Consider the following 72,089-nt stretch of genomic DNA (forward strand, 5'->3'; position numbering starts at 1 on the left):
GTGTCATATTTGTTAAATTTCTTTTTATAGCTGCTCATTCTAAAACATCCTGACATAGCTTCAAATAATAGGGCGCTGCCTCTTAGTTATCATAAAACGCTCCCTTCCTGATCTGCAGTTTCCAGTATCGATAAAGTTCTACACTATGCTCCTTCGCCATTGGAGTTTATTCAATTTTTACCTTCCGCATTTTTAACCTGTAGTTTAATGCTCTGGCTTTCTCCGTCCTCGTGTCTGGCATACTTGCTGGTTAGCTTCCTAGTTCTTTCCATCATTTTGAGTCAACACTCTTTATGTATAGGTGCAAATACCTTACCTGCCCACCTGTTGCCGTCCAATTTCCTCAGGCGTTCTTCGTATAGTATTTTACTCTGAACTTCCTGTGCTTCAAACGATTCCCAGCCCATATCCCCTTGTACTGCCTCGTTCGTGGTTTTCCCGTGGGCAACTAATGCTAATCTCCCAACAGCACCGACTCCATTATTCCGTTCTTTCCAACTTTTGATGAACTCGCGGATAACTTAAATATCGAACAGCTATGGAATACATTCAAACAGAAATTGTTCGAATTACGTGAAGCTTTTATTCCATCAAGCGTTATATCAAGTAAGAGAGCTCGAGATAAACCCTGGTTTAACACCGAGTTACGTGCCCTTGTTCGCAGACAGCGACGAATGTATCGACGATACAAGTTGTCTAAATCGCCAGAGTGTTTGGCCTTGCTGAAAACAATAAAAAATGAATTCAGACAGAAGTCTCACATCGCTAAAGACTTGTATTTTTCGAATTTAGGAGAAAAACTTGTCAGAGATACCAAAGAATTTTGGAGATATGTGAAGCGTAATGGTAAGGATGACAGCTCAGTACCTGCTCTGAAAAATTATGAGAAAATCATCCATAATGATGAGGCTAAAGCTGAAATGTTTAGCCGTTATTTTTCATCTGTGTTTTTGCCACCTAGTTCACGTTCTGTCTGTTTTGCATTACCTCTTGAAATAGATTGCATGCCGGAAGTTACTTTTTGTGTTGACGGTGTGCGTAATTTATCGAAGGATTTGAATCAGGCTAAGGCTTGTGGCCCTGATGACATTCCTGCCGCAATTTTAAGGAATTGTGCGGATACATTATGTCTGTATTTCACCCGGCTGTTCCAGAAATCTCTTAATGAAACCGACTTGCCTGCTGATTGGAAGGTAGCGCGTGTCGTGCCCATACATAAGAGTGGTATGCGAAACTCTGTTCAGAACTACAGACCCGTTTCCTTAACCAGCATAACCTGTAAAATTATGGCGCATGTAATATATAGTTGCGTTATGGCCCATCTCACCAAACACAATCTCCTATGCACTAGTCAACATGGTTTCAGGCGTCGATTTTCCTGCAGTACGCAGCTGGTAGAGTTCGTTCATAATTTGGCATCGGCAATCGATAAGCAACAAATTGTGGACTGCGTTTTCTTGGATTTCCGCAAAGCATTTGATGTTGTCGCGCACAGTCTTCTTCTCTCCAAATTGAAAGCGTATAACCTGGATTGTAAAGTGATTGCGTGGATTGCAGAATATCTGTCGTTACGAAGGCAGGCTGTTGGCCTGAGCGGTATTTCTTCACAGTATGCACCAGTTACGTCGGGAGTTCCCCAAGGCTCAGTATTGGGACCACTTTTGTTTTTGCTGTATATTAATGATATTTCAGTTGGCATACAATCTTCATTCAGAATGTTTGCCGATGATAGTGTCGTTTACAGAGTAGTAAATTCCACTTCTGATTCACAAATCCTGCAAACTGATTTAGATACTGTGGCAGACTGGTGTGTACGTTGGGACATGTCCTTGAATATAAACAAAACTGTTCGCGTCACCTTCACAAGAAAACGTGCTAATCATCCGTATAGGTATAGAATTATTGATTTTACTCTCAACATAAGCAAGTCATTTAAATATCTAGGCGTCTTTTTTACATCGGACTTACGATGGATTAAGCACATTAATTATATTGCGAATAAGGCAGCGTCACGTTTGGGTTTTCTACGGAGGAATTTTAGCCATTTACCAAGTAACTTAAAAACACAGCTGTATTTCAGTTATGTACACTCCATACTTGAATATGGATGTGTTTGCTGGGACCCACAGACATCTGAGTGTGTAGGAAAATTAGAGAAAATACAGAATAGGGCAGTTACATTTGTTCTTGGTAATTATAATTGGCAAGTTAGTATGACGGAAAGCAAACGAAAACTTAACTGGCAAGAGTTGAAGGATCGTAGAAGGTACATCAGATTGAAATTTTTCCATGAGATTTATTATTCATAAACTGGCATAAACCGCGAACAATATATCCAGGCACCTCATTATATATCAAAGCGACTGGACCACTGCTTCAAGGTCAAAGAATTTTCTTGCAAGGGTGACGTCTTGCGTTATTCTTTTTTTGTTAGAACTGTTCGGGACTGGAACAGTTTGCCATCGAGCATTGTATGTATTACATCTAACGAAGCATTTTTCCATGCACTGCAATAATTGCTTTATACCTATAAATGAAGTCTGTACCCCCCTGCTGTAATGCCCTGCGGGGCGATGCAGGTAACTAATAAATAAATAAATAAACAAATACCTCTGAGGACTTCATACCTGTTGTACCCCCACAACGACCTAAGTTTCGTTATCCCGGCATCTCTTCACCCATTTGCTATGAGAGACTCTTCGTGCTTTTCCGTGTACATATGCCCTTTGTTTACCCATACCCCGAGGTATTTGTATTCGGCCACTCGGGGTATTTCATGGCCTTTTATTGTAAGCTCCTGATTAGTTGTATCGTTTAAAATCATCACACCGGACTTATCTGCACTAAAACTGAACCCTAGACTGTCTCCTTCGTCTCCACAGCAATTAACTAGAGTTTTCAAACCTTCCTGGCTATCTGCTAACAGTACAATGTCGTCCGCATACATTAAACCCGGTAGCCGGTGCTCAACAACATTTCCACCTAATCTGTACGAGCGATTATAACCTACATTGCTTCTTTGAAGGCTTCTGTCTATACTTATCATATGAAGCATGAACAGCAGCGGTGATAGAGGACAACCTTGCCTTAATCCTTTGTGTACCTCGACAGTTGTCGCACTCTTGATTCCTTCCCATTATATTTCAACTTTATTTCCTCGGCCTATTTGCTGTAGAAAATCAATTACCTCATGACCGATACCCTCGTCTTTTATTATGTTCCACAGGAGTTCCCTGTTCACGTTGTCGTATACACCGCTTATGTCAAGGAAGGCTAAATACAGAGGTCTGTTTTCTGCCTTAACTATTTCTATGCACTGGGTAAGCACGAAAAAGCTATCATCTAAGCGCCTAAGACTTCTGAATCCGATCTGAAGTTCTCCGAGTATTCTATTGCTTTCTACCCATGACTGTATTTTAAATTTCACCGCTCTATCGCCAGTATGTACACAACTGATGTTATCCGGATCGGTCGGAAGGATTGTATGCTCTTCTTATCGCCTTTTCTTTTATAAATCAAATTCATTATACTCTCTTTCCAGCTGTGCGCAACTTGCATATTTGTTATTACTGCCTCCAATGCTTTTCTCAGCGTTTCCTTTCCTCTTGGACCAATTCCATTAATTAACTTGCTTGGAATTTTGTCTATTCCTGCGGGCGTGCATTTTGGAATGTTTGCTTCCGCCTCTTTCCAGTTAAGATTGGTCAGTTCTAAGCTGTTATCTATTGCGCTATCCTGTGCTGCTCCCTCATTTGGGGCGATTACCCTATCGTCTTTCATAAATGACGCAATGTAGTTCACTGCGTCATCTCCCTTGCCATCGTGAATCTGTTCCTGCTTTCTGTGATTCGCTTTACCAGATTATATGGCTCCAGAATTATCTTAGCCTGCTTATCACCCTTTACACGCTCTATTATAGTTCATTTTCACCAAGTCATATTTGAGTCACCACCGATAAGCACTAGGGTATTCTCTTCCTCCCTCCTAACATCCGGATAATGCTGCCTCTTATCACTTCATCCTTGGTACTAGGCGCGAACACACACAGAACACTGACTTATCACTTGCTGTCACTTCACTGCTTGGTGGTTTGCTTGTTCCCCTCCTCTCCATCTGCTCCAGACTTCGTGGTTTTCACGTGTGCGTAGCTGTCCCTGTCTGAGCCTGCCTGACCTACTTTCCTCTTGCTGTCCATGCCAGTGCAGGCCCGATCTACGTGGCTGGCGCTGAATTGTCTGCCAATGTGACTTCGCTTTGCGGTGTCAACCATTTTTGCATCCAGGAATTCATTAAGCAGCTCTTGGAGTTCGGGCTTCTTTGCCTTCTCTACCTGTAGCTCTTTTTCTAGAGCATCCAAACGTAACGCTAGATTGGTGGTCGTTTCGCCAGCCCTATCGTGCACTTAGTACGCAGCATTTGCAAATAAAATCAGCCCCTTCAGCCTCCTCTACAGATTCTAACTGCGTATCCTTTAAATTCCTCGACTCTTCACACTCCTTGCATTTAACCTTCAGTTGCTTGACCATCTTAGCAGCACTCTATTATTGCTACCACAATATGCTAGCAAAAAAGTGCCACTTGCAACCACGAGCTCAAATAAAATTCTGCCTACCGCAAAAGCCTATTGGGGATCGGGGTCGCTTCCCGACACAACCTCAGTCAAGATGACGCCCGCTCCATCCAAGACGGGAGTGCCGCTGAGTGAAGGATTCGTTAGTGGAGGAAGAAGACTTGGTTTATTTTACATATTTACAAGCTTTTGAGTTCTGAAGTGAGCTCCTTCAACTGCATGTGCAGTCTAGTTTTATACACTGCGTCTTCCCTAGATTCCCCAGGTAGGGGACGCCCTCGCCGAGGTGGGTGTGGACAAAACTTGCGCTATCACACACAAACAGACACCTCCGCACACATGGACACGCCCCTGGCATAAGTTGAGCCCGAGGGAGAGGGGTGTGCGGCCAGGACCCCGTCAGGCTGGCAGGCGACGTCAGGCGGTCGGTCCGTTCCCCGCCCGTCGGTGAACTTCGAAGAAACCGAGGCGCAGCCCCGTTGGGAGATAATCCCCAGTGGTTCTGCCATTAGCGATGGCCGGCGAAGCCGTTCCCACGCTGTTGCTGTGCCCGTGAGGCCAGGGGTAGTCGGGTCGGTGGAGACGTCGGGGAAAATCGGAAGACAGCCGGAACCACTTCGAGGCCCGTGACAGCAACTCCTTAAAGGAATTTTTGCAGAACCCTGCTCCCCGCTTGTCCCACGAAGCAACGACCGGGCGAGCGCGGTAAATGCATACCGCAGACACATGGCGAGAGATTCTGTCTTGGTGGCAATCCTCGAGACATGCTGGCGCCAATCCTAATACCAGCTGGCGGCTATTCCTAATAACTCCTCCGCGGCCAGGAAAATCTTGTTCGGCCAGTGGTAGCAATCCCTTGCCGATGAGAGACTATCACCTAAAAAAGAAATACTAACTACCTGTATAAACCAGTTAACTCACAAATGAGGCCTGTAAATCTATAGCTGCCGGTCGGAAAAGGCCCGGCCGTTGGGGCAGTGACCTGCTCTTTCGCGATCCCTTCACCTAACTGGCCTAGATCTAAAACTAGCCTAAATCTAAACTCTGAAAATATGAAAGGAAAGAGCTTATCTATTTGTCGCAGTCACAGCGCTCTCGCAGTCGTCCGAACGTCCGGTCGCGGTCGCCACGCGTAATCCGAAGAGCACGGAAACAAGCGTCCGCACCGTACGGCTGTCAACTGTCACTAACTAGAGAGCACTAACGTTAGAGGCCCTCTACACCAAGGATGATTTTCATACTTCTATAAAATTCAGCAAAAAGCTTTTCCGATACCTTGGGCTTGGTGCATGATGGCCTTAGTTGCCTATGTGCCATAAAGCTCAACACAACACAACCATGGCGGCTGTGAACAATGCAATGGAAAATCTTACCAACGTCATCTCCATCGCACAAGAGGAGACGCGCAAGAATAAAGAGCGGCTAGTACAATTCACGGGCATGAAATCCAGAGGAAATCCCTATAACAGGCCATCCAAGTATGCCGAGCAACCCTAGACGCTCGGTAAAGTTGGAAACTCCGAAATAGAGCAGTGAAACTGCCGTGGAATCCGCCGAATGCAGGGTCTTCTTAAACAGATAACAAATTGCACCTCTCCGCCGGACATAATCGCCCTACAGGAAACCGCCCGCTCACTCATCACTCTCGCCGGATATTCGGTCTACGCGGGGCAGGTGCAAAGCAAGGTCGCCACGCTAGTTGCCAAAGCGTTCACCACTGACCGAAACGATATTGATGGTACGGACACTTACCACTTTCTTATTGAAATCATTACCCAAAAGTGAAGCCAAGAAAGCATCTTTCTACTTAACGTATATAGCCCGCCAAACCAGAAGAAAGCCAATTTCAACTACCTTATAGGCAAGGCGGAAGAAGCAGCAGGCAAGAACGTCCTCGTCATCCTGGGGGACTTTAATGCTTGGCGTAAAATCTGGGGCTACGATCGGGATCAAGCCAGATGAGCTGATTGCAGAAGGCTCACCCTCATCACAGACAGCACCAAACCCACGCGAGTACGGAACAGCATCAACCCAGATTCGTGTCCACACTTAGCATTCGTCTGAAGGGTAAGGCAGGCAAGTTGGGAAAACGACGGGGAAACTCTAGGCAGTGACCACTGTATTTTGCGCATCCATATAGAAACCCTCGCCATTAGGAAAAAAACATAGCCAGGCTAGGCTGAGAAACTGAGAAGCCTGCAGGAAATCCAGGGCACAGCCAGCAGACGCTGAGATCACGGACATTGAAAGCTGGGTCGCAAGGATGAAGACAGACTGGCAGAAACTAACCCGAGATGTCGCCCTCACTACCAACACGCCCGACGGGGATAAACATCTCTTACACCTTTGGGACACCAGATAGGGGCTGCTAAGAAGATGGAAAAGGCAAAAACATAACATGCAGCTCAAGTTTAAAGGGACACTGAGGAGAAATTGAAGTTGATTGTAACGTTAGAATACCAGCTCCTAATCACAAAAACGCTCCTCTTACTGAAAACGAAGCTCTTGTAAGGTAGAAAATAGCCAAATCCAAAATACAGGTATCGCCACCACACGCCAATCTCGCAATTACAAGCATGATGACGTCATAGGACAAGCGACGCCACCTTGGAGGAACTTTCCTTACTCCATGGACGCCACGAAACTCTGAGGCTGGCAAAGAAAGGTTGCGCGGTTCAATATTGAAGTACGCTTTGTTTTGATACCGATAGTGCACTTTAATCACACAAGCAATACAGACAAAAGACAACCTGAATGTTGGAAGCAAAGTAAACGAAGCTTGGCGGCGCCACAGGCGGCCAAGAGAGTTTCGCTTTGTTATGGCGCTTCGCGTCTATGAGCTTTGCGTGCCCCATAGTTTTCTTCTTGACGCGCCTCGATTAACAAGCACCGAACAGCAGAGGAACTACAAATGCCGCTTCAAGTGCTAGTTAACCTTTGAAGGAGCCTGTTAAGGCTAGTCAGATGATCGCCACGGTCGACGAAAAACTATGTTGGCACGATGGTCGATGATCGTACAAGGCATACTAGCAGTATAAGCAGCACTTGTGTCTTCGTACGCTCGCCCGGCGAAACGTTCCCGGCTGTGCCAGCCATCTTCAAACTACTTAACAGAAATCGTTTATTAGGGACGGGAGAAAAGATGCAAGACCGTTAAGAAAAAAAGATGTGGAACCTGCAGAGACCGTGACTCCACTCTCCTACAACTCGTTTGTTTGCGGCTCCATTCCTAGCTTCGGCAGTTGGGCGGAGCTGTTCTCTTCGACCTCTCGGCAAATTAATCCATTCACAGTACACATCTGAAGGTACATGCAAGTGAGCGAGAGGGCCCGACCCAGTGGACCCCGTACTTCCGCAAACGCGCGGAACCTGTTGAAGCGTCGTGCATGGGTTCTACTTTCAAGCCAACTTCAAACGCGAGCGCCTTTGAGCACCCATACATTTTTTTTGTGGCAAAAAAGTATATAAATAACCTGGCCCCTGCAACCGTGAGAAACCTCCTCGACGCCGCCTGCTACACCATGCGACAGCGTCGTTCAAGGCATCAAAATCCATTTGCCCCAAAGCCTCGGCCAGCCTACGATGGGAACGACGCTCCGACCTTGTCCTCGCCGCTCGCGACTCCCCGCACTGGGGTTAAGATATTTAATTAGCAACGGCTGCTCACTGAGGAAGGGGGAAACGACCCACCGGCGACTAACCTAACTGTGCTCCCTCAAAAGCATCGCACGCTCTGTGAGGCTGAAGTGGCTGAAATGCAGGCCGGACTTTTTGCGAGAACTTCGTTGTCGGGTTCGGGAACAGGATCCACCGTAACGATGGCAAGACGCCGGTGCAAACGTAAACGAAGCGACGGTAGAGACCCTCGACGATACATGCAACTTCAGTCACAGGACTGTGCTGGAGGAGCTCAGCAACCTGTGTTGCGGGTAGAGAATATAGTACTATGTGAAAGCCTCCCTCAGCAACAGAACCGCTACCATTGAAATAGGAGGCATCAGGACTGACACCTTCATCACCCTCAAGAAAGGAACACCGCAAGGCTCTGTGATATCACCAATGCTTCTTAACATTGTTGTGATTGGCTTAGCAAAGAAGCTCGAAGAAATTTAAGGAATGAGGCTTGCCATCTACGCGGACGAAATCACGTTCTCTGGGTGAGAGGGTATGCTTAGCAGAAAAGCAAGGCCTTCAGCGACCAGCAGACACGCTCAAAGCATGAGTCGGACACTGCGGACTTGCATGCTCCCCTGAAAAATTCGAAATGCTAATTGTCTAGAGAAAAGAGTATAATCTGCAAAACTCCATTGACACCTACATGGGGAAACGAAGATTCCAGAAGTATCGAAATATAGAAGGACCGACTCAGTTTCGGCGATGTTAAAGTCTTGCAGTCTTGAATTATTAGTCGCTTGGTGCAATAAGCACAGAGTTAAAACGGTTTTTGAAATAATTCACGGCGAACTAAATTTTAATGAAGATTTGTGCTTAAAACCTCAAAGCAGACTGAGCTCCCGCTTAAATCATAGTGAAGCGGTTCTACCGTACTTGTTCCGAACCAATGCCTTTCGTTGTTCGTTCTTCCCAGAGGCAATAGAGCTGTGGAACAAGCTGCCTGCAGAAATTGTTCGCAGTTCTGATACCGCATTCTTTGGAAATGCAGTCGAGGTCCATTACTAATATCTGTATCATGTGTATATTGCAAAGTGTTTTTATTTATTTTTTTGCTTTTTTTCTGTTCGTGTGCGTGCAGCAGATGGCTGAACATTTGAATACGTGTCTTATAGTCTGTATATCGTATCCTGTGTTGTACCCGAAGGACACTGTAGTGCATGTGCGTATTTCTTTTTGTATCTGGCTCTTTTTTGTTGCATGAACGTTTTGTGTTACATCCCTGTATTGGTCCTCAACTGAGGGTTTACAGTATTTCTATATAAATAAATAAAAAATAAAAGGTCGTTGGCATGTGGATACAGAGTAACCGTCGTATAGACCACACAATAGGACTGCTAGCAAATACCAGGGCACAGATCACAACGATAATTGAGAGAATTCCTTTTTGGGCTAGTTGGTAACTGGTCATTGTAATTTAATGGCGCCAAAACCACACCACACACACGAGAGAAGAGAATGGGACAGAGCGCCACTCACAACCGATTGTGAGTGGCGCTCTGTCGCATTCTCTTCTCTCGTGTGTGTGTGTGGTTTTGGTGCCTTTCAAATACAATGAACAAGGACGATTGCACGAATTTCATACTGAAGAAGAGGTATGAAGGAGAAAGCAAATGTAAACTATAGTACAGGCCCTCGTGGTCGGTAGGATATTCTACCAAAATCCGCTCGGGCAAAAAAAGGAACAATTAGTGGCAATTCTTAGGAAAGCATAAATATGCGCTCTCGGAATTCCTGTCAGAACTTCGACGGAGAAATTCCTTGAACTGAGCATAAAACCACAATACAAGAACATATCGAGGCCTATCTTCTCGCGCAGAAAACCGACTCATGCTGTCCCGAACTGGAATAAACCCGCTGCGTTTACTGTGCATAAGGGATGCTTTGAAAGAAATCAACAGCACAGCGAACGTACCCAATGAAATCAGAAGAATCATTGAGGTCAGCCCGATTCCGAGAAATATGCATCCAGATATACACAAGGCGAGAAGAAAGGCAAGATTGGAAGCCCACGCAAGAAGCTTCGCCGTGAAAAAGACGTGTTATACGTTGATGCAACCACATACACAGAGCGATGCGGCTCGGTAGCCAGCGTGGGTGATCACCAGCTTAGAGAAATCAACTGCCATACGATCAAAATCAACAACATCCTCGAGTCTGAGGAAGCAGCTATCGCACTCCTCATCACCCACCAGGGCGAGGAGCCCCATGCACACATTATTGCAGACTCACAAGAGGCGTGCAGAAGCCGCAGTGCAAGACTCATACGGACTGCAGCCATCCGCATAATCAAGTCGAAAACAATCACCTTTACGAGACGCTTCATCACGTGGACACCAGGCCATGAGGCTGTCAAAGGGAACCAACATGCGGACGCCAATGCTGGAGCATACGCCCACCGGGAGGCGCACACGGAACGGGAACTGGACGCAGTCATCAGATGGTATGGAGCCATCTTGGAACACTTCCGAGCCCTCAGGAGCACCTACCCCCCTCCCCACAAAAACCTTAGTAGAGTGACATGGTTTACGCAAAAAGCGTACAGGCGCTAAAAGACGAAGACAAGCACACTCAAGACAGGACAGTAGAGAGCAGTCGGTTGGCCAGCTGGAGACAACTGCAGACTAATACATACCCCAATCTCAGTTTACTTAGCAAAATCTATCCCTCAACATATGATGGGAAATGTCCGCTCTGCGGGGAACACTGAACGCTCTATCACGTTACATGGGTCTGTAAGAAAACACACACACTAAACACAAATCAACCCAGGCGGGTGTTTTCGGCTTATCGTCTAGCGTCCTCCCTAATCGAGGTTCGAAATACACCGTTAGATTTCAAATAGATGTCCACACCAAAAAATACGGAGTGTTTGCGATTGTCAGTGGGCGCAGATTTGGTTTATATTTTAACACCAAAAAATACGAGCACTTGCGGTTGACAAGAGGAGCATATTTGGTGTAGTTTTTCATAATAAGAAATACGGAGCACTTGCTGTTAGCAATGGGAGGTTTCAAACGGGGCGATACGCTGAGCGGTGGCTGCGGCGTCGTGTATATGCAGGCGCCAAGATTTCAGAACGCCGGCATCCATGAGGACGAGGCGATACCAGCTGTCCGTTTTTTTTATACGGCACTGTCGCCCTTTCTTACAACACTACTAGAATTGCTAAAAATATAGGCGGAACTGTGCTAGTTCGTGATACCAAAACAATTAGGTTCGAATGCGCTTTGTAATCAAAAACAAAGCCCAATCGAGCCTCAAACGTGAGATATACGAACTAACACCGTTACGTGTATACCGTTACGCAGTAGTACTGTAAGCGACAGGGCAAAAACGCTGGATAAAAAAGTGCTTCGGACCGCTGTCATCACCTCCTTCTCCTGGATGCCTGCGTGGCAAGATCATGGCGCCCTGCATACACCGAGATCGCAGCGACATCGCAGCCACATCGCAGCGTATCGCCGTACTCTGCGGAAACAAAATGAAATCAGCGGCGGCGGCGGCAAGCAAACATATTTGATCGGACTCCGCTGTGTATACGACACTTCTGTAAAAAATACACTAACCGTGGCTCTGGCGCTAGCCGAACGAATCTTGACAGGGTGGTCCGCAATGGGCAAGAAAATTGGAGTTGGGGGATGGCGGTCAAAGAAAGCGAAAGCGAGGCAAGAAGAAAGCGAGGCAAGAATTAAAAAAATTACTCTGAAAACACATGCAAACATGCACACTTGCGTTTCAATCTAACGAACAAATAATGAATAATTCTCAAACACAAGGAACGAGTGAGCCTAGTATTATCTTGAATGGCAGCACTACAAGCAAAGAAAAAGACATGGCCAAAAGACAAAGCAGTAACGGTGCAGGCATTCTGTTTGATCGGGAGAAAGGCATTCATCACCTTCACTTTAGGACGAAGTTAAGTAAAATTCCAGAAAAGTTCCCGTGGCAACTGATCTGACTAAACGACCGGTAATTTGGTGAGTCAGTAAATAATTGATTTTATGAAAACCTGTGCCTAAGCAAAATTTTGTTTGAAAACTGAAATCTTCGCGAACTCTCTAATCAGTACGAAGTGTTTTTCTTACTGCAAGATACCTATAAATGTTAGTAACTGCATCACGTAGCAGAACGGGAAGGCTGCAAACAGCAGAGACCCCACAAAAGTGATTAGGTTTTTACTACAAGGTGCAAGCCAATGAAGGAAAATTGCACCTTAATAGGCGAGGAGGCGTGGAGTAAGTACGTGGCCCTGTGAAATTAAACATGAAATGTCATGACATTACTAACACTTGTAGAAGAGCAAAAGTACTGTCAGATTTGTCTCAGGCATATTAAGACTACACTATCCTAGGGGTGCATTCATGGGGGGGTGGTCTCCCCTACCCATGCGAGAAAGTTTACATAGAAAAACTGTGTTCAACCGAACTTGTTAATGAATTAAGTAAAAAAATGCAAGGTTCAAACACGTTGATAAACGACTTATTTTAAAGATAACGGCGACCAGGCTAATGTACTTGGAGCTACCAACCCTTTGCCTAGCTTCCACTTCACTGCCCACCACTATGTGCAGAAGCAGACTTTAGCCACAAGCTTTGTATAATTTTTCTCCATCCATGACTTGTTATTATGGATGGATCATTTTACGTGATTATTCTCGGGAACCGAAGTGTTCACAATAAACAGGATGGACTGTACACATAATTTAGCCATCACAGCCACGGTCACATTTAGTGGGCCGCCACAACCATCCAAAATATAAAGAAAATAAATGGCATCTATCAACGATTTGAAAATCATACTAGCTGTCAGGATGAAACATGTTGCAACAATACGTTTTTCAGCGAAAATGTCCGTAAAATGGTAAACGGGCCGTTATACAGTGAAAATAAAATGGGCTTATAGGAACAAAAAAACTGAGACACAGTGAGGCCAATTTGTCAAGGTAGAGTGAAGGCAAATTAGAGAACCAAGAAAATATAAAATGAAAATTGAACGCTCCCTCAAATACCCTTTCTTGTTGCTCATATGAAGGTTCACAGCAATATTTTCAAGCAAGCTGACAATTTTTTTTTTCAGTATAAGCACTGAATTTAGATGCAAACAGGCAGCTCAAATCTAGTGAGCTGCCGAGCATGGATGTGCACATCAGCCTCAATGAAAGAAACTACGAAAGGCTACAATCTTCACGAAGTATAAGGCTTAAAATTTAGTACTTGATTACTCACAGACAGAAAAGGCATTCACCTTGCGAATTTGGACATAAATGAATAAACATTTTATAGAGCGCTGGCGCACACTCATATAATACGACCCATATACTAGCAATTTGGCCTTATTATACCTGCGTTAATACTTTGCTCTATTCCGCAGCACAATGCTCTAGGGCTCTAGACAAGCCAGCTCACGTCTTCATCGTATGACGCTACTTAAGACGAAAAATCACTTACTTTTGACCCAGATGGATGTGAAAGGGCAGTGCTTCAAGGATAACCTTCCGAGCTGTCGTGTCCAGGTAGACAATTCTCTCCAGAATCTCTGAGGCTAGAAAAGGAAGGCTGCGCGGTTCAATATTGAAGTAAGTTTTGTTTTAAAACCGATAGTGCACTTTTATCACACAATGAAGGCATACAAAATACAACCTGAATGTTGGAAGCAAAGAAAACCGATGCTTGGCGGCACCACAGGCGGCCAGGAGAGTTTAGATTGGTTATGGCGCTTGGCGTCAATGAGCTTTGCGTGCCCCGTGGTTTTGTTTTTGACGCGCCTTGATTTACAAGCGCCGAACCGCAGAGAAACTCCAAGTGCCACTTCAAGTGCTAGTTAACCTTTGCAGGAGCCTGTTAAGGCTGGTCAGATGATCGCCACGGTTGATGAAAAACTATGATGACACGCACGCTGGTCGGTGATTGTACAAGGCAGTTCGCAGTATAAAGAGCACTTGTGTCTTCGCACGCTCGCCCGGCAAAACATTCCCGGCTGTGCCAGTCAACTTGAAACTACTTAACAGAAATCGTTTATTAGGGACGGCAGAGAAGGTACAAGTCATTTAAGAAAAATTGCTGATGTCCTAGCTCTGTTAGGTCAGGATATACGTAGCGAAAGCGTGGAGACTTCTGCATCGGAAGAGTGCATTCACTAGATGCGCCTTTGTTGACAGTTATGCCTTGAGCCGTCGTCCCTGAGTGGTAGCGTCTCCGCCTCAAACGCCGAAGGCTTTGGTTCGATTCCGAGCCTCGCCACAGGATTTTTTTTTTTATTCAGTGAGTGGGCGGGGGTTTCAGTGGCTCCCATAGATGCCGCCACAGAATACGTTGGTTATCGGTTAAGCGCAGGCTCTGTTAAGGCGCGTTTCCACTCCTGCTTAACACGCGCGCGCGCGCTGCACGGCGACGTCACGTCTACTAAAGCGAGACCCTCTATACTCCAACTGCGCTTGACCGCCAACGCGTTCGGCGGCTTCGGCGCACTCTGACCGCACTGGCGGAGACTTGAAGCATGTCTCTATTTCGCGCCGAGTGCGCCAGCCGCCGCCGGCCCGGCCCGATTCGGCTCCGCGGCGAGGTGCGCGTTGTGACGGTATTGAATAGCTTCGGCAGTTGGGCGGAGCGGTTCTTTTCGAGCTCTCGGCAAATTTAATTCATTCACAGTACACTTCTGAAGGTTCATGCAAGTGGGCGAGAGAGCCCGATCCAGTGGATTCATTGTATCCAGCGGAAGCCGTTGAAGCGTCTTGCGTCGGCTTTAGTTTCAAGCCGCCAACTTTAAACGCGAGCGCCCTTGAGCACCCCTCTGTTTTTTGTGACAAAAAATAAATAAATAACCTGGTCCTTGCAACCGTGGTAGACCTCGACTTCACCTGCTTCACCATGGCACCGCGCTGTTCAAGGAATCACAATGCGTTGGCCCCAAAGCCCCAGCCAGCCTCCGATGGGCGTAACGCGCCGACGTTGTCCTGGTGGTGGTTGTTGCTACGAAGGGTGGGGAAGGGGGTACTGGTCCCGACGTATGTTGGCCGTTAAGGCATCACTATTGGGGACCAGGGGAAGGGGATTTGGATGATGGGAAGGGGGCACCGTCTCCGTCCGTAGGATCACTATCGACACAGCACGTAACCCATGGGCGCGGCGGTAGATGGTCCTCGGCTGTCCACAGCAGCAGCGGCAGCCACAACAGGGAAGGGGAGGAAACGGCGCGCTCGCGTTAGGGGCTTGCGGGAAGCAAGCGGCAATGGCCCTGGACCAGCCGAAAAGATGGCCAGAGGCGGGCGAGGACTCCACGTAGCCGGGGCTGCCTGTAGGAAGCCACCACGTGGTGGCCGGTAGGAACCGCGAATAAACTGCTGCGTAGCAGCGTGGCGGATTACGCTGAATACCGCCGTTTCCGGCGGCACGTAGGAGCTGTTTCAACAGCCGGAGTGTCAGTCGCCTGGCGCAAAAGGACCGGCGGTCGTGTCCAGGATCACGGGATGTGGGCCTGACCGTACCGCCGGGGGCTGCATCAGGACGGCAGCCGGGCGTCTTGGCCCCGCACGCACCAGTGCGCGCGGAGTGGGCGGAGGGCAGCAGCGAAGACACGCTCTCGTCCAGGTCAGAACAGCAGGCGTTGAGGTGGTGGGCGAGTCGCCGCCATCGTAGTCAGCTGTGCCGCCTGCTGGGGGTTGCAGGAACATAGGCCGTCGCCGCTGCAGCTGAAGACGATGGCCCAAAGAGGCTCTCCCGGTGGGCCAAGATGGTGGTGGTGGTTGTTGCTATGAAGGGGGAGGGGGATACTGGTCCCGGCGTATGTTGGCCCTAAGGGCGTCACTCTTGGGGACCAGGGGAAGGGGGGAAGGTCGCCGCCGTCGTATCCGTGGAAGTCGTTGGCCGTTCAGGAGTCGCACTGCCGCAGCAACGTCAGCGTCCAACAGGGAGGGGAGCCACGGTGCACTGGGAGTGTGTGCAAGCACCGGGCAGGGGGAGGGGAGCCTTGGTGCACTCAGATCCGTCGCCTCGTGCTATACAGGGCGAAGGTCTAGAGGAGGGTGCTCAGGCCAGTCTCCTAGAGGAAGGAGAGGAGGACCCGATACGCCAGGAGCTGGCTGTGAGCCGGGAAGAGGAGTTCGTGCCCCGTGGTGGTCGGGAGACCGAGTGCTCGGTATCCCGACTCGAGTCGTCGCCGGGGGGGATCATGAGTCGGGCGCACCAGCAGGAGGTGGTGGAGCGTCCCCATGTCCCCGCAGGAACGGCAGGCAGGAGAGGGGGCCCTGCCGCAGACGTACAACATGGAGGGCGTCCACGTGCACCCAATGCTCAGGCGCAGGAGGAGGGCTCGTCCCGCCTGGGCAGCTGGTCCGAGAGCCGGCGGAAGGGCTCGTAGGCCGCAATCCTCCGGTCGGGGTGAAGGGCTCGTACTATCTGCATGAGAAGGGGGTGGGCAAAGTCATGTTGAGTAACTGCAAAGGATACCGGGTACCCATCGGTGTGGGCAGACTTGGCCAGTGTGTCGGCCAGGCCATTACCTTCAATACCGGAGTGGCCCGGCACCCAATGCAGGGAGATCTGGTAGCCCGCATCCTCCAGGGCCTGCAGGCGGGCCCTTAGCAGAGAGGTAGTGGCCATGTAGCCATGAGACCTGGACAGCAGCTGGAGAGCTGGCCGGAAGCCACAGAGGACCGCGACTCGACCAGGTGAGATGGCCGCAATCAGGTCCGCTGCAAGGTGGGGTCCGGCGAGCTCAGCTGCAGTGGAACTGCCCGGGAAGTGCAGTCTGCACGTTCTTGTCGCGTTCAACTGCGAAGATACGAGTGCCGCTGCCCCCTGTGCTGTGGCTGGTAGCACCGAGCCATCAGCGAAGAGAAGGGTGGACCCCTTCATCTCATCCAGGAAGGCAGCGGCGGTTTGATTGAGGGCCGCAGCTGGTGGATGGCGCTTGAACGTGCCTCCGAAATACAGGGAGACCTGCAGGGGAGGACGCATAGTTTAAAAGAACTTCTATTTGGGCTAGACGATTCATTTCGATCTAGAAAGGAAAACAGTAGCGGCGAAAAAACACACAGACACAGTAGAAGAACGACGTAGGACGAGCGCTCGTCTTATGTCGTTCTTCTACTGTGTGTTTTTTTGGCGCTACTGTTTTCCTTTCTGGAGGGGAGGACGCGTTGATGGGGGGGGGGGGGGGCAGGATGGCTGACGGGAGGGCCCAGGGACTCCATGTAGGCAGCAGAGAGCATGCCCATCCTGTTGTGGGGGCATCCCGAGAGGCGTGCACGGAGGGCTCTGCCGTGAGGAACATGGTGGAGCCGGTCCGTAGTGTGAGGCCTCTTTGTAAGAGGAGATTTAGTTTGAGCACCTCCGCCTCGAGTAGGGTGGCTGCGATCTGGGAGCTCTGCGGGACTCCCAGGAGACGGCGGATCCCTTTCCACCGAAAGGTCTCGAGGCGGCGGAGCCATAAGAGGAACCGGACGAAGGGCGTAGAGCATCGCTGCTGTCCCAGCTTCCTCAAACACCCGGATGGCCCAGGTAGAGGAACAGCCGTTCCCACGTGCTAGGAGGCGTGCGAGTGTTACCCGGCCGCCGAGGCGGCCGCTGGCCTAGGAGGAGTTGGGGCGAGGGGCGCCTACGTGGCCGACGGATCGGCGGGAGCCTTTGGCTGGCTGTGAAAATGTGGCTAGTAGCCGGAGAAGGGTGCCGAACGGCGCTGAGAGCGCGCGGGGCTCCTGGCTATCGTCCAAAGGGCAGGCAGGAGGGTGCACCGGGCGCGGCTGAGGCGAGATGGTGGCATCGTAGAGCCCGAACACGTCTCCGGAGGACAGGCAAGCAACATACACTCCCCTCTGATGTCCACACGAAAAAGGTGTCCTGGCCCCTCGCGACTCCCCGAATTCGGGTTATGATATTTAATTTGCAACGGCTCCTCACGGCGGAAGGGGGAAACGGCCCGCCGGCGCCTAACCTAACCGTTGTTGGGATTCAGGTAGCGTGACTGGGCCGGAGCAGAGACGAGGATGATCGGAAAAAGAAAACTTGGAAAACTTTATACAAAGGCTATTTACATAATGTACAAGTAAGGGCAACTGAGAGTGCCTCTCAGTAAAGGGAGCTTCTTAGCGGTCGGGTGTCTCTCCCAGCAAAGGGTATCTCTCAAGAGGGGGGCTCTCTTGTGGTACCAAACCAGAAGCTCGTTAAATACTCTTCGTATTCCCCAGATCCATAGCTGGGGAATACAGTTCGGATAATGATGTCGAATCATACGATGGCACTGATGGTACCACCCACAACAGGGTGGTCCTGATGTTCTCTCGCAGCTCGGTCGATGGAAAGGGAACAGGACCCGGTCACGTTGTCGTCCACACGGCCTCCAGGTGGGCGCGCACGTGGGTCCGGACTGCGCCCATGTGGAACAGGAAGGCGCCTGCGTGACACAGGAATGCGGACTGTCTCCCAGCAGGGGTTGAAAGATCTTGTAGTTCGTCGTCTGATGACCGGAACGTGGAACCTCTGTCGAAGGCGCAGCTTTCGGGCAATTGTTCAACCCCAGCGTGACTGAAGAGGACAACACTCCGTTCGTCGACCCGATGGCATGTTCGAACACGTGGGGACGCCAATATCGTCGCTGCTTCCGACATTCCTGCAGCCACGTTTCTTCCAGAGGGCTCATTCACCTTCGCGGTGGTTTTCAGGGAATCCTCCCCATATCAAAATTCGCCGAACTCAACAGCAGGAAGTGAACGCGAGCACAACAGCACCCCCGCCAAAAGATATTGCGCCCGGAAGATGAACTGCTCGCACGTAGCTCGGCTGACTGGGCGTGCCAGGAACCAGATGCCCACTGATAGTCTTCGGATCACCTTCAGTGCCGAAGCTCGGCATCGCTTCCCCTCGTCAGATGGCCGTTTTGGGAAATTCTCTGCAATGCAAGCCAAAAGGGATCACAGGTGCCAAACCACGCCTGACAAAAGCAAGTGCCCTCAGAACCCCCTCATCCCACCAGACCAAAACTCAGGGCCAACACTATAATTAGCACAAAACTTCAACTAAAACTTGAAGATATCAAATGTTTTGCCTGAATGAGCACATGGTGTCTCCCGACGAGGAGTTTAGACATGGCACCTTTCCAAGGCGTGGGCTCCCGCTCGAGGTGCACTCGGAAGGGAAAAAAAATCGCTAAATGAAATCAGGTTGGTGCTTAGAGGGCACGCGGTACGGGATTAGGTGACTGGGTTTGGACGACGTGGCGTTCAATTTTGCCCGCCCCAATGCCTCAGAGTCAAGGTACGTTACACCACGCGCTCTTACATATCCTTGGCCGAAAGAAGGAAAACGTACTCCTAAGGATGTTACCTGATTATGAACAACATAACCACAAAGAAAGTGGGGGATATAAGCTTTCCATTAAGAAGAGAATATGAAATAAATCTCCAAGACTAAAAATTTGGGGGACATCCCCTTTTGGTAAAATCTTTACGAGCTAAAAGGCTCTGCTTAGCCCATCGGCATTTGTGTGGAGCTTGCCTTTTTTTGTAGCGAACCTCGAAGCCGTGGTGCTGGAGTGCCAGGCTCTACCTCAGTAGACGACCATTTTTGGGCGATATATTGTGCAGCCAAGTCAAAGGGCAATGGCCCGTTTCTACTTTGAAACGCGACCCGAAGACGTAGCATGCCAGTTTGTCAACAGCCCAAACGAAGCATGCGCATTCTTTTTCCGACGTGCTATACGCCTCTTCCCGCGTGCTGAGCTTGCGGCTTAAGTAAAGGACAGGCCGTGTGTGCCTGCCATCGCTTTGCTGGCATAGAATAGCGCCTAACCCGCGGTCGCTGGCATCACATTGTACGATAAAGGGTTTCGAGAAATCTGGCGCTGCCAGTATTGGGCACTCGATTAGGGCCGTTTTCAGACACTGAAATGCCTTCTCTTTCTTTTGGTCCCAAGAAAATTGGTAGGTTCACTTTTTCTCAGCGCGTCGGTCAAGGACTGGCTAAATCAGAGTAATGTTGATAATAGCCTGCTAGGCCAAGGAAAGCCCTGAGTTCCGATTTTGTAGTTGGGCGACGGTACTCCACCACGGCAGCCACTTTAAGTTCTGCAGGTCTGCGTTGGCCTCGTCCAACCACGTGCCGAAGATAGTTCGCTTCGGCGCACCTCAGGTGACATTTTCCCGCCCTTACCGTTAAACCAGCCTCAAGCAGTCGGTTCAACACAATACGCAGGTGTTCAATGTGCTCCTCATAGTTTTGTGACAAAACAGCCACGTTGTCAAGGTAGGGGAGAGCGATATCTGCAAGTCCTTGCAGCACTTTGTCTATTAACTTTGAAGAACAGTGCGGAGCATTTCTCAAGCCGAAGCTCACCATTACAGGGCGGAACGTGCCTGCGAGGGACACGAATGCTGCGTACCTGCTGCGCTGGCGCGCTCAGTGAGTTGCACCTGCCAGTAACCACGAACTAAACCCAGTGAGGATATATATTCTGATTTAGCTACTGTTTCAATTCTCTCTTCTATGTTCGGAATGGGGTAGGTCTGGTCCACTGTGATTGAATTCAGTCTCCGGTAGTCCACGCAAGGCCTCGGATCTTTTCCTGGAACCTCTACAATAATAACTGTTGACGTATAGTCACTTTCGCCGGGCACTATGACGCCAAGTTGGCACATAGGGCGGATCTCTGTCTCAATGATTACCTTTTGTCTTGTAGAGACACGGTACGGTTTGCTCCTGATCGGCTGTTCGCTGGACAGCGGAATGTCGTGTTCGAGGAGGGTTGGTTTTCCTTGCTTGTTTGAAAACACCGCCTCAAAGTCGCGGACGACGTTTTTCATGTCTCCTCGTTGACTTTCCGTCAAACGTGGCTCTCTGTCGATTGAATTTAGCAGCTTATTTGCTGCTTGCTCGTCCTCATGAGGGACATAAGGTATCTCTGCGATCTCTTCCTCTGGCATGTTCAGCGCCATGTTAACCATGGCCTGACGCTGCACATAAGGCTTGATCAAATTAATGTGGATTATCAGATTTTGTTTGTTCATTAATTTTACCTTATAGTTGGTATCCGAAAGCTTGGACAGCACCTTAGCTGGCTCTTCCCATTGCACCTCAAGCTTGTTCCTTTTTGACGGACGCAGCAACATCACTGGGTCGCCGGGTTGAAAGGTGCGCTTGCGTGCAGGTTTGTCGTAATACACTTTCGACAGTGACTGCGCTGCTCCGACATTTGCTTCCACGAAATCTCTTGTTTTCGCAAGTCTTTCCAGTAGCTTTAGAACGTATTCCACTACACAGGGATCCTCTCAGTAACCCTCCCATGACTCGCTCAGCATGCGCAACGGGGTTCTCAAGTGACGCCCGTAGACTAGTTGAGCGGGGCTAAATCCTGTGCTTTCGTGGGGGACGGATCTCATTTAAAAAAATGCTGCTGGAATGAAGCCTTGCCAATCTTCCTTATGCTCAAAAACAGAGACCTAAGTATCCGCTTTAGCACTGAGTGCACGCGCTCGACTGGATTTGACTGAGGGTGGTGAATGGAGATTTCAGTTGAGCTACTTGGAAGAGCAAATTTTCCATCGGGAAGCAAAAAGATCTCCAGATGAATGGAACTGTGGATTATTTTAATCCCACACCGTTCAAAGAACGTTGTTGTCAAGCAGCTTGTGAACACGCTTCCGTTAACGCTTTGTATCTCTGCACAGAACCCCGCGCGAGAGAAAATTGACAAAAGGGCGTCTACAACACATGCGGAACTTAGCTCCTTCAATGGAATGGCCTCGGGAAATTTGGTTGCCACGCACAGTGAGGTCAAAATGTAGCGACAACCAGAGTTGGACGCTGGCAGCGGGCCGAAAGTATCTCTTACAAGACACCGAAAGGGCTCTGTAATGATGGGAACTAGTGTCATGGGCGCTTTCCATTGATCCGTCGACTTGCCGACCCTCTGGCAGGTGTCGCAAGATCTAACAAGCTGTTCCACATCTTTCCAGCAGCCAGGAGAGTAATATTCAAGGGTTAATCTGGCTTTTGTATTTCTTAAGCCCAGGTGGTCCGCCCATGCATTTCCGTTGGCGAGCTCTAGAAGCTGCCGCCGGTACTTCTCAGGCACCAAGAGTTGCTCATATGCGCGTCCCTTTGAGTCGCAGCATTTCCGGCACTGAAGGCCCGATTTTTCATCAAAGCTGATGTTCTTTCTAGCGACTCCCACTCTCACGTTATTGCTTAGAGCTCTTAACGATGGGTCGCTTTTCTGCTCTGCAATGAGTGCTTTCCTATCAACCTTAGTCAACTACTCCCAACAATTCGAAGCTGGTGTTAATGTCGAATCATTCGCGTTGGTTCCTGTTGCCCCATTTTCTACGGAATCGGCAGTTCCTTGGATTTTATGAGCTACCGCTGGTTTGGGAAGACCGTCGTGGTCATGCTCATGTGGTTTAGACGGATCAGTTTTCCTGCAAGAATCCCCGGCTGGTAGGGAGAATTGTTCGGTACCTGCTCATTTATCGGAGCGCAGTCGAGTTTCTTTGCGAGCTCTCGCGTTCGATAACGTGTTAGCGCCATGCAAGCGAAGCCCGAAGTGAAAGAGAGACCTTTCTTTTTCAGCAACTGCTCGGATTTGTTCGAAAACAGGCAGGGCAAGTGTGTCGGCAAGTTTGCGCTAACTGCCGCTTCTGTCTAGCCTGCCAAAAGTCGCCTCTAGAATCACCTTCGCTATAGGCAAGCATGCACTCTGTTCTTCGGCGACCTGCTTAATGCAGGCGCATTCGCCGGTGTAGTCCGTGGAGGAAACAAAGGACGGATGAGCAACATCCGTGGTAGCCGCTGAATCCCGCAGTGCTCTGAATTTCTTGCCATTTATCACCACGTACCGCATGTATGGCTCCAGCTATTTAAGGTTTTCCTCCGACTCTCGCATGCAGGCGAACGCCATCGTTTGCAGTTTATAGTTTAATGAGATGTGACCCTCCTTGTTGAAAATATAGCAGACAATGGGCTTTCGCGCTTCAAACGCGCGAGATCCAGGTGCCTGCTGTTTCGGCGACTCGGCAGATTTGGGTGACTCCATCTTTTTTCCGCTACCTCCTCCTTTTGATCCCGCATCCTCTGCTCGGTGATCGCGGCGTGTTGGTGGCACCTTTCGGTCAGAAATGCTCTTTAAATAGGTTTCTCCCTTTCCTAACCTGTTCTCGTACCCTGCCTTGCTTTGGAGGTTCCGGCAACGTAATATTCGTCCGCGAGCTGTGCCGCTTTGTCTAGGTCTATATCTGTTAGCCTATCTTGCAGCCATATCCTCAGATCTTCTGGAATCGCGCTATAGTACTGCTCTAGTGCGATGCACTCCAGTACCTTGTCATGACTTCCGTGCTCCTCAGCGGTCCTAAACCACTCGTTTAAGTTGACTGTAAGCCGGTAGGCGAAGTCAGTATGCGACTCTTCGCCTTTCTTTGCCAGCCTGAATCGCTGCCTAAAGGCTTCAGCAGAAAGCCGATACTTCCTAAGCAGTAAGCTCTTTACCTTCTCGTAGTCATCACACTCTTCCCGTGAGAGGCTAGCCACCACTTCGGCCGCCTCGCACGGAAGGAGAGGAAGTAACTTCTCCGACAAAGCGCTCTTGTAGATGTGCACCTTCTCTTATGCGCGTTCGAAATTTACCAAAAAGAGTGAAATATCGCCTCCCAAGCGGTATGGTGAGACGAGATCCTGCAATCTCTGCCTCCCTTGCTCCTCTACCGAAGCTACAGGGCTAACCCTTATGAAAATGGTCTATAGACTGTCTATACACTTTTTATAGACTCTATAGACGCCCTTCAGACTGATTTTTTCAATAGACATTTTAAAGAGAATCTATAGACTAGTCTATAACCGCCCTAATTTCCTTTTGTCTATAGATGGTCCATAGACTACCTATAGACTGAAGTCTATAACCGCATCAATTTCCTTCTGTCTATAGATGGTCCATAGACAATCAATAGACTAAAGTCTATAACATACAATTTTCCTTCCTCTACAGACGGTCAATAGATTATCTATAGACTAAAGTCTATAACCGTCTTATTTCCTTTGGTCCATAGACTGTCTATAGATCATCTATAGACTAAAGTCCATAACAGACATAATTTTCCTTTGTCTATATTCAGTCAATAAATTATCTATAGACTAAAGTCTATAACAGCCTTAATTTCCTTCCGTCTATAGGTGGTCCGTAGACTATCCATATAATAAAATCTATAACCGCCTTAATTTTCTTCTGTCTATAGATGGTCCATAGAATATCTGCAGACTAGTCTGTAACAGACAAAAGCTTTCTTTGTCTATAGACGGTCAATAAATTATCTATACACTGAAATCTATAACTGCCTCATTTCCTTTTGTGCATAGAAAGTCTATAGACCATCTATAGACCAATGTCTATAGTAGACATACTTTTCATTTGCCTATAGGCAGTCAATAAATTTTCTGTACATTAAAATCTATACCTGCCTTATTTCCTTTTGTCCATGGACAATTCATAGACTATCTATAGACTAAAGCCTATAACCGCCATAATTTCCTTTTGTCTAGACAATCTATAAACCATCAATAGACTAGTCTATAACCGGCTTAGCAGCCATTTATCTATAGACGACCTATAGACAATTTATAGACCAAAATCTCTAACGGCCTTAATTTCCTAGACTGTATAGACAGTCTTTAGACTGCATATAGACTATTGTCAATAGACCTATTGTCTATTCTTTATAAAAATCCTAATTTTATCTAACAATGTATACACTGGCTTTCGACTAAGTGTATAAAATATCCATTTCTTTTGGCACTGCATGCCGAGTAGAACTGCATCGGGCCGCGGCTGTGGTTAAGTGGTTATATGCATGGCGCTCGGCTGCTGACTCGAAACACGCGGGTTCGTTGCCAGCCGCGGCGGTCGTATTTCGATGAGGGCGAAATTCTTGAGCCCCGTGTAGTGTGCGATGTCAGTGCACGTTAAAGAACCCCAGGCTGTCGATATTTCCGGAGCCCTTCACTATGGCGTCCCTCATTCCCTGAGTTGGCTTGGGACGTTAAACCCCCCTCCCCCGAACCAAACTGCATCGGGTGACCTCAACTATTGTCAGAGACCTCCCCTTCCTTTGCTATTTCAGGAATAAAAAAATATTGTCCAACGGCAATGCAATACCTTCCTGTATATTGTTTTTAGAAGCTTTGAAGAGCTAATTTTCCTTAAACCGCGACGCATATTGATAATATAATTCAATAATTTTTAGTGCTGACAGGTAGAGCGAGGAAACGCTCCCATTTCTGAAGTAAGGGTGCTGCAAACTGTACTACATCAAACGAACACGCCCTCGTTAAAGGAATCACTCGAGATTATACCATTACATCTTCTATCGTTACTGTCCAAAGCGCTTAATTAAGAAGCATTTCATCAGTGACTACATTTATTTCATCTTAAAACCTCCTTTAAAATAAGTGGCAATAACGGGGCTGAGAATTCTAGGATGTGCCCATCTCTCAGAAACATGATTAGAAGAGTCTCAAAGATCATGGTTCTCTGCGGAATTAAGATATGCCATTTATACCTTTGCAGTTTGCCTTCACGTGAAAAAGTGCTGCGACTCAAAAATCAGAAACCCAGTATATTTTCTTTCTTCGCCGTACACCTGCTCCATCGTAGGCGATAACACGCTGTTGTCCATACCGGTTTTCCAAACACAAGCACACGCCAAAAAGACGTTATGTTATGGAGCATTATAATTATTTGAAAAGGGCGCCACATATGTAAGAAAGGGCCATTTATTATACACATGTTTCTTCTTTCCGGAAGTGTCGTTCTGTGCAGCGAGCGTGCTTTTGTGCCCACACGTGTGCTTTCTCTACGGAGAGCGTCCTTGGCGCCGCCCACCGTTCTGCGAACGGACCGATGGTCGCCCGCTTCGTTACCAATTGGTGTGGTCGTTAGGGTCGCGGGCAATGCCCCCGCCACCCGAAGTAAGAACTGGAGAGCCGCGCGGCGTCTGCTTTCAAGTGGGCCCGTGCACATGTGCGCGTGTGTGTGTGCTTCCGGTGCATTGTAAGTGCGCGGTAGCCTGCGGCGCTGGGAGGAGACACAGCGAGGAGACGGACGACAAGGAACGAGTGTGTCCCAGAGAGTGTGTGTGTGCGATGCTCGACGGTGCGGGTGCGCGAGCGGGTGCGAATTCGCGAGTAACTATTTTGGCATGTAAATAAGTTTTTGTAAATATATCCTTTTGCATTTCCTTCACATGAGTGCTTAATCGTCTCATTTCTTCAGCGCGTATTTGCTAACATTAATTTAATCTTAAGGGTCATCTCTAACACATACTATTCGATGGGGGATGCGGCGCCTATGGACAAAGTAGTAAGGTTTCGGTTTTGGTTTTCGCGAAAGTAATAAGGTTTTTAAATCGCGAGTGTAGTATTTATGCTTTAAACCAATGGCCCTTCGTGTTCTTGGTTGCTAGAGCAAGCTACACTTGGCAAGAGTGTAACTAATATAGACATGACCATTAAATTGGTTTCTGTTTCACTTTTTACCCATTTTGCCCGGAGGCGGCAGAAAATCATCCGGGCAGCAAACAACTGTGTGCGCCGGTGTGTCGGCGTTGGCGGCGTTGGCGTGCGATGCTCGACGGTGCGGGTGCGCGAGCGGGTGCGAATTCGCGAGTAATTATTTTGGCATGTAAATAAGTTTTTGTAAATATATCCTTTTGCATTTCCTTCACATGAGTGCTTAATCGTCTCATTTCTTCAGCGCGTATTTGCCAACATCGACTCTTGCACCATGTTCACCCCGGTATTGGCCTTCCAGGTGCTGTCGTACTGGCTCTCTGCTGGTACGCGCCGTGGCCTGGACCCCTGCCCATCACCTACACTGCACTTCCCGGATTCTTCGGCTCCGTGGATGCCTGAACAGTCATCTGCTGTAACAACCGGACCTGACCGCCAATATTTGGCGCCGCTCGACGCCTTCGCCTGGAAACCACCGCCATCGACTACGTCATCAATCACATGGCCAGAGGCAACAGTATTTAATCTGCGGCACAACGTCAGCTCGGCGGGGCACGACACCGACTCTTGCACGATGTTCACCCCGGTATTGGCCTTCCAGGTTAGTTACCTAGACTACGCTAAGGAGACTCGTAGTAGCGATCGTTGTCTTTTCGCGGTGTCGTGCCCCTACGACTTGAAATGGCGCACTGCGCTGCGTGTGTTATGTGACATACTTGCCTTTGATTTGCTATCTGAGCTAATGCTGCTGCTTTCGGGAGATGTTGAACTTAATCCTGGCCCCGGACCAACCAACCTTTCCGATGGTTTAGATGCTCTCAAGCGGCTAGAAGAACACTATGCAGCCATGCGTGCCGACCTTGATGAATTGAAAACAACCCAAATCAGCCATGAAACACAACTAACTGCACTTTCAAACCGAGTAGCAGTGCTCGAATTAGACGAGCGTAAAACAGTATCACCATCAAAACAGGTAGAGACTAGCCAGATTAGGCAGGACATCGCTGAACTAAAGGCCGCCAACATAGACGCGAAGAACAGAATGCGCCGAAACAACCTGCTCTTTTTCGTCTTAGATGATAGCGACAAAGAATCGTGGACTGAATCAGAGGAAAAAGTTATTGCGCTGTGCAAAGAAAAACTAGATTTGAATCTAGAACCAAGCGCAATAGAACGCGCCCACCGCATTGGTCAATTCTCAACGGAAAAAAGCGACCAATAATAGTTAAAATGAATCACTACAAGGCAAAAGAAAGCGTGCTTGCATGTGGTCGTAAATTGAAAGAAACACCTTACGTTATCCGGGAAGACATCGAATTCGCCGCTCGACTCGCTCGCTCCGAATTGGTTCAATTCATTAAGCCCCGAGGGCGTAGCTTTAAGCTTCGATACGATAAACTTATCGTTGGCGAGAAATATTACACCTACGATCATGCCTCTGATACCATAACAGAAACAGATACGAACACCAAGCCCGCGGCAAAGATAAATGGAGCACAGGACAATACACAGCAGGCCTGAGAGCAAGCCAAGTGACACTCCATTGAACTGCATGAACCGATTCCGCCAAGCAATCGTCATTCACCCGCACTCATCAACATCGCTTTTACTAATATACGGAGTATTCTACCTAAACGCCATCAGGTTCACAGTTTCATTGAAGTCACAGACGCCGATATGGTCATACTCACAGAAACTTGGCTGCACCCAGAGATAGAAGACCACGAATTGTTCCCTTCAGACTTCCATTTCACCACATACCGCAAAGATCGCACTAACCGAAAAGGGGGAGGAGTTCTAATAGTCGTTAGTAACACTCTGCAGTCCTCGATTATCCGGCATGATAATATCCTAGAAATGATCTGGGTATGCCTTCACAACGCCTCCGGAAAGCTAGTGTTCGGTGTCTGCTATAGACCCCCAGACAGTCACGTATCATTCCCCGATTCCCTACGCCATGAATTAACGATTATGAGGAATGAGTATCCCAAAGCACCCATATTTCTGTTTGGTGATTTCAATTACCCACAAATTAACTGGTCATTGCTCTCGACACTAAGTTCGACACCTGCAAACGAACAGAAACTTTTTCTAGAACTAACCCTTGACTTTAACCTTCAGCAAGTGATAACAAGTCCAACGAGAGGAGACAACATCCTAGATCTTTTGCTCACAAGTCACCCGGACGACGTAAAATCCATTACTGTCCTTCCTGGATTAAGTGACCACAACCTTGTTCACATCTCTATGACGCTACCTTTAAAGAAGAAATCACCAACCAGCAAACTGATAAAAGACTACAAAAGGGCTGATTTTGATGCTATGAACAATGATCTTGAAAAATTTTTCGACAACTTTCGTTGCACTTATCTAAATCGCACACCTAACTCGAACTGGAATTTGTACAAAGACACCCTACTACATTTGGAAAGTAAGCACGCTCTAACACTACTTATTAAATCAGATACCAAGAATCAATGGTTTAACAAACGCCTCAAGTCTCTCCTTGGCAAAAAGAAGCGCCTGTATCGAACAGCAAAACTTCAAAAGAGTCACTTAGCATGGGAAAATATCGCTTGTGCGCCCAACAGTATACCACAGAACTGACAAGTGCTAAAGATAAGTTTTACTCAAGATTTACTATCAATCCTTCACTCTAACCCCAACAAATTCTGGCGCATGCTATCTAATAAACCACAAGATCGCCATGTACAACTCCTAGATGCTGATGGAGAACCAATCAAAAGCGATGACTGTGCGACCGCGCTCAACAATTACTTTACGTCAGTTTTTTCCGCTGCTAACGTTACTGCTAATGAACACATTCCAGAAATCTCACTCTCAGAAATGCCTAAAATCGAAATTAACCCTGATGGTGTATCAAAGCTTATTGCCTCACTGAAAATATCTACATCTGCCGGCTGCGATCAAATTAACAGTAAGCTACTAAAAAATACCATTTCATTGTCTAGCCAGGTACTGCATCTAATTTTTACACAATCCTTAGATACCGGGGTTGTCCCTGACGATTGGAAAGAAGCTCAAATTACACCCATATTTAAAGCGGATGACCGCACGTGCCCTAACAACTATCGTCCCATTTCCCTCACTAGTATACCGTCTAAACTACTTGAGCACATTATTTTTTCCAATCTTATGACCCACCTAGAATCAATGAACTTTTTCTATCCGAATCAACACGGCTTCCGGAAGCAGCTGTCATGTGAGACCCAGCTCGCCGAATTCACCCACGACATTCTACAATACTTAGATAACCTTGTCCAGATCGACGCTATCTTTCTCGACTTTTCAAAAGCATTTGATCGTGTTTCCCATAATCTTCTTCTTTTTAGGTTGTCATCGCTCGGCATTCCACAAACTTTGCTCTCCTGGCTAGAGCAATTCCTTAAAGGACGTAAGCAGTTCACCTGTGTTAATAACTGTCGCTCAGCTTTTTCCGACGCAAGATCCGGCGTACCTCAAGGTGCAGGCTTATCACCTCTTTTATTCCTCATCTACATCAATGACTTACCGATCAACATAAAATCAACGCTACGTTTATTCGCAGATGACTGCGTAATTTACAGCCCCATCCACGGCGCTAGCGCCATTGCCGCTCTTCAACAGGATCTAACCACTATCTCAGCGTGGTGTGACAAATGGCACATGCCTCTTAATTTAAATAAATGCCAATCCATATCATTCTCCCGCAAAAACACAGTTATTGATAGCACTTACAACATAAAATCGGTCGCCGTCACGAGAACATCATCTTATAAATACCTAGGAGTACACATAACATCATCGCTGTCATGGACAACACACATTCAGACCATCTGTTCCAAAGCATCACGCACACTTGGTTTTCTCCGGCGCAATCTAAAATCTGCATCACCTGAAGTAAAAAAGTTGGCATACATAACATTCGTACGTCCTAAATTGGAGTACGCGTCATCTGTCTGGCATCCATCACAATCGTATCTCATCTCAGACCTTGAAGCCATTCAAAATCGCGCCGCCCGTTTTATTACATCGCAGTACTCAAGAAATACCAGCGTAACATTACTAAAACGATCCCTCGGCCTTCAAACACTAGCAACTCGCCGTGTTATTTCCCGTCTATGCCTCTTTCACTCTTTTTTTTATCGCTCACCAAGACATTTGTTGCTGCAGCCACCCCCACGTACGTCATCCCGCCTAAACCACAGTAACCCAATCGCACGCATTAAAACCCGCACCTCCGCAATGAGCAGTTCATTTTTTCCCGACGCCATAGTGCTCTGGAATGGCCTTCCCGACAACGTAATAACATGCTCCGATCGCCGCCTTTTCCGCGAGAAACTGGCTAATCACTTCTCATAAACATATTCATACTGCGAAACCGAAGTGCCAACTGTTCCTTGTTTTCTTTTTGTATGTTTATTTCTTGCTTTTAGTTTGTATATTATTGTACACTTTTTTGGTACCCCGCGTATTTTTCCCCCTTTCTTTCTTTTGTGTTCTCTGCTACTACCCTCCAACCTGTATGTACGCCCCCCTTATGTAATGCCTTCGGGCCTTTAAGGGACAAATAAATGAAATGAAATGAAATCTTAAGTGTCATCTCTAACATTAATCAGAAGTGGGATTGTAACTGCGCGAACCGGACTGGAGACTGCGAATTCCAGAGAGCGAACTGTAGTTAATCACGACCATGAGCGAGACACCTTCAGGAGCGACAGCGGGCACCACCGACAGTCAAGATGGAGGAAAAGTGAGCGACAGCATTTCAGTGAGCGACTTCTTGAGCGCGATGCGGGAAAAAGACCGTCTGTTGGCCAGTCTGCTGGAAAGGCTCGCTCTACCAGCGTCATCAGGAGCGCCAGGTGTGGCAGCAGCAACAACAACCTATCAGGTGATGCCTGACCTCAGCAAGAACATTTCTGACTTCGATGGCAGCGGCGATGCGGCGTCGGCAAAAGAGTGGCTGGGAAACCTGCAGACCACCGCTACACTGCACCGATGGCCTGAACCATTCAAGTTGGAGACTGCTAAGTGCCACCTTCGGGGACCTGCCAAGGACTGGCTGCGTTCTCGCAAAGAAGTGAGTACGTCGTGGGAAAATTTTGACTACCACTTCCGCCGCACCTTCTGCGGCCAGACACGAGCGGCAGAACGATGGAGGAAGATGCAGGAGCGAGTACAGCAGTGCAACGAAAGCACAACAGCCTACTTCCATTCAAAGGTGCGTCTTTGTCGAGAGGCCAACCTCGATTTTTGTGACACCCGGGAGCAGGTGCTGACCGGTCTCCGCTCAAGGCAGCTCTGTACTATGCTACTTGGACGCACCCACGAGGACGACGACGATCATCTCCACGATATTATGGAATTTGAGCGTATCGACCGACAGCGGGAGCAAAGGTTTGGCGGCACGCGTGAGAAGAGGCAATTCACGGCGGCCACCGAAAGGGTTGCAGGAACACCACCTGCGCGGAAGACTACGTACGATCGATTTGGCAAGGACAGGAGACCACCCCTGACCAACGAAAGAGGCCAGTTCAAACGCTACAACTGTGGGCGATTCTGACACATCTCCCGCGATTGTCCAGAAGAAAGGCATGAGATGAAATGCTTACGCTGTGGGAAGAGCGGCCACACGCAGCGTCATTGTTCGATGAGCCAAAGCAACGAGACCGACACAGTGACAGACACCGAACGGAAAATCGCCCCTGGAGCGCTACTGAAGCAGGCCATGCTGAACGGGACAACGACCCTCGTCGGCATGATCGACAACGGCAGCTCTGGATGCCTCCTGCGTGCCTCTGCGGCTGCACGTTGCGGTGCGAGGCTGACGAAGGATGCCACGGCCCTCTACGGTTTCGGCAGCCAAGGCACTCCTTCAGCCAGGGCGATCGGCAAGTGCTACACAGACCTCGAGATCGACGGTGTCAAAGGCGAGAACGTTCCTTTTCTTGTAGTGCCAGACGATACTTTGACAGTTGACTTGCTTGTCGGGAGAAAGTACACAGAACTACCTTACGTGGCCTACGCCAGGCTGGGTGGTTGTTTGCGCTTCTGGTACAAAAGTGTATGTCCGTTCTCTCACCTGGAGCCGTTGAATGAGCCCAGACTCCGTGTGAAAGCGACTAGAGAGACCGTCATTCACTCTAACTCCATTAATTGGATAACCTTATCATCAGATCCCGATTTGTCAGGCCCTGTTTTGTTCAGTACACTTGGAAGCGAAATTCTTGTCGACATGGAGAAGGGGAGATTAGTGTGCCAATTTTCACGAGCGGAGACAAAGACTTGCTTGTGAAAAGGGGACGGCGACTCGGGCGCGTCATGGAGGTTGACGTTGTGGAGATACCTGACAGCCAAACCCAACATGCCCGCGTGAGCGAGAGCGATGCAACTGAGCCAAGGTTTTCGGCGTTGCGACAGAGCGAAGACCAATCGAGGATCAGCAGCTTGAAGTAGGGCCCTCGGTAACGAAGCAGCAAAAGGCTGAACTTCTTGGCCTTCTAAATGAATATCGCGACTGCTTCGCCAACAACATTAGCGAGCTGGGAATACACTTTACAATTGGTTTACAATTGGTTTACCTCAACGCGCAGCGAACCCAAAAGCCGCAAATCGCAAGGTGGTATGATTTGATCCAGGAGTTCGAGTTCACAATTAAGCACCGCCCGGAAACGCGAATGCTCCACGTCGACTCTCTCAGCCGTGGTCCCGTGGAAGCTCCTCAAGACACGATGAACTCCCTGCTAGAAGAAAGGTTCGAGGTGTGCGTGGCGTGTGACCTTGCCGAACAAGTAATGGTTCTTCAGAGAGGTGTGATGACCCCCATAATGCGCAGGTCCACACGGGACGGAGAGGCAAAGAGACACCGTATGGCTCAGTTTAAACAAACAGGTATATTCAATAATTACACATGATTAAGGTTATACATCAGAGGCTGGGGCGTCCGAGCTTACGTGCCGACGACTTCATGGGGGCGATGGAGTGGCTCCGGAGTTGGGCTCGAGCGGTTGCTGGCAGAAGCTGCACGCCGTCGGGCTTCGGCGCTGAAGGCCCTCTTCGCGAACGATGTCCTGAGCGTGTATGCAGTAGAATTTCAATTGTCGTCCGTTTCTTCGAGGATGGTTCACAAACCCTTCCTCTAGTGTCGTTCGGCTTGGAAGATGAACAGGAGGCGAACTTGTAGATGATGACAGCAGAGCATAATTTTACAACAGAACAAACTTTGCACTTCTTTACTCATCGACCGGGCAGGTTAGTGCCTAAGTAGCATCACATTACATGCTAAGCATGGAGCCCCAGCTCAGACTGGACTGCATCCGTTTACATGTGCTTTTAAGCACTTGATTAACAAAGGACTAAGGGCGGTCATTTCCAGTGGCCCGCCCAAAGCATCAATTCTCCAATCCAAAATAACATGCGAGATGGGGACCACCCCTTTGGGTTGGGCTTAGCCTCGAACCCAGAGTCTGTTAACAATACAAACTAAATAAACAACAAAAACGCCACCACTCTCTCTCAAGGGAGAGTATACACAGGCTCTCTCTTCGGAGCTAATTCACTAGCGCCTGTCTTTCCACATTCTTGGCGAGTACTGCCTGTCCGCCATGACAGGTGTCCGTCGCGGCCCTTCTGGGAAGCTGTGGGTGCCTTCCCGGCGATAGCCCACGACAAAGGGGGGAGGGAAAGAATGTCGTCTTCGCGGTAGCGCATAGCGTCGGCTGTGGTACGGCGCGCTCTGGCCCGCTGACAGCTCCCTTGTCCTGGAATGTAACCGGAAATTGGGGAGGATAAAGCCTGTTTCCCCGGGGCGGCGGCGGGTCCGGTTTTTCTGGTCGTCACTCAAAGAGCATGGCTGGGTAATTGATGATGCCGCTGTCACGGGTCTCCGTCTACGCCGCGCCGTCGAACGTGGATCCTCGTAGCACACACGGAATGTCACACTCGCTCACCCTCCAGAAGAATGTTCTCCGAACATTTGAGTCCACGCAGCTCCCCTTGTCTTTCTGAATCGCCTCGCACAGTGCGTCCGACAAAACACTTTTCGCTGCACTCAACACCACTGCACAACACCATATGCCTCCGCTGTCAATACTGGCGTCTCCAGGGGCAGCACTGATCTTCTTTTACAGATAAACATGAAACTCAGCACCCAAGCCTCTCCTTTCTAGTCCAAACTGGACGAAATAAATTTACCACAGTTACAAAGGAGCTCCCACTTCTAGCACGATCACGGCACAGACAAAAATATAGATGACGAAAGGAAGTAGGGCAGGTTCTGCATGCGCTCCGCATGCTCTCCTGTGAAGGTGTTACTTAATGACAGAAAGGTTTAACTACCAACTCCGATAACTTAACACATAAGCACATAGCAATGTTATGAGCTGCGGCATTACACAATTCTAACCAGTTCACAACTCCGCTCTGTTTACGCCATTAGTCCGACTTAGCTTTCCGATTTCGCAGCGGATATCGGCCTTCATGAGTCATACTAAGTAAGTCTGTGCCCCTTTGTCTGCTTTGGGACTCGCGAGGGCTCGTGGCAGGAGCCTCTCCTGGCGTTATCTGCGCGGTAACCTCGCGCGCTTCTTCTTCTAGCAATGCATGAAGTAAATCCGGTGGCATTCCGGCCGTCACCTCGGGCGCCTGCCGAACAAATGCAGGAGAGGGCGTTTCTTGCGAACTATCTGCGCGCTCCGCTTCACTTCTGTCCCCATCAAAATCCGCGCTTTCCCTTTCCTCATTTCGTGAATACTGAACCGGTGCCGACTTGAGGCGATTTGCGTGTATCCTTATCAAACGCCGGTTCACGTCTCGGACTCTGAAGTTTACCGGAGAAAGCTTCTCGACAACCTCGCACGGTCCTCTCCACTTCGTCTGGAACTTACGAGCTAGCCCAATCTGCCTTTGGCAGTTTTGAATGTACACGCTGTCCCCCACATCAAACGGCGCGTCTCTAGCACTGCGATCGTGCACCTCCTTCCTGCGCTTCGCCGCTTTCTTTAAGGACTCCTTTGCGATGTCCCTCGCCACTTGCAAGCGCGATTCTAGCTCAACCTTATAGTCGTCCAGTGAAGCGTATGGGACACGACGGGGGCCCTCTGGCACTTCACTAGGCTGGTCCGGGTCTCGGCCGTAGAGAAGAAAGAATGGCGATTCGCCCGTGCTCTCGTGTGCTGCGGAATTGTAGGCAAACATTGCATAAGGGAGCCACAAGTCCCAGTCCCGCTGGTCGCGCGAAACAAAATGCGACAGGAACCCGGCCACGGTTTGGTTCAGTCGCTCCACCGCGCCGTTGCAAGCCGGATGGTACGGTGTTGTCTGCTTCTTAGCGATCTTAAGCAGCTCGCAAACTCTCCTCATTAGCTGCGACACGAAGTTCGTTCCCCGATCTGTCAAGAGTTGCCTCGGGGGTCCATGTCGGAGCACGATCTGTTCGACAAATGCTCTTGCAACCGTGTCTGCCTTCTGATCGGGGAGTGCTACCGCTTCCGCGTATTTTGAAAGGTGGTCGACAAATACTAAAATGTACTTGTTTCCGGAAGTGGTCGTGGGCAATGGGCCCATTATGTCCATACCTGTCCGCTCGAAGGGAGCCGAAACCTCAGGGAACGGCTGAATTGGAGCTGGTCTTCGTCCCTTGGGTGTTTTTCTTTCGAGACAGGAATGACACTTCGCACAGTAGTCTCTAACATCCCGTCGCATGCCACTCCAAAAGTACAAACGCTCCACACGCCTGCGTGTCTTCGCTACGCCAAAATGACCGGCGCATGGCGCATCGTGAAACGCGCGAAGAACCCTTTCTGTCCACGACCGAGGTATGACGACTCTCTCCCAAGCGGTTTTCTCTGGTCTCCCTTTCCTGGTTGGCCTCGTGCGCCGACACAGGGTGCCGTCTTTGCCAATGAAATAATCTAGCTGTTCGGGGTGAGACGGTGCGCCCTCTAAGCTTTCGATTATTCGCTTCAGGTCAGGATCTTTGCACTGCTCTGTGCGTAATTCGGCGGGGTCGACTACGGGGACAAACTCATCTATAGCTGCCACGGCAGCTGTGCGGCTGAGTGCATCAGCATTCAGATGTGTCTTTCCTGACTTGTGCTCAACTTCAAAGAAGTATTCCTGCAGGTGTAGATTCCATCTAGCGAGTCGCGAGCTAGGGTCCCTGACACTCATCACCCATTTCAGAGGATGGCAGTCTGTGACTAGCTTGAATTTGCGGCCGTAAAGGTAGCATCTGAAGTGCTTTACTGCCCAGACAACGGCGAGGCACTCCCTTTCCGTAGCTCCGTACTTTTGCTCTGTGGGGCTCAGCTGTCGGCTAGCAAAAGCAACGGGATGTTCTTTGCCCTCGATAACCTGAGATAGCACGGCACCAATTGCGAACTTTGACGCATCTGTGGCCATAACGAAGGGAATTAAAATCCGGGTGGCGCAACAGCGGTGCACTCATTAGCTTCCTTTTCAGGGCCCCAAAAGCATTCTCCGCGTTTTCGTCCCAGCGAAAGGCGACATTTTTGGCTGTTAAGGCGGTGAGCGGCTTAGCGAGCTTGGCGAACTCCTCTATGTGCCTTCGGTAGTAACCGATCAGGCCGAAAAACTGCCGGACCTGGCGGACGCTAGTCGGGGATGGAAAATCCGAGACACACCTTAGTTTCTCAGGGTCCGGTCGCACGCCGTCAGCTGAAACAACGTGCCCGAGGTATTTCACCTCGTTTTTGAGGAATTGGCACTTAGAGGGCTTCAGCTTGAGACCCGCTGCTCTTAGTCGCACCAAAACCTGCTCAATATCGCGCAAATGGTTATCAAAACTGTCACTGTATATGATAATGTCATCCATATACACGAAGCACAGCCTCCCCAGAAGACCTGCCAGGATAACATCAGCGGTTCTCTGCCAGACAGCAGGGCTGTTGGCCAGACCCATCGGCATTCTTTTCCATTCATAGTGCCCTGAGGGCGTGTTGAATGCCGTTTTCTCGGCATCTGCCGGATCCATTGCTATCTGCCAGAATCCCGCCGCCATGTCCACTACCGTGAAGTACCTGGCAGAGCCCAGCTGAGAAAGCGTCTCCTGTATATTGGGGATGGGGTATGGATCGATGCGAGTTACGGCATTTAGTTTGCGGTAGTCCACTACCAATCGATACGAGCCATCTGGCTTTTCCACCAATAGTGCTGGTGCTCCCCAGGGTGACTTTGAGTGTTCGACAATGCCGCGATCAATCAGGTCCTGCACCTGCCGCTCCATCTCCTCACGTTGGGAGTAAGGAATCCTGTACGCACGCTGGTAAACGGTCGATGAAGTGCCGGTTTCTATCCTGTGCTTTATAACGCCACAGCAGCCCAAATCCAGGTTGGACGCGGCGAATACCTCCGAGTAGTCGTTCAGCAAACCAGCCAGAGCCTCCCTCTCCCTGGATTTTACGTGAGAAAGATCGAACGACACCTTTGGAGCAGCCGAAGAACTAGCATGCTCTACAGTTGCGAGTACCGTATCGGTGGGCTCACGTTGCTCTATCGCAGAGGTGAAGAAAGCCAATGTTTTGTTCTTGGGAAGGCTCAGTGGCTGCTGGCTACAGTTAACCACCCGTAGGGGCACTCTGTGGGCGTCATTAACTGTCACGAGGCACGCGGCTGCCTTCAGGCCATTGCTGAGAGAGTCGACCGGCTCAAGCACTCCCACGGCGCCGCTCTCTACATCTGAAGGCACAAACGCGTACAAAATGTGCTCCGACCAAGGAAGGACGACCGCCTCCTCGACCAGCCGGACGGCAACCCGCGAATATACCTTCTCCAATGATCCCACTGTTTGACGGGTGTCAATATCGGTAATGCGAATCTCAGCCCCTCTCCTGTTCAAAAACGGAACTTTTGAGCCGCCCGCATTAACCTCTTCCTCAGAGAATGAGACTACTACCTTCCCTTTTCTCAAAAAATCCTGCCCTAATATACCTGACACTCCGTTTGGCAGAGACACCGTGTCCGGGCATACGTAGCAGGGGTGCTCCAATGCAATTCCGCCGAGAGAGAAGTGTAACCGGTAGAGTCCACTTATGCCAAGAGGATCCCCCGTTATGCCTACAAATTTGGTTGTCATACCACCAGACGCTTCCAACACCTCGCGGTCCCCCTTCCTTCGAAGCGTGTTAAAACTGCTCTCCTTAAGCAATGTCACCTTTGACCCCGTATCTATCAACAATTCCATACAACAACCATTTAACTTGCAACGCACAACAGGGCATGCCTCGTCGGCCACACAAACTACCACCACCTCATCATCTACTGCTCCCTCCCCACGCTCCTCAGGCTGGGGAGGACTAACTAGTTTTTTGACTCGGTATCTGGAGCCCCGCTGTAGGCTTGCTTAGGGCGTGTCTCGCCTGCTTCTCTTTGTGGCTCCCCACGGCGCACGTTTTGGCAGAACCTGGCGATGTGTCCGCGACCCTGGCAAGTGAAGCATACGATTTCTTCAAAATCTCGCATACCGCGCCTGTAGCTTTGTGGCGGTCTCCGGCTTCCAGCGAATGGGCGCTGTTGAGCGCGCGCTTCAACCTGGCGTTCTACCTGCTGAGTTAGCAGCTGTTCCAAGCGATCTAACCGCTCTGTCAAGAGAGCAACCTCAGGGTTGAGCACCGCTCTCTCTATGACGCGTACTCTCGCTGCGGCTGTCGTTAACGCCTCATTTCGTTCCTCATCCAATGCGGCCTCCACGGCTTGGTCGAAATTGCTCGGCTTGCGCGAGAGCACGAACCGGCGCACGGGGTCTTGCAGACCAGCCACGAACAAAGCGGCCATTTCCTCTTTAAGTATATCCTCCGCGTATTTCTTCCTTAGCTGGTCTCCTTCCTCCTCCCTGCTTAACGTATCGCGTGCTAGGCGCTAAAGCCGCGACGCAAATGTTCGCACGTCCTCCCCTACCATCTGTCCGGCGTCACGGAACCTCTGTACCCGCACGTGACGTGGTTCAGTGTCGAAATGCTCAAACGCGAGCTTCTTAAATTCCGCAAATGATTTTGTGGATTTTACTTTTTCGTCTCGCCAGGCAAAATCATGAGCAGCTCCTGCCATCTTACACCTCGCCATTCCCAGCATTTGAGCATCGGACCATCCCCCCATTTTCCCAATCTCTTCTAGCATGGAAAAGAAATCGCAGATTGGAACCCCGGTCTTATCTCCCGTAAACGTCGGAATGACGCTACCTAATGCCAGCATGCTTGCTCCGAGCGACGGCTGTGGAGTGGGAGCTCCCTCAGATACAGTCATTTTTTTTTTTCAAGCCCTCCAGTGCCTCAAGCCTCTCAAATGGGGGTAAAAGTCCCACAATCAGTCCCGTGATTCCCTTTTGATTACAATTTTGAAGTCATGAATGTCACAGCATTCAGAGGACATTTGCTTTTGAGACCCCACTCCTGACACCAGTGTGATGACCCCCATAATGCGCAGGTCCACACGGGACGGAGAGGCAAAGAGACACCGTATGGCTCAGTTTAAACAAACAGGTATATTCAATAATTACACATGATTAAGGTTATACATCAGAGGCTGGGGCGTCCGAGCTTACGTGCCGACGACTTCATGGGGGCGATGGAGTGGCTCCGGAGTTGGGCTCGAGCGGTTGCTGGCAGAAGCTGCACGCCGTCGGGCTTCGGCGCTGAAGGCCCTCTTGGCGAACGATGTCCTGAGCGTGTATGCAGTAGAATTTCAATAGTCGTCCGTTTCTTCGAGGATGGTTCACAAACCCTTCCTCTAGTGTCGTTCGGCTTGGAAGATGAACAGGAGGCGAGCTTGTAGATGATGACAGCAGAGCATAATTTTACAACAGAACAAACTTTGCACTTCTTTACTCATCGACCGGGCAGGTTAGTGCCTAAGTAGCATCACATTACATGCTAAGCATGGAGCCCCAGCTCAGACTGGACTGCATCCGTTTACATGTGCTTTTAAGCACTTGATTAACAAAGGACTAAGGGCGGTCATTTCCAGTGGCCCGCCCAAAGCATCAATTCTCCAATCCAAAATAACATGCGAGATGGGGACCACCCCTTTGGGTTGGGCTTAGCCTCGAACCCAGAGTCTGTTAACAATACAAACTAAATAAACAACATAAACGCCACCACTCTCTCTCAAGTGAGAGTATACACAGGCTCTCTCTTCGGAGCTAATTCACTAGCGCCTGTCTTTCCACATTCTTGGCGAGTACTGCCTGTCCGCCATGACAGGTGTCCGTCGCGGCCCTTCTGGGAAGCTGTGGGTGCCTTCCCGGCGATAGCCCACGACAAAGGGGGGGGGGGAGGGAAAGAATGTCGTCTTCGCGGTAGCGCATAGCGTCGGCTGTGGTACGGCGCGCTCTGGCCCGCTGACAGCTCCCTTGTCCTGGAATGTAACCGGAAATTGGGGAGGATAAAGCCTGTTTCCCCGGGGCGGCGGCGGGTCCGGTTTTTCTGGTCGTCACTCAAAGAGCATGGCTGGGTAATTGATGATGCCGCTGTCACGGGTCTCCGTCTACGCCGCGCCGTCGAACGTGGATCCTCGTAGCACACACGGAATGTCACAGAGGTCATGATGAGCTGCGAGAGCTTCTAACCATTCTAGAGAAACCGGAGAGCGATAGTACGAAGGAAGAGAAGGCAAGAGCGAAGGGTTACAACGTGAGGGAGGGAAGACTCGTGAGAGCGATAGAAGAGGACGGAAACGTGAAGTTCAAATTCGTACTGCCAAAATGCATGCGAAAGGCAGTTGTGGTGCAATCGCATGATTTGATGGGACACTTCGCACTGGAAAAGACAGTTTCCAAAATCCAAGAGAGCTTTTGGTTCCCACGAATGAGGAACTACGTCCGCAAGCCCATTTCGCAGTGTTTCGAATGCATTTACAACAAATTACCTGCTGGCAGACGAGAAGGTCTTTTACACCCAATTCCGCCGGGCAAACGACCGTTCGAGGTGATACATATAGACCACATGGGGCCATTCGTCCCAAGCAAGAAGCGCAACCAGTACCTTCTTGTGTTCATCGACAACCTCACCAGATTTGTGAAACTGATCGCTACACGCGACACATCAACCAAGCATATGCTCCGTGCGCTAGAGGAGTTCGTTCTCGAAAGAGGTCTGCCAAGGACAGTTATTAGCGACAGAGGCAGTTGCTTCACGTCGCACGCCTTTGCGGAATTCTGCACTGCATGATGCATACGTCATGTGCTTAACTCGACGCGCCACCCGCAAGCAAACGGCCTTGTGGAGAGAGTAAACCGGACAGTTCTGCCCGTCATCGCAACTTCAATGAGCGACCCAAAGCAGCGCGATTGGGACGAAAAACTTTCAAAGGCAGAACGTGACATCAACAATGCCGTAAACAAGACATCAGGCAAGACACCCTTCGAAATGCTGTACGGGTACCAGCCGGAGTTCCACAGCACCGCCTTGAGAAGAATTGTCGGCAGCGACGAAGCCCAATGGGAAAACCCCGAGGAATTGCGAACACGAGTTCGACAGCGCATCATCGCCAAGCAAGAGAAAAGCAAGGCAGCGAATGATCGAAGACACTTCCCGGCGCGTCTCTACGATGTCGGCGACATCGTGTTCATGACTAAGGCTCCTGAGCAGACCGGAAAACCGACGAAGGCCCAGCGTAAGTACAGAGGACCGTTGGTAGTAACCCAGGCTCTACCTTCTGATACATATCGAGTGACAGAGCTCGATCAGTGCAAGAATACTCGTTTTGCGACTACAGCTCACGTGTCACAGCTTAAGGGGTGGACGTCAACGCACCCGCAAGACCGCTTAGAAGACGACGAGTCATCCACCGAAGAGAAAGACACTGCGAGAGAAGTGGAGAGTGTCCCGCAGCCACTCAGCCGTTCGGAACGCAAACGCGCAGTGCCGAGCTGAACTATTTTTCAGGCCACACCCAAGGATGCGTGCTACTAATTTTACCCACTTGTCTACTGCCTGCATCCGTTCTATTCTAGTTGTATTCATACGTCTGCATATGTTTCTTGACTGTTTGCGAAGTGTTTGTGTGCTGTACAGTTTTGTTCACTTCTATTAACGAGGCCGTTAAGTTTTGTCAGAATGCCCGAGTGTAAGAAAGGGCCATTTATTATACACATGTTTCTTCTTTCCGCAAGTGTCGTTCTGTGCAGCGAGCGTGCTTTTGTGCCCACACGTGTGCTTTCTGTACGGGGAGCGTCCTTGGCGCCGCCCACCGTTCTGCGAACGGACCGATGGTCGCCCGCTTCGTTACCTATTGGTGTGATCGTTAGGGTCGCGGGCAATGCCCCCGCCACCCGAAGTACGAACTGGAGAGCCGCGCGGCGTCTGCTTTCAAGTGGGCCCGTGCACATGTGCGCGTGAGTGTGTGCGTGTGTGTGTGCTTCCGGTGCATTGTAAGTGCGCGGTAGCCTGCGGCGCTGGGAGGAGGCACAGCGAAGAGACGGACGACAAGGAACGAGTGTGTCTCAGAGAGTGTGTGTGTGCGATGCTCGACGGTGCGGGTGCGCGAGCGGGTGCGAATTCGCGAGTAACTATTTTGGCATGTAAATAAGCTTTTGTAAATATATCCTTTTGCATTTCCTTCACATGAGTGCTTAATCGTCTCATTTCTTCAGCGCATATTTGCTAACATTAATTTAATCTTAAGGGTCATCTCTAACACATACTATTCGATGGGGGATGCGGCGCCCATGGACAAAGTAGTAAGGTTTCGGTTTTGGTTTTCGCGAAAGTATTAAGGTTTTTAAATCGCGAGTGTAGTATTTATGCTTTAAACCAATGGCCCTTCGTGTTCTTGGATGCTAGAACAAGCTACACTTGGCAAGAGTGTAACTAATATAGACATGACCATGAAATTGGTTTCTGTTTCACTTTTTACCCATTTTGCCCGGAGACGGCAGAAAATCATCCGGGCAGCAAACAACTGTGTGCGCCGGTGTGTCGGCGTTGGCGGCGTTTTCTCTCGTGGATTACGTTTTGATTGAAATTCAACTTAATCGTCCATTTACGCTAAGTCTACACGATTATTTTTATTCATTTGGTCTCCTTAGCCACACTAAGCAGTGCTGTGTGTGCAGAGCAGATTATGTGCGCAGCTACAAACTTCCTATCCACGTTTGTAAGCTGCGTTTGTAAGCACGTTTGTGTGAGCAGCGGCAGCCGCCATGTTCTCGAATAATGCGCTTACATCTGGGCCGCTATGGCTTTCCAAACGCGCGGAAAGGCACTCGGTGTGAAACCCGGGACGGTAAGCCCTCCTCGCGAGCTCTCTACTGGCTTTTCCGTGTTGAAAGGTAGGTGCACAGCCAGAAATATCGCTTAGCCCGTGAGTGAAGGCCGATATGAAACTATGCGTTGGAGCCGCGTGAGCACGATTTACTTGGCATCTGCGGAAACGCACAATCAAGTTCTGAGGTGGATTACATTTATTTTTTATTCTTTGTGATATCGCCTTTCGGGACCATGGAGTGCTGTTCATTGAGAGGTGTGCATTAATTGCTTGTTTGTTGTAGCCGCTCACTTGGTGCGCGTCGTGGGCAGCGACGTTTCACCAAATATGTTTTGTAACGCTAATGACTAGAGCTCGAGGCGTTTGTCAAAGTTGTAGTGAAGCGGCGGTGGAGGAATGCTAATAGAGTGATGGTTGAAAAAAAAAGTCGTTGCCGGCGCAAATGGCGAGCGTGTACAAACACCGCGAAGAACCTACGAGCTGCATCCCGTCTCCCCTTGCGTTGCACACGTATGGATTAGTTCGTCCCTGTTATCCGAGCCGTTGGACGCCGCTGCTGGCAATTGATTTCAAAAGCTGAGTAAAGGTCGCCTCGACAAGAGATGGCTTACATTTCGTTCGGAGAGGCTCGTTCATGAACCCCGCTTACGCGTGCACAAATTTCTCTAGTACCAATTGTGCGAGAGGCAGAGTATGCGTTTCTGATCTCAGACTGCTGCATTACAAAAACGCCAATGTAACTTGGCGCTTATTTGCGCCACGAATGCAATTCTACTCGCGCTGTTTTATTATGGCTGCGCCTTTTGATGAACACGTTAATTGTTTCAATGAAATAATCCTTACTTAGAGCGTGTTCGTTGCTTTCGTTGATTTTTCTATCAGCGTTAGGTTAGGGTACCTGCATGCAAATGTCTCCTTTTTACTGCTCTGTCCGGGCTGCACTTGAAGTGAAAACATAACTTAATTTGAGATGGTATTTCATCCTAACAATAATGAGCTTGTTGTCTGAAACTCACGTATGATTCTGAAATGGCGCTGCTGCAGCCACTATGTGCTGTTTGAGTTTTTCTGGATAATGAGCATGGCATGGAAGTGCTGTAACCCGCTTGTTCCAAAGAGCGCACGCTGGTGTATGAGTATGCTGTTTCTTCTTGGAGTTTCAAGTTGAAATATAAAGTCTGACGAAAACCCGTCTGGTCGGGTAGAAGATTCATGTATGAAGAAAAAGGAACGCCGACCAAAAAGTTGTTGTTTAAAACGAAGACGTTTCGGCTTCCATACGGAAGCCTTGATCACTGGGCGGAAAGCCCAAAGCACAAAGCTTAAGTGCGTCGCAGTAATCGCCCCGAGCATCTTGCGTACGTAGGCGGGAGATTGCCTGCGTTGTGGTTAAGGGTTTTGTCTGTTGTTTGGAGTATCAGGGATTCCAGATATCGACGTGACAGCCAATTCTTTTCTCTTGCGATGACTGATGCTTCTTCCCAAGCTATAATGTGCGTCGCGGCTTCCACGTGTTCCGCAAGTGCATTAGATGCAATCTGTTTGTTCCTGACGTCGTTCTTGTGGTCCCTCAATCGCCTTTCGAAATTCCCGCTCTCGCCGATATAGCAGTAGTCGCAGTCTGCGCAGGGAATCTTATAGAGGACTCCAGGAATCTTCTCTTTCTTTATCTTGTCTTTGGCGGCCACCAGCTCATGCCTCAGCTTGCACGCAGGAACGTGAGCGACGTGCACACCGTAAGTGCGCAGAACGCGAGCCAAAGACTCGCTCACGCCCGGCAAATATGGGATAGTGGCTCGGGCTCGGAAAGGAGGACCAACTGATTCTGATGGGCGTCAACACCGTTGAAGAACAGAATCCACGAAGTGCTTGGGGTAGCCGCATTCACTCAATTCTCGGCGCACTTGGCGTAGGTCAGCAGCCCGATCTTCTGGCCTTGGGCAGATGTTTTTGGCACGTCGGACGAGGGAAGCCACGACGGAGCGTTTGTGGAAAACCGGGTGGACATAATTAAAATGAAGATACCGGCCTGTGTGGGTTTCTTTTCTATAAACTTTGAAAGAAGGGCGGTTTGCACGGCGTTCAACCAAAACGTCCAGAAAAGTAAGACGGCGTGCAGCCTCCTCCTCTACAGTGAATTGAATGGAATCCTCCATGCTATTGATGTGATCTGTGAAAGGACCTAACGCATTCTTTTTGATAATACAGAAACAATCGTCGACGTAACGCACAAATACCTTTGGGCGCGGTTCGAAGGTAGCCAGTGCGCGAGCTTCTATTGCTTTCATGGTAAGGTTTGCGGTTGTCACCGATATAGATGCGCCCATAGCAGTGCCATGAACTTGTCTATAGACTGTACCCCGAAAAACAAAATAAGTATTCTCAAGGCAGAACTGCAACAGCTTCAGAAGATCCGATGCTTCGATAGGGGTTCTTTCACACAATCCGTCCTCATTCTGCAGCGCTGAGCGGCACACCTCCACAGCCAGATCCACGGGTACGCTGGTGAACAGCGATTTCACATCAAAGGACACCATGACCTCGTCGTCCTCCACCGTGACATCACGTACTTTTTCAATAAAAAAATGATTTTATTCTAAATTTTCTAAGTATTCTATTCAATTTAATGTAAAGGGAATGCATACAGAGGTCAGTATTCGCAGTAGGTATTTAGTGTAGAGGTAGAGTGCTGCACGCAATGTGGGTATTAGTTACAATGTTTTATGACAGCCACTTAGAATTTGTCATGCATATTTACTGAAATGATGAATCCGGCGCGATGGCTCAGTGGTTATCGTGTTCTTCAGGTGCTCAAGATATGCCAAGTCGTCAGTTATGTTATGTAACGCTACGTGTAGTTATCGTCACCACTGCAAAGTAGCGACGATAACTGCGAGCATCACATAACCGTCTCTGCCTTTGTGCAGATTACCCACTGTGCAGCCGTACATCTCACTGGTCATCGCACGTGCCCTGAAGACGGACGGTAGTGTCGAGCAGCAGACCAGGAAGGCATGGTCGTCGGTGTCACCCAGAAACCTGGCACAGCGTCAACGGTTCACTGTGGGCTATGAAAGAAGATTCCTTCCATTGGGACCTCACTTCGCAGTGGTGACCGTAACTGCGAGCATCATGTAACCATCTCTGCCTTTGTGCAGGTTTGTGCATAATTATGCCTCACTCAATGTGATTTTGTATTCCTTTTATGTCGTTGCTGCTGCTAAGTGGATGGTTTTTTTTGTAAAAGATCTGCGCGTACTATAGCTCGTTGTTGTGCTTGCCGTCTTCCACTCACTGATAGCATCTTTGCAACAAGCTCAGAGTGCAAATTTAATTTTCATCGTGGTACATGTGCGGGAATACAGAAGAGACTTTCAATGCTAAGCCCGAAGCCAAAAAGAAAACATGGATATGTGACTCTTGCCGAGACAACCACAAGGCCACAAGCACCACAAAAAATCCGCAGCATGATTCCGACGTGATACTCAGATTACTGCAGACTGAAACGAAGTTTGATGCTCTTTTGCCTTTGTCAAAAAAGTTTGATTCATTTGAGTCGCAAATGCAGTTGCTCTCTGATAACTTTGACGACTTTCAGAACCACCTGACTGTTCAAGAAAAAACTACAAAACAACTAACGAGGCGAGTTGAAGGGCTGAAATCTAACAATGTAGGTAGTGATATAACTCAGCTGAAGCAGCACCTAGATGATTTGGAGTGGCGTAGTCGCTTTCTAACCATAGAGCTTCATATATTGACTGAAACCCAGGATGAGGACTTGCTAAGCAAAGTAAATGAGATTGAAGAAAAGCTGCAACTTAAGGCTATTACATAAGACGACATTACCGCTGTGCATTACCTACACAGGGCTGAACTGAGGAAAACATTGCAAACCTTTTCAACATGCACTTTGTAGAAGTTGGGTGCCTCAAATGATATTCATGGTACATTATCGTTTGAATAATACATGGATATTCAATGTCCTCAAGCTGTATTTCTCACTCCAACTTGCGCCGAAGAAGTCCTCAACATAATCATGACGCTGAAGGACAACTGTGCATCAGCCTACGATGATGTGAAAGTTTCCCCCGTGAAAGCTGTAGCCGCACTGATAACTCCAGTCCTTACGGGTATATGCAACTGATACTTCAAGTAGGGATAATTTTAAACCAAATGAAGCTTGCATGTGTTCCAGCTATTCATAAAGGTGGTGCTTTTGAAGACTTGAACAGCTATAGACCAATGTCAGTGCTTTCAGTCTTCAAAAGTTGCTGAACACATAATGAACAAAAGAATTGTCGATTTCCTCACTCTCCATAACTTGATAGTAAAAGAATAGTATGGATTCATAAAGAATAAGGCAACTGAAACTGCTTTACTTTATGTTAAACAGAAAATTCTTGACAACATTAAGAAATGAAAGCTTACTTTGGGTTTATTTCTTGATTTCAAGAAAGCCTTTGATTCTCTCCATCATGATATATTATTAATAAAGCTACCGATCTATGGAATCCGAGGTACAGCACATGCCCTGATGGAAAGCTGTTTAATTTGCAGAGAGCAATACACCACAATAAAGAGCACCGAAACCGATCAAAGCGCTATTAAATACGGAGTTCCATAGGGATCCATTCTAGGCCCCTTATTATTCTTGATATATATGAGTGATATTATAAACACTCCAGGCTGCTCTGAAATGGTATTACATGCAGATGACACTAATGTATTTTTTTTCCAGGTTGCAATGAAAGCTTCGTTTACAGGGAAGCAAATGAATGGCTTCACTATTTAGACTTTCGGTTAACCTTTAATAAACTAGACCTGAAAATAAACAAGATGGAGTACCTGATTTTCAAGCCTAAAGTTAGCAAAAAAGAGTTCAAATTGAAGTTCCGGAATAACATTATCAACCAGTCTAAGAGGATTTGCGTTCTAGGTGTTATCTTTCATGAAACGTTTCTCTGGAATTTGCACACAGAAGCTCTCTGAATTGAACTTTCACGTGTTTTTGGCACATTGAACAGGTTGCCAGTGAAGCAACAAAGTTATTATGCTCTCTTTCATTCACATTTAACATACTGCTCCCTTGTATTGTCGGACACAACATAAAGAAACCTTGATTAGCTTCACCCCCTGCAAAAACGCTCAATATGTGGTATTCGAAAATTCCAAAAATAGAACATTGCTTGCCATAATTTAAGATCTATGACATACTAGAGATAAGTAAGCTATTCAAATACAAGTTATTTCTGGAAATCGTGCACCAGTATATGTTACACCGTTCAAATATTGAGGTTCAATGCAAAAAGAAACACACTCCACATCTCCTTAGGGAAGATAAAATACAGGTGCACCGACCTCGCACCAACTATGGTGATTTGAGATTATGTATGCAAATAGCAAATTTATTGAATCAATATCCAGCCATCTTTGAATTATTACCAATCTACCCACCACTACCTAAAGAAAACACTAAGACATATGTACCTAATGGAATAATAAGTCAAAGAATTTCTTTCGTGTCATGGATGATATTTCGGTGTGTTGTATGTGTAAATAGTATTCGGGGATTTGTAAACCTTTTTTTGCATATGCAGAAGCATGCACACAGTCCTCAGGGTTGTCCATTTGTTTTGTTTTATGTGCTTGCATACATATTGGTTGTTGTACGATGTACTGTACTGCAAACGTTTTCAAATATGCCTTTAGTGGTTGCCACTGCTGTCAGGGGTGGGATGGCCTCATCAGGAAAAAATGGCATTAGCCTTCTCACCCAGGACAAATTCTGTATATTTTTTGTCCCAAATAAACTGTACTACTACTGCTACAACCTGAATGATGCAGGTTCGATCCTGGTCTAGCCGGTCGCGTTTCGATAGAGGCAAAAGCTAGAGGCCTGTGTTCTATGCAATTTCAGTGCACGGTAAGAAACCGCAGGTAGCCGAAATTACTCCGCAACCTTTCACTACGGCGCCTCTCATAGCCTGTCACCTTGGGTTTTTGGACCACATAAAACAAAACCAAAACAGCGACTAGCTTTCTTGAATGGGGTAGCCAGGACATATATGCCTTGTGTTGTAAGCACATCTGTAGAGATGGTATGGGAATTTTTTTTTCAGTTCCTCTTACTTTTTTCCTTTCACTGTACAGGTCAACATGCCCGGATGACTGACTGCAGACAACAGGTCCCAAGATTGCTTCTGAGGAAACTATAGTAAGACCGTTACTTTCAACATTTATTTTTATGTGGTGCATTCTTATGGTGCATCATGTATTGCATATTCCTTGCCTGCATAGCTTGGAAATAAACTAAATTGTATGTATATTGATCGTCATGTCATTTGTGAAGACCGTGTGGTGACCTTTTTCAACAGTTGTAGACTTTCTATAGGCAGTCTACAGACAATGGTCTATTAAGGTTATTTAGACAGAGCTCTATAGACTGTCTATAGACAAATGTCTGCAGCACTGCCAGGCCACATAACTGTGGAATGTCTATAGACAGTCTATAGACTATGTCTACTGGACCAGTAGACTTTTGTCTATAGACAGAACCTGGAAGTGTATGGCCTGAGTCTATAGATCATCTATAGACTGCCTATAGACCTGTGTCTGTTATCAGTAGACATTTGTCTATAGACGGTCTATGGACAGAAGTCTGTTGCCATAAATCTATAAATCTTCTATAGACTGTTTATGGACCTGTGTCTATAGACTGTCTATGGACCTATCTACTTTCAGTAGACATTTGTCTATGAAATGTATATAGATGAAAGTCTACTAAAAGTGTATGGCCATAAATCTATAGACTGTCTATAGACTGGTCAGAAGGATTTGTCTATAGACGGTCTATAGACTTCTTAGACTAAAGTTCATAGACAGTCTATGGACTGTCTAAAGAAAATTTGGTATGAGAAGACGCGCCATATTCCCTCCGTTCGACGCGAATTTGAGCTTCTTCATTTATCGAGCATGTTCTCTCGCTTTTCCCTCTGCCTCACGGACCTCCCGTCTCTCTTGAGCCAACCGAAGCTCTTCTTTATTCTTTCTGCCCGCACGACACCCGTCTTTCTTGAGCCAACCGAAGCTATTCTTTTTCTTCCTGCTCGCACACCTCCCGTCTTTTCTGCTCTTCTTTGCGTCCAACAATTGTTTCCCAAGCCTCGTCGACCTCCTCAACAGTCACCTCCTCCTGCCGCATGACCTCGACAGTTTCTTTTTTTCTTTTCGAAGAACGTAGCGAAATCCCCAGCTCCTGGCACATTTCGAGCAGCTCCTCCGCTTTTATCTTCTCCATCGTGAGCTCCAATATGCGTTAGCAAGCCCACTAAAACAAAAGCTCTAGCTTGAAGTGGACAAAACAGTGTCCATAAATCAATTTCCCAGACAACAGAAATCCGCACCTGACATCCGCATGTGCTAGTACGGTCTGGCGAAATGAACGGAAAACATTGGGCACTCACCCTGCTGAGGTATAGCTGACGCCCGTCAGTCCCGTAGCTGCCGAGGTCCGTTGGAGGCTAGACTTAAAAACTGAGAAGCCTGCAGGAAATCCCGGGCACAGCCAGCAGACATTGAGATCACGGACATTGAAAGCTGGGTCGCAAGGATGAAGACAGACTGGCAGGAACTAACCCGAGATGTCGCCCTCACTACCAACACGCCCGACGTGGATAAACATCTCTTACACCTTTGGGACACCAGACAGGGGCTGCTAAGAAGATGGAAAAGGCAAAAACATAACATGCAGCTCAAGTTTAAAGGGACACTGAGGAACAATTGAAGTTGGCTTGAATCAGAATACCAGCTCCTGATCACAAAAACGCTCCTCTTACAGAAAACGAAGCTCTTGTAAAGTAGAAAACAGCCAAAACCAAAATACAGGTATCGCCGCCACAGGCCAATCTCGCAATTACAAGCATGATGACGTCATAGGACAGGGGACGCCACCTTGGAGGAACTTTCCTTACTCCATGGACGCCACGAAACTCTGAGGCTGGCAAAGAAAGGTTGCGCGGTTCAATATTGAAGTGTGCTTTGTTTTGAAGCCGATAGTGCACTTTAATCACACGAGGAATACAGACAGAAGACAACCTGAATGTTGGAAGCAAAGTAAACGATGCTTTGCGGCGCCACAGGCGGCCAAGAGAGTTTCGCTTTGTAATGGCGCTTCGCGTCTATGAGCTTTGCGTGCCCCATAGTTTCCTTCTTGACGCGCCTCGATTTACAAGCACCGAACAGCAGAGGAACTCCAAGTGCCGCTTCAAGTGCTAGTTAACCTTTGAAGGAGCCTGTTAAGGCTAGTCAGATGATCGCCACGGTAGACGAAAAACTATGATGGCACGATGGTCGATGATCGTACAAGGCATACTAGCAGTATAAGCAGCACATGTGTCTTCGTACGCTCGCCCGGCGAAAAGTTCCCGGCTGTGCCAGCCATCTTCAAACTACTTAACAGAAATCGTTTATTAGGGATCGTTTATTAGATGCAAGACAGTTAAGAAAAAAAAATGTGGAACCTGCAGAGACCGTGACTCCACTCTCTTCCAACTCGTTTGTTTGCGGCTCCATTCATTAGCTTCGGCAGTTGGGCGGAGCTGTTCTCTTCGACCTCTCGGCAAATTAATCCATTCACAGTACACATCTGAAGGTACATGCAAGTGAGCGAGAGGGCTCGATCCAGCGGACCCCGTACCTCCGGAAACGCGCGGAACCTGTTGAAGCGTCGTGCGTGGGTTTTACTTTCAAGCCAACTTCGAACGCGAGCGCCTTTGAGCACCCATCCGTTTTTTTTTTGTGGCAAAAAAGTATATAAATAACCTGGCCCTTGCAACCGTGAGAAACCTCCTCGACGCCGCCTGCTACATCATGCGACAGCGCCGTTCACGGAATCAAAATTCATTTGCCCCAAAGCCTCGGCCAGCGACGTGCCCCAAACTGTTCTCAGCTACGACTGCAGTTTAAACGTGAACGAAACCGTGTCAATGCCATGATCCGTCTGGCCAAGCGCAACCACTTTAGGTCTCAGTTTAATGACGCACGTTTTAACAGCAAGAAAACATGGTCATTGGTGAATAGTCTGAAAGGAGGGAGCGCTGCTTTCTACAATGATACATATTTCATCTCGCATTTTCATAAAGATGGACAGAGCATTGCGAATGACTTCAACAATTTTTTTTTCTCTGGTGTCTGGTGCATCTCGAACCCCTCCTACCGACTGTCCTATGCCTCTCAGTGTGATGGAATCTGTTTTCCTTCCTGATTTTACTGAAAGTGATTTAAGGTGTATACTTTTCAGTCTTAAACGTAGCAAATCTCCTGGTCATGACGGCCTCACGATTTCTGAATAGTGCAGAAACTTTGAAGTGTATAAAGGTGTTCTACTAGTTATTCTTAACACTATCATTTCTACTGGTATAATACCTGCTTCAATGAAAACTGCTAAAGTTATACCTTTGTACAAGGGTGGCTCCAGAAACATTATGAGTAATTACCGACCTATCTCTATTCTACCATGCACTGGCCAAATTTTTGAGAACCATCTATTACTCACCATGACGAATTTTTTGAATACGCACAGTGTTCTATCACCTTGTCAGTACGGCTTTATAGCAGGAAAAGGAACAACGGTTCTTCTTGAAGAATTCTCTGACGTGCTAAATTCAGCTTTTGATAAGAATCAAGTTGCATGTTCTTTTTCTGGACGTAAGCAAGGCTTTAGATAGCATCTGCCACGTTCTTTTGCTTGATAAACTTTCTGCGCTGGGATTTCGAGGTTCGTTTTTAGAACTGCTTACTAACTTTTTACAAGATAGGCGCCAATATGTGTCGATTTCAAGATTCCATAGCGATTTCACGGCAATTACCTCTGGAGTCCCGCAGGGTTCTATATTGAGTCCTTTATTATTCAATCTATACGTTAACGACCTTGCTACCAGTGTGCCACCTTTGCTGTTTCAGTATGCTGATGACACTGTTATTGTTGCATGTGCAAAGAAATGCACTGATGTTGTTACAGCACTACAGATAGCAGCTATTAAAGTCATGGACTGGTTTAAGTTTAATCTTATTAATGTTAATACTTCTAAAACAAAACTGATCTGTTTTCATAACCCATTAAAACAAGTTGATTTGACTGACCCTGTTTATTTGCATACTTCCTCTTGTTTTAATTGCAACTGTGTACCAGTAAAATATGCGCATTCGGTCAAATATCTTGGCCTGATCTTCGACAGCGATCTCTCTTGGAACTCGCACCTTTCTTTTGTTTGCCAAAGGCTTCGTGCTGTATCGTGTGTCCTGTATAACATCAGATATTTTATGCCTTTTTCTGTCCGTAAATGTGTTGCACATGCTCTAGCCTATAGTGTACTTAGGTACGGAATTACTGTTTATGGTCATTGCACGGTTCGCTGGCAACACAGGGTGAATTCGCTTTTGCGTTTGCTTCTAAAGAATATTGCTTACGACCTGTCCATTGGTAATGACATTGATATTTTTAGAAGACTAAAGCTTCCAAGTTTTAACTCTTTATTAACCGAAACTATTGTGCTAAAACACTTCTGGTACAGTCAGTTCACCGTTCCATATGTTCCTGCTCGGGATTTAAGACAAAAATACCGCTATTGCATTCCTCGTTCCTCAACCCGGTACGGAAAGCGCACACGCCATTACTATGTACCTGCCTGTTTCAATAGCTTGCCACCTACTGTACTCCGCATGAAAACTAAATACACCCTGAAAAAAACTTTGCGGTATGTCTCCGCGCTGCTTCCTGCCCCGTAGTTATTCCATCTATTTACTGTATTAATTTCAAATTACTGTAATCTCTCTCGATGTTTCGTGACATTTTTCTTTTTTGGAAAGTTCATTGCAACGTCTCTATTTTCTTTTGTTTTTGCCAACGTTCGCTGTCTGCCAGGCGCTGCCACTCAAGCCCTTTGAGGCTTTGGTAGGCCTGATTTATGTTGTCTGACAATTGACATGAATAAAAGTTCTATCTATCTATCTATGAGAACGACGCTCCGACCTTGTCCTCGCCGCTCGCGACTCCCCGCACTGGGGTTAAGATATTTAATTAGCAACGGCTGCTCACTGAGGAAGCGGGAAACGACCCACCGGCGACGAACCTAACCGTGCTCCCTCAAAAGCATCGCACGCCCTGTGGGGCTGAAGTGGCTGAAATGCAGGCCGGAGTTTTTGCGAGAACTTCGTTGTCGGGTTCGGGAACAGGATCCATCGTAACGCTGGCAAGACGCCGGTGCAAACGTAAACGAAGCGACGATAGTGACCCTCGACGATACATGCCTTCAACGGGCGGCGCGGGTAGCTTTCATTTCGGCTGCTGCTAGACAGCACCGCTAGCCGCCAGAAATCACGGATTCTGCGCTTACGTCACGCTCACGTCATTCGGTCCTATTACGTCATAAGAGGACGCTGTGACGTCATAAGAGGGAGCCGAGTTTGAATCGGAGGGCTAGAAAATTTTTTAAACTTCGAATCCAAATTTCTTTGAAATAAATGCATATTTCGCTCCCGGACAAGCGGCGACAAAGCCATGAAATGCCGAGCTATCAGATTTTGCTAACAAAAAAAATTGATAGAGTTCTCCTCACGGTCCCTTTAAGATCGCCAAGGTCATCACACAAGCCAACGAATATGCGACGGAGCACTCGACGCGCGACTGGGACCAAAAATGCAACGAGCTGCAGGGGACACTACTTTAGGCCAAGACATGGGCTTTGCTAAGGGCTCTCATAGACCGAGCCAAGACCAAATCCGAAACTCGTAACACACTGAGGAGGCAATGTTACAGAATATCAAGCAGCGCTATATCGGTAATGCGACACATGCCGACAGCACCTTGGCATACACGGGCGAAGCAAATCCCGCTCTGGACGAACCCCTTAGTAGAGTGGAGAGCTGGGCGAGTCGGTACATGATTGAAGAAGGAAACCAGCGCAAAAGACGAAGACACAGGAACAAGGAACACAGGACGACGCTGTGTCTTCGTCTTTTGCGCTGGTTTCCTTCTTCAATCACGAACCCCTTAGCATAGAAGAAATCAGACACGCTGTGATGTCCGCCATAAAGAACACAACGCCAGGGAAGGATGACATCATCAACGCTATGATAAGAACCGAGGTGACTACTCAATCAAATGATTCACGGAATTTGTCAACAAACACTGGAGACATGCGGAAATAGTAATGATTGTGAATTCCGGAATGACTCCAAACCTGGAAAACCGTACACCCATTTCGTTAACTTCATGTTTCAGTGTTGTACATCATTGATTGCAGACCCACCTTGAAGACAACGAACTCTTGCCGCACCTTACGTTTGGATTCCGAAAATACCTATTAGCACAAGACGTTCTCCTGCAGACCAAGGAGGAGGCGATACTGTCTCTAGATATGAAGAAGACATCTTGCTCGCTCTCGATCTTAATGCGGCCATAGACAACTTCAGTCACAGGACTGTGCTGGAGGAGCTCAGCAACCTGTGTTGCGGGTAGAGAATATAGTACTATGTGAAAGCCTCCCTCAGCAACAGAACCGCTACCATTGAAATAGGAGGCATCAGGACTGACACCTTCATCACCCTCAAGAAAGGAACACCGCAAGGCTCTGTGATATCACCAATGCTTCTTAACATTGTTGTGATTGGCTTAGCAAAGAAGCTCGAAGAAATTTAAGGAATGAGGCTTGCCATCTACGCGGACGAAATCACGTTCTCTGGGTGAGAGGGTATGCTTAGCAGAAAAGCAAGGCCTTCAGCGACCAGCAGACACGCTCAAAGCATGAGTCGGACACTGCGGACTTGCATGCTCCCCTGAAAAATTCGAAATGCTAATTGTCTAGAGAAAAGAGTATAATCTGCAAAACTCCATTGACACCTACATGGGGAAACGAAGATTCCAGAAGTATCGAAATATAGAAGGACCGACTCAGTTTCGGCGATGTTAAAGTCTTGCAGTCTTGAATTATTAGTCGCTTGGTGCAATAAGCACAGAGTTAAAACGGTTTTTAAAATAATTCACGGCGAAGTAAATTTTAATGAAGATTTGTGCTTAAAACCTCAAAGCAGACTGAGCTCCCGCTTAAATCATAGTGAAGCGGTTCTACCGTACTTGTTCCGAACCAATGCCTTTCGTTGTTCGTTCTTCCCAGAGGCAATAGAGCTGTGGAACAAGCTGCCTGCAGAAATTGTTCGCAGTTCTGATACCGCATTCTTTGGAAATGCAGTCGAGGTCCATTACTAATATCTGTATCATGTGTATATTGCAAAGTGTTTTTATTTATTTTTTTGCTTTTTTTCTGTTCGTGTGCGTGCAGCAGATGGCTGAACATTTGAATACGTGTCTTATAGTCTGTATATCGTATCCTGTGTTGTATCCGAAGGACACTGTAGTGCATGTGCGTATTTCTTTTTGTATCTGGCTCTTTATTGTTGCATGAACGTTTTGTGTAACATCCCTGTATTGGTCCTCAACTGAGGGTTTACAGTATTTCTATATAAATAAATAAAAAATAAAAGGTCGTTGGCATGTGGATACAGAGTAACCGTCGTATAGACCACACAATAAGACTGCTAGCAAATACCAGGGCACAGATCACAACGATAATTGAGAGAATTCCTTTTTGGGCTAGTTGGTAACTGGTCATTGTAATTTAATGGCGCCAAAACCACACCACACACACGAGAGAAGAGAATGGGACAGAGCGCCACTCACAACCGATTGTGAGTGGCGCTCTGTCGCATTCTCTTCTCTAGTGTGTGTGTGTGGTTTTGGTGCCTTTAAAATACAATAAAGAAGGACGATTGCACGAATTTCATACAGAAGAAGAGGTATGAAGGAGAAAGCAAGTGTAAACTAGTACAGGCCCTCGTGGTCGGTAGGATATTCTACCAAAATCCGCTCGAGCAAAAAAAGGAACAAAAATGCGCTCTCGGAATTCCGGTCAGAATTTCGACGGAGAAATTGCTTAAACTGAGCATAAACAACACAATACAAGAACATATCGAGGCCCATCTTCGCGCGCAAAAAACCGACTTAAGCTGTCCCGAACTGGAATAAACCCGCTGCGTTTACTGGGCATAAGGGATGCTTTGAAAGAAATCAACAGCACAGCGAACGTACCCAATGAAATCAGAAGGATCATTGAGGTCAGCCCGATTCCGAGAAACATGCATCCAGATATACACAAGGCGAGAAGAAAGGCAAGATTGGAAGCCCACGCGAGAAGCTTCGCCGGGAAAAGGCGTATTATACGTTGATGCAACCACATACACAGAGCGATGCGGCTTGGTAGCCAGCGTGGTGGATCACCAGCTTAGAGAAATCAACTGCCATTCGATCAAAATCAACAACATACTCGAGGCTGAGGAAGCAGCTGTCGCACTACTCATCGCCCACCAGGGCGAGAAGCCCCATGCACACATTATTGCAGACTCACAAGAGGCGTGCAGAAGCCGCAGTGCGAGACTCATATGGACTGCAGCCATCCGCATACTCAAGGCGAAAACAATCACCTTTACGAGACGCTTCATCATGTGGACACCAGGCCATAAGGCTGTCAAAGGGAACCAACATGCGGACGCCAATGCTCGAGCATACGCCCACCGGGAGGCGCACACTGAACGGGAACTGGACGCAGTCATCAGATTTTATGGAGCCATCTTGGAACCTTTCCGAGCCATCAGGAGGACCTACCCCCCTCCCCACAAAAACCTTAGTAGAGTGACATGGTTTACGCAAAAAGCGTACAGGCGCTAAAAGACGAAGACAAGCACACTCAAGACAGGACAGTTGAGATCAGTCGGTTGGTCGGCTGGAGACAACTGCAGACTGCGGGCCACGGCACTGTCCAGGAAATGCCTCGCCACTCACCGTTCCTGCTGTTCAAGGTGCTGCTGCTCACCGCCTATCATCTGCCTGTTTCATCGATTTGCCGACCGGTTCCGCAATCGTGCGGCGCTAGCTGGTTTCTGGACGGCTGCGGCTGCTCATCCGATCATCTGTGCGCACCCCTGCCGATTTTGGACACTTTCGACCTTCGGGCCTGGCAACATGCTACATTATCAGCTGACGAGGACACGTACATAAAGCACTCGGATTTCACCGCCCCCTTGGGCCACGGCACTGTCCACGAAATGCCTCGCCACTCACCGTTCCAGCTGTTCCAGGTTGGTTATTACGAGTGTTCTTGTTACCGTGATGATGATGTCTGTCTTGTAGCAGTGTCGTGGCCACCCCATATTCTGTAATGTTTCCGCTCTGCGGCAGTGTACATTTGGCGCATTTTGATCCTGGGTGGGGACGTTGAAACAAACCCAGGCCCTATGACGAAGGACCAAGAGGAAAAGCTCGAACTGGTATATGTAACTGTTCAAAGGCTTGAGACGAACCACGCGAATATCCTCGAAAGTGTTAACAAGATTTTTACAATTCATATTGGCCTGCGAAATGAAATGAAGACTTTAAACGATCGTGTGCATGAACTTGAACTTAAAATCGAGTCTATTCCAGTTCTTCAAAGTGACTTACAGTCTTTAGCTACCCGTGTGCAGGAACTGGAACTTAAAAAACAGTCAGTGCCTACCACAGTATCTGCCACGAGTTGTGCACACGATGTATCCAACATTCAGGTAAAACTTGACGACCTGGAAAATCGTTCCCGCCGGTCTAACATTCTTTTTTATGGTGTTCAGGACACTGATGAGTCTGAAACTTGGGAAGACTCTGAGGGTCATGTGAACGAATTTTGTTCTAGCAAACTTGGTATCACGTTGTCTTCCTTAGCCCGTGCTCACCGCATAGGCCGTTTTTCTCAGGAAAAAAGAGACCCATTATTGCAAAAGCTGTTCAACGAAAAAGAAGTCGAAACGCTTATGAGTTAGGGCTATAAACTCAAAAATACCGATTTCAGCATTTCGCGAGTTTGCTCGAAAACGGTTCGTGAGAAACGCAGCCAACTGTGGAAGTATGCCAAATCAGTAAAAAAAGAAGGTGACAAGGTCCGTTTGTCTTTTGATAAACTGCTTATCAATGGTGCCTCGTATTTCTGGGATGATCAAACCAGTAGCGCAGTGCGCGTGTCCCTTGCCTGACGCATCCCTTGCAGTTCCCGTAAAGTGGCTGGCAAACCACCCGTGCGGCCAAACGCGCAGCGTTGCTCCAATTACGATGTCAGTTTTCTGTACACTAACATAAGGAGTGTTCTTTCTAAAAACGTAGCACTTTCTTCTTTAATTGATTCATGCTGCTCCTCGGTCATCGCGCTTACCGAGACTTGGTTAAATGACATGGTTCCTGATGATGTCGTTTTCTCCTGTGACTCCGAATTCAACATATTTCGTTGTGACCGCACGGGCCGTAGAGGTGGCGGTGTCCTTCTGGCTGTCAATAAAGTGCTCACTGCTGTGCCTATCGAGGTCACGTCTTAACTAGAATCGGTATGGGTCCAGTTGAGTTGTGGTCCACGGTCGCCATCATTGGCGTCATTTACCGCCCTCCGGACATGAATTCTTATTCGCAAGTCAGTTTTCTAATTTACTAAGCGATCTTACTTGTCGTTTCCCGAATTCAAGCTTACTTTTACTTGGTGACTTTAACTTTCCGGCTATTAACTGGTCGTCATTAACAGCTCCTGCCAATGACCCTGAAGCTCAGGCCTTCCTCCAGTCCTGTCTCGATTTCTCTTTGCAACAACTTATTTTTGAACCTACGCGTCGTTCCGCCACTACAGCCAATATTCTCGATCTTATCTTGACAAGTGATCCTTACCTTTGCTCCAACATTGCGCTCTTAGAAGGCCTTTCCGACCATTCCATAATCACGGGTAACCTGAATTGTGTGCCCCATAAAAAGGTAACTCGCACTAAACAAATAAGGTGCTACAACCGAGCAAACTTCGGTGAAATAAACGCTCAGTTGTCAGTCTTTGCTGATCATTTTCTTCACGATTTTTCGTCACGCTCCGTGGAAACGAACTGGAACCTGTTCAGCGTGAAACTTGCTACTCTCATTGACAGATTCATACAAGTCATCAGTATCACATGCACTAACACAGCGCCTTGGTTTAATAGGCATCTACGTCGCCTTAATAACAAGAAAAAGCGCCTTTACAGACAAGTCGACAAGAACAGACACTCCGAATCTTGGCAACGGTACAAACTATGTGATAAGGAATATCAGTCTGAGTTGATATCTGTACGTAGGCACTTCTTCACACACGATCTACCGGCAATGCTAACAAACAATCCACGGAAGTTCTGGCAGATAATAAACCCCGCTAATCATCCTGACATTACTCTTACCAAAGCGGAAGGCAGCAGTGTTCCAGTGGCCGAATGCGCCGAACTTTTCAATAACGCATTCAAATCCGTTTTTATCCGTGAAGATCTTCCTTTACCTCCTATTTCTGTCAGCACTTCTAATACGTCAATGTCCGCAATATGTATCAGTGAGACAGGTATCTTATCCTTACTAGGGAAGCTTAAAACAACATCAGCATCAGATCACCTTGGCTTTAATAACAAAATACTCAAAAATTCATCTGATGGTATTCATCGCATCTTGTCCGCTATTTTCTCACAATCTCTATCATCAGGCGTGATTCCGCTGGACTGGCGCCAAGCTAAAGTTGTGCCAATTTTCAAGTCTGGTGATCGTTCCTCACCACTAAATTACCGACCCATTTCATTAACTAGCATTGTTTGCAAACTTCTTGAACACGTAATTCACTCGCAGGCAATTAACTATCTTGAAGAACATAACATTATCTTTAAATATCAACATGGGTTCCGTAAAGGCTACTCATGCGAAACGCAACTTGCCGGATTCATTCAAGACATACATTCATCGATTGATGCTGGCATTCAAGTAGACTCCATATTTCTTGATTTTTCTAAAGCTTTCGACAGACTACTTCACAACCGGTTATTAATGAAACTAGCACTGCTTAATATTCACCCTCTTGTCATTGCATGGGTTAAAGTTTTTCCCTTTTCCAGGTCTCAATTTACAGCTGTCAATAACCACAATTCGTCTTTCAGTCAAGTACACTCTGGCGTCCCACAAGGAAGTGTGCTTGGCCCCTTACTTTTTCTAATATTTATCAACAATTTACCGGATTCCATTTCTTCTCATATCAGACTTTTTGCTGATGATTGTGTAATTTATCGCAAAATTTATTCTAACACCGATTGCCAATCCCTTCAATCTGACCTGGATTCAGTAACATCATGGTGCTCAACCTGGCTTATGCAACTTAATCATTCAAAAACTAAATTGATGTCTTTTACTAACCGGATGTCTCGAATTCAAACAGCATACTCCTTAAATAATAGCTCACTTGAGCTAGTCACCATGTATAAGTACTTGGGACTTCACCTTCATTCTGACTTAGCATGGAACCACCATATTAACCTTATGCTTGCATCTGCTAATCGGTCATTAGGTCTCTTAAAACAAACCTAAAGCATGCTCCTCCTCACCTCCGTGCCCATGCCTATACCACTCTAATTCGACCTAAAATCGAATATGCCTCGGCGATTTGGGACCCTTACCAATCTTACCTAATAAATAACATTGAACCATTGCAGAACCGCGCCGTTCGTTTTATTTACTCCGATTATTCACGTAACACCAGCATCACAGCCTTAAAGGAACGCGCAGGTCTCAAGGATTTATGTCTCCGACGCAAAATTGCACGACTATCACTTTTTCAGAAACTTTATCATCATTCATCACTTCATAACGACTTTTTTTCTTTGCCTCCTTCGATTTTTGACCGCTGCGATCATCCCCTTAAAGTTAGGCGTTTTACGTGCAGAACAGTTAACTATGCGCATTCATTCTTACCACGCACAATATCTGACTGGAACACTCTGCCTTCACATATCGCAACCACCACTGATCCTGATAAATATTTTAATCTTATATCTTCAATAACTACTGCTTAACTCTTCGCGTACAGTGTTATTTTTTCATGGCTTCTTTTACAGGGTATGTTATTGCAGGGCATGTTATTAAATGATTCATCGCATTAGTGTTCTGTTTGTAAAATTTTAATACTCCAGTAATCTTCGTTCTTTGCCGCGCTGCCATTCTTTTGGTTCTTTTGCTTACTTATGTCATGCGAAGTGTCTTATTTTTGCTTTTGTTGTTTTATATTTGTGGTTTTGTTTTATTCTGTTCATTTGCCTGTGCCCCCCCCCCTATATAATACCCTCTCGAGGGCCTTTACGGGTATTTTGTATAAATAAATAAATAATACATACCCCAATCTCAGTTTACTTAGCAAAATCTATCCCTCAACATATGATAGGAAATGTCCGCTCTGCGGGGAACACTCAACGCTTTATCACGTGACATGGGTCTGTAAGAAAACACACACACTAAACACAAATCAACCCAGACGGGTGTTTTCGGCTTATCGTCTAGCGTCCTCCCTAATCGAGGTTCGAAATACACCGTTAGATTTCGAATAGATGTCCACACCAAAAAATACGGAGTGTTTGCGATTGTCAGCGGGTGCATATTTGGTTTACATTTTAACACCAAAAAATACGAGCACTTGCGGTTGACAAGAGGAGCATATTTGGTGTAGTTTTTCATAATAAGAAATACGGAGCACTTGCGGTTAGCAATGGGCGGTTTCAAACGGTGCGATACGCTGAGCGGTGGGTGCGGCGTCGTGTATATGCAGGCGCCAAGATTTCAGAACGCCGGCATCCATGAGGACGAGGCGATACCAGCGGTCCGTTTTTTTTATACGGCACTGTCGCCCTTTCTTACAACACTACAAGAACTGCTAAAGATATAGGCGGAACTGTGCTAGTTCGTGACACCAAAACAATTAGGTTCGAATGCGCTTTGTAAACAAAAACAAAGCCCAATCGAGCCTCAAACGTGAGATACACGAACTAGCACCGTTACGTGTATACCGTTACGCAGTAGTACTGTAAGCGACAGGGCAAAAACGCTGGATAAAAAAGTGCATCGGACCGCTGTATTCACCTTCTTGTCCTGGATGCCTGCGTGGCAAGATCATGGCGCCATGCATACATACGCGATCGCAGCGACATCGCAGCCACGTCGCCGCGTATCTGAAGGTACATGCAAGTCAGCGAGAGGGCCCGATCCAGTGGACCCCGTACCTCCGGAAACGGGCGGAACCTGTTGAAGCGTCGTGCGTGGATTTTACTTTCAAGCCAACTTCAAACGCGAGCGCCTTTGAGCACCCATCCGTTTTTGTTTTTTTTTGTGGCAAAAAAGTATATAAATAACCTGGCCCTTGCAACCGTGAGAATCCTCCTCGACGCCGCCTGCTACACCATGCGACAGCGCCGTTCAAGGAATCAAAATCCATTTGCCCCAAAGCCTCGGCCAGCCTACGATGGGCGCGACGCTCCGACCTTGTCCTCGCCGCTCGCGACTCCCCGCACTGGGGTTAAGATATTTAATTACCGGCGACGAACCTAGCCGTGCTCCCTCAAAAGCATCGCACGCTCTGTGGGGCTGATGTGGCTGAAATGCAGGCCGGAGTTTTTGCGAGAATTAAGCGTTCGCGTTCGTGAACAGGATCCCTCGTAACGGTGGCAAGACGCCGGTGTGAACGTAAACGAAGCGACGGTAGCGACCGCCGACCCGATAGATGCCTTCAACGTGCGGCGCTGGTAGCTTTCATTTCGGCAGCTGCTAGACCGCACCACTAGCCGCCAGAAATCACGGAGTCTGCGTTTACGTGACGTTTTACGCACTCCATCCTACGACGGCATAAGAGTTCGCCGTGACGTCACAAGAGTTCTCGAGTTTGAATCGAAGCAGCCGAAAAAGCTTTTTCAACTTCGAATCCAAAATTCTTTGAAATAAATGTATCTTTCGCTTTCGCACAAGTGGCAACAAAGCCATGAAATGCCGAACTATCAGATTTTGGTAACAAAAAAATTTGATAGAGTTCTCTTCACTGTCCCTTTAACGTGCACTAACATCGCGCGGGGTTGTGGATTTTAGTTTAGAGAACCGGCAGACGAAGCATTCCCTTAGCGAAAACTAATGTTTGGAATATACGGCGGGATATATATATATATATATATATATATATATATATATATATATATATATATATATATATATATATATATATATATATATATATATATATATATATATATAATGTATTTTAAACATATTTTGTATTCATGAATGCCCTAAGAATATGCCGGAAATAGGTTCCTGAAGTTTCATGCTTGGTATTCGAATTATATTCTTAAAATTTGCAAAAATACGTCCCTTAAGCATGCTTCGAGCAAGTTTCAAATACATCAAAAATACGTATGCGTTTTTATTATATTGTCAATGTATTAAAAGGGTACTTTGGTAAATATGAAATTAATTCGTCTGAACTACATGTCACTTAAAGGGAGACTGAAGCACTTTTTGCAAGAATTGTGCTTGCGACGGCCCCTTAGAGTTTTTGATGCTGCAAACTCAAATATCGAACTAAAATGGGGTAAAAACAAGCACTAATTGTCGTTTTTAGCAGAAATACGCAGCCGGCGCCTCGGGGCACATCGCGGGTCGCGCCGCCGCCTCTGATTGGCCACGAAGACGTGACGACATTTCGAGGACCGGCGAAGCTGCCGATATGGCTCCAGTGCTGCGTAGGCTGCGTAGCGTGCTAATTGCAGCTCTTCGCGGTGTTGTAAAAGCGATTATAGGACACTTTTGACACTCACGTGAACATCGGTGCTTCACTGTATGTGTTCGTACCAGTTGCGCACACAAACGACGCAGCATCTCCGTGGCGGGGAGCAAAGAGCAGCCGGGAACGTCTACCGGCGTTGGAAACTTGCTCTGGTACGTAGTACGTCATTTTTCGAAGTTGCATGTCGTTATTGGCAGAAGCTTGACGACTGTCCGATAAATTTCTCGCGATAAGCCACTTCGCACAATGCCTTTCGGACTTTGAGGAAGAATCGGAAGGTCGTGACAGTGCGCCTGTAGCCCACAGAAACGACAAAACCGGAATGTGTTTGCTTTCGCTTGCCCTACGATGTGTTCTTGATCGTGCCGTGGCATGGTGTGTGAAAAGACCCGCGACCACATTTTGCTTGCCTGGCAATAACACAACGTACAAAGCGTTGCATGGAGTAGAAATTATTATGTTGCTGCACAATTAATTGATTTTGCGTGATCTGAGTGCGTTCGCCTGCTGCGATGTGATTCGCAATATTGATTTGGTTACGCCCGAGAGCGGCAGTTATACCCGAAGCTTGATGCAACGGAAAGGCGAGTTCGCTAGCTCACATGTACTGCGCCTAGACTTGCTGCCGTCGATAGGGGCCTCCCTTTCGAAAGGAGCCGTCCACAGTGCTCTCGTAGTTAGTTGTGCATGCGCCGGCCGGCACCATTCGCGAAAAAATTTCCGGTACGTGTCTGATGCCAGTACGCGATTTTTTCGCATGTAGGGTGGCACCCAGTTGTGCATAACCGTATTTTCGTTGTGGCTGCATTATTGCTCGTTCATAGCAGGTGTTTGTATGCATACACAGAATGGAAGATGAGTACATCTGCTGAATTTATTACCAAGTGCCAGAAATCGCTAGCAGAGACCTGCTCTGTGCGGCTACTGCGAAATTTATGATAGCCTGTGGTTTAACACAACAATTCTTGAAAAAAAAAATAAACAGCAAATGCTCCACTAATGAGTGAGAAATTTGTATCAACCCTGGGGGAAATTTTAGCACTTTTCATTCACAGGCTATACCGAAATGCAGTGTACTTGCTGTTTGGCTCATCTGAAAACAAATGAGAAACAGTCGACGCTTTCTACCAGGTTGTCTCCTGGATAAAGTCTGACAAAACCACCTTTTTTCTGTGTTCCTGCAGAGAGAGGTTTCTACAGAGGTGTGTGTTTTTTTTTCAGTGCTTGAGGTTTTTGCAAAGTGAGAGCAAGAAAAAGGGCTGTTTGGAGTGAGGACTAATTTAAATTAGCTGGGTCTGAAGAGTTTTGGCAGGTTTTCTTGCAATCACTGTGCAGGAACCTGGCACTAATGTTATTGACATGAAGAAACCACATGGCAAAAAACCAGAATTTTATTCCGCTTTGAAGCCAGGAAAAAGTATTTGTGGGCCTCTAAAAATGTTAATAAGGTGCATTAATTTGTGAAGATTGGCAGAACATCTCTTACCCTTCAGCGAGGTCACACAAGATAATTGTGTCCCAATACCAACCTGCAAGATAAGACAGCAGGGATTACACAAGTTGTAACTTCAGTCAGTGACCATTGCCATTGAGCAGTCATGTACAAGCTGGCCGAGCGTTGTTCTGCTATAGGTAGTAGGCGACAGCCTCCTGGCATCCAGCATTTCAGTGACTGCTTGTGATGATCCACTACGCCAGCAGGAACAAAACAGTTAGGCACATGTTGAACCAATATCAAGTTGCATTTTACTACACTGAATAGCTGTATTGTGGCATTTATTGCCGCCGGTGCCGAACAAGTATGTCTGAGTTAGCAAAACTTCATTCCTTTATGGGGAGTTGATGACGCTGCCCTAAAATTCTCGATCACTTGAGGCTCTTCAGTATGACAGAAAAAATAAAGCAGTTAGGCTGAACTAACACAAACTTGAAAGATGCAGCTGCAGGGATTAAACAAATCGTAGCTTCTACAGCTGAGTGAGTTCGCAAGTCCACTTCAAATAAGATTTTACGTCAGCTAAATTAATTTTTTAAATCTTGGGCATCAATGAAAATATGAGGGTTCCATGCCCTACCATATATCAGCCGTCATAGCTAGCTGAGTTGCTAGAGCGCCTGTCCCGGTGAGGCGGTGATCCCGGTCTTGAACCCTGGACAAGGACAATTTTCTCTTATATATCATGCCTCTGTAGAAGCTGTATTGTTTTCCTCTATACCCGTGCGACCACGCTTGGGTGGATGCTCATGAGTACTTAATCTTTTTGTCCAAGTATACTGCGGCTTGGGGGTTCTCCCTGAAACTTAATACACATCGTTCCCAATCCGATTAGATCGCTTTTGCCTATCATAGGCTAGCTGTCCCGGTTAGCTCGGCTGGTAGAGCGACTGGCCCGGTGAAGCGCAGTTAGGCTGAACTAACACCAACTTGAAAGATGCAGCTGCAGGGAATAAACAAATCGCAGCTTCTACAGCTGAGTGAGTTCGCAAATCCACTTCAAATAAGATTTTACGTCAGCTAAATTATTTTTTTAAATCTTGGGCATTAATGCAAATATGAGGGCTTCATGCAGTAATTATACGCTAGCAGCATATGGATGCATGCACAGTAGACACTTGTTCAGGGAACTGAAATAAGAGAGAAGGTCAGTTTGGCTTATCGAACGCTTAGAAGGGCAAGCTAAAGCAATAAAACTCTAATCATGTCAGAATTGCTACTGCGAATAATAAAATAAACACTGTCACAGAAAAAATAAAAACCATGTTGGAAGCTTGTTGGCAATGCAAAACCTACTTGTGTCAAGAACGAAAAATCACCTCTGAAGATCTGTAATTGGGGTGAAACTTTCCTTTGTAGACTGCCCTGGCATCTAGCTGTCTCCCTAGTATGGCTTTGGATTGACGTAGTTGGTCTGTTTGCAGTTCGTGCATGGTTAAATGGTTGGACATAGACATCCAACACTGGATACAATATCGTTCAACTAAATTTTGTGAAAGATTGAGCTACGTCTACAGTCTGGTGGAAAGTGTCATAGTCGAGGGCCAACACACTGAACTCCTAGCTATAAATGTGCCTTGTGTCCAATTCTTCACCATCATTGCCCTTCCAATCAATAAGGCCCCAAAAATTGCAACATGCTTACCGCAAAAATGCAGAGCAGGAAGGTGGCAAGAAAAAAAGTTTTTTTTTATGCTTACCAAATGGCTCTTCAATGAAGCACACTAAGCAAAATGATTAAGTCTTCTTTCGTGCTAGCCTGCAAATTGTCGAGAAATGCAGAAGCATAGCGCTTTTAAGATCATGCAGATACTGTCGTATACCGTATGGTGTGTTCACCACAGTCTGTCGCTAGTAATAATTTCTAGAAGACAGCAATGGTTGCTAAATATGTGGTAGTAGTGCATTGGTTCTTCTTTCGTAATGGCAGATAAGAAGTATGGGAGATTTCAATCTTAAAAAAATAAAATGAAGGGAGAGCCTCAGTCCAGCGACCAACGTTCCAACAAGAGGACTTGTCTTTGTCAGGTCAAGTGCGGTCATCATTGGCGGGGGTTATATAGGCCCTTCACTCTAAGGAGGATGGACTGGGGTTATGGTGGGGAGTGGAGTGAGGAGAGTGGGAAGATGGCGCACTTGGTCTTCAAACAGCTCTTGTCTGGCCATGGAGGCTATCACCTACAGGTAGGAGAGAAGCAGGTTAATAGCCATACTGACATGAAAAGAATGCAAAAACAGACCCCCCCCCCCCTTTCAAAAAATATGCAACAGAATCAAAATGAACAATGGCAATAAAACAGCAAATAGAAAAAAAGCTAAAGGAAAAAATGCTATAAAGGAAAGGATAGAGGCGTTAAAGTGGTTATCAAGTTTGCATTCTTTTCCTTTATAATCTACGCAATCCCCAGCATATAGTGCACAGTGGTCTACATACTTTCTAGTGGCTGCATGATTTTTCCTACTCTGCCTTCTTATGTTTAGTAATATCTGTTTTTCTTTTTTTTGACGAACCAAACATTTTGGTAACTAGTTTTCCCTAATTAAAGTATACGGTACATGTCATCACATCCTTTGCTGTACATTTTTACCTGTCACAATGGCTATCAAGCCACATTCAAATTTGGGACATGCGGTAAACCCCATACTACTTACGAGTATTTTCTCTGCAGATGGTAAGAAACTGATCATTGTCTGTTGAACCTTGACTTTCTTTTCTCGACCAGGTTCTCTTTTGGGGCCTTTGGAAAACTGCTGCTGAGTGGTGGAAGAGATTTTGGAGCAGTTTTCCTCTCCTGAGGCTGCATGCTCTCAGCCATGGCCACAACCTTGTCGAGGAGGCGTTTGACGTAGCCTGTGTGAGGATTTCATCTTGTAGCTTGTGCAATATTCACTTTCTTCGTGATCAAATAAACTAGGTGGTGCAAGCTTACCATGAGTGGGTGGCTCCTTTACTGGACAAGCTGTTGGGTCACCATGTGCTGCCTTTGGGTAGCGCACACACCATCGAAGTGTGCCACCCTTTTTGCGTGCCTGACCACGTGCACTGTTCTCGTTGTAGTGAAGTACAGCAAGTTGCGTCCTGAAAAAGTTGCATAGGACAGTGTGAAAACGTGTTACCTTGTAACATATGTAAACAGTCCAACTGTAAAGATCGTGTGACAAAAGAAGGCCACTGATGGGCTTTGAGCACAACACCATGTTAGCAATTAGTGCTTGAAAGCACCATGAGCACGCGTGATGAAAATAGTGGAGAAGCAAAGTACTACTTCTGAAGAGCTATGAGAACAAAGCATCGCCTCAGTTGCCGGGCGGATTGAAAATGAAAATGCAGTGCTTGCATGGTGAACACAGCCGAAACTCTAAATGCCCACAAAGTGTCGGCATGTAAAATCCCTTCCGATTCAATTGACTGCGTTTTTAATTTCTGTGTAGATGACATAAGAAATGATGCAACTATTGACAATTTCAGTAAGTGTAATTTAAGATGGGCACCTGTTCAGATAGTTGTGGCACGTGCCTACATGCCTTTCACTTTTTCTACAGATGCATGTCTAACATTTGTTTTCTTTAACACAATTGTTTTGTGATATCGATGGCTTCTGACTGTAAAAGTAGAGAATAGAAGACAACAGCTTACCTGGCCCTCATTCCCAAATACGAATAATGGTAGGTCTTCGGTGCAAAATGCACTAGAAGGCTATGAAAATTTTCTAATCCATAGGTTTGATGTCTAGTAGATAGCCGCGGCATGTCTTACAGAAGGGCCTTAGAATTTGCAATGTCTTGAAGCTTCTGGAAAGCCTTTGATTCTAAAAAGAAACGGCCATTATCATCTCTTTGTAAAGCACTAAGTGTGCGGCTTGCTGTATGCTTTGCATCAACCAGTTAAAAAGTGTTTCAGTACACCTGTAAATAAACTTGTGTTCAGTAATGCATATCTTATAAGTTTCGATAGTTTTAATAAAAATTGGTATTTGAGGTGCACTGCAATAAATGGTATGAAAGAAACTGAAACAGCCATTATTTACTTAGCTCATGAAGCTTTTCATTGAAATCCTGCTGCACTGCACAGGTTGCTGAAATCTTGGAATCCTGTCTATTATCTCAACAACCATAGGTTTCCAGCCTCTCCATTGCATTCCCTGCCATTTCCTCTTGATTTCTACCAGGATATCATTAACTCGTTTGTTCACTTACCCACTCTGCTCTCTTCATATCATAATGTTACACTTTTCAGTTTCACAGCTTGCAACATTGTACTCAATCTAAGTTCAACTTTTTTTGCTAATTTTGTTTCTGCACCATAAGTGAGTACTGGTAAGATACAGCTGTTGTACAATTGCCTCTTGAGCGATACTGGTAAATTACCATTCATGATTTCAGCATACTTGTTAAATGCACTGGTCCTTATTCTTATTATCTTGTTTCTTTCACTCTCATGGTCTGGATATGCGGTCATTACCTACACTAATTAGACCTCTTCTCTTCCCACTTTTAATGCTTCGCTGCCTATCATAAACCACTGCTCGCTTCAGAGACTGTTGGACGTTTCTTAAGTTCTATGCATAAAGTTTTTACACCCACTGTTCTGCTTTGCCTGTCGAGGTCATCGATAATGCTTTGCAGTTTGTTCCGAGTTCATTTTTCGAAAGCGCTAAAACAAAACGGACAAAGAAGGAACACACATGGACAAGCGCTCATCCCTGTCTGTTCCTTCTTTCTCCATGTTGTTTTAGCGCTTTCGAAAAATGACAAACATGCACCAACTAGCCCGATTCGCCACTGTTCTGGAGTTCCGAGTTCTTTAGCAAGGCAACGTGATCACCAAATTTCATTAACTCTTATCGCCAGTTCTTCTCATTTGAGGTCTGTGAATACCTCCTGTAAACACGCAGTGAATAGTACTCTAGAGATTATGTCTCCCTACC

General features: G+C 47.3%; 1 long non-coding RNA gene and 1 pseudogene across 1 annotated transcript; both read left to right on the plus strand.

Annotated features, from left to right (window-relative positions):
• Positions 1–31,420: 31,420 nt before the first annotated feature.
• Positions 31,421–33,186, plus strand: LOC144127726 (uncharacterized; annotated as a pseudogene).
• A 10,492-nt stretch (positions 33,187–43,678) lies between these two features.
• LOC144130034 (uncharacterized) lies at positions 43,679–50,264 on the plus strand. The gene is made up of 3 exons (XR_013313936.1): positions 43,679–44,014; positions 46,878–47,108; positions 50,101–50,264. It is a non-coding gene; the product is annotated as an uncharacterized LOC144130034 (long non-coding RNA).
• Positions 50,265–72,089: the final 21,825 nt, after the last annotated feature.

This window comes from Amblyomma americanum, chromosome 4 (assembly GCF_052857255.1).
Source record: "Amblyomma americanum isolate KBUSLIRL-KWMA chromosome 4, ASM5285725v1, whole genome shotgun sequence".
Lineage (NCBI taxonomy): Eukaryota > Metazoa > Arthropoda > Arachnida > Ixodida > Ixodidae > Amblyomma > Amblyomma americanum.